The following is a 72,089-nucleotide window of genomic DNA, read 5'->3' on the forward strand; positions in this document are numbered from 1 at the left end:
AGGAGACAACGCACAAGTCATCGAATACCTGCACAAACAAGCACCAACTTGCACCCAACGCGATAAAGGGGTTGTCAATCCCTTCACGATTATTTGCAAAGTGAGAACTGATAGAGATGGATAAATGGTAAAGTAATATTTTTGTTATTTTAGGTTTATAGATCGGAAAGTAAAAGATTGCAAAGGAAGTAAAAAGGAAACTAAAATTCTAGATCCGAAACTTATATTATGTAAAGTAGACCCGGGTGCCATAGGTTTCACTAGAGGCTTCTCTCAAGATAGAAAATATTATGGTGGGTGAACAAATTACTGCCGAGCAATTGATAGAAAGGCGCAAAGTTATGACGATATCTAAGGCAATGATCATGAATATAGGCATCAAGTCCGTATAAAGTAGACCGACTCCTGCCTGCATCTACTACTATTACTCCACACATCGACTGACTCCTGCCCGCATCTAGAGTATTAAGTTCATAGAACAGAGTAACACATTAAGTAAGATGACATGATGTAGCGGTATAGATGTCAAACCCTGATTTTCATGCCACTACACTTAAGCTAATAATCATAATAAAATATGGTTTAACAAAAACTTTGGTGTGCTTTGGACTTTGCTTGATTTGATTTTTGTGTGTGTTGGTTGCAAGTGCTCTAAAAATCAAATAAATCCTCCAACTATTATACCCCTTCTCCTTGATCCAAAACCTTGCCCAATGATCATGCCATGTGTATAGGACACAAAAATATTTTGGCCAAAAAGTATTTTCTAAATTAGGTTTTCCAAAAACCCCTGAATGAGACTTGAACTACAAGTACTTAATTTAGGGCATGAAAAATCTTTCAAAAATTATATTTGACTCCTATTAGATATAAGACTCCCTGTCGGGACCCCGATTCCAAGTCACATCGATCTAGCCGGTAACACCTCATATCACTTTGTGGCCTCACGCACGGTATTCCCACGGGTGTCGCCTTACCATGGCCCGGGACCGTTTGCGCCTTTTGGCTCACGTATATGACAGTGTCGCTAGCATCCATATGACAGAGAACCCGGGCCGACATGACTAGTCGTGAACCCAAAGTGGCACTAACTTACGGGGACAGGCATACATGAATCAACATCGAGCATGTCGGTCAGCAGCGTGCGATTCCGGGCTGTAGCTTTGGGCTAACAGGACTCCGGGAACCCGGGCTGTAGCAGGCTAGGCAGGACTCCGGATGTCACCGCGTGACATTTCCCCGAAGGGACAGACACAGGAACGAAGTGAATCACATGCCGGCCAGTCAAGTGTTCCGGAGCAGTAGTGCTGGGCTAGCAGGACTCCGGTGAACCGGGCTGTAGCGGACTACTATGGCTCATGGAAGCACAAGACTACATTTCCCCATAAGAGAGGCTACCAAGGATAAACAACTAGGTTGTCGGATCCCACACATACCAAGCATTTCAATCATACACACAATATGCTCGATATGTGCAAATACAACATGGCATCACAACAAGACTCTACGACTCAGAGTGTTTATTCACTAGGCTCCGAAGAGCTAGATATTACAAACATGGGTCTCATGACCCAACATTCAGAGCATACAAGTCAAACACATGTGAAAGCTTAACATGTCTGAGTACAGACAACTATAAATGAAAAAGGCTGAGAAGCCTGACTATCTACTAGATCCTGCCGAGGGCACAAGATCGTAGCTGAGGTATCAAGCTAAACGTCGAAGTCCACACGGAACTACTAGCAAGACTGACGTCTCTCTTCAAAACATAAAATAGGCAAACGTGAGTACAAATGTACCCAGCAAGACTTACATCAGAACTAGCTACATATGCATCGGTATCAACAAAGGGGGTGGTGGAGTTTAACTGCAGCAAGCCAGCTTTGACTTGGTGGCTATCCTGAACTACGACTGCAAGTAACTCTTTTGAGGTGGCGCACACGAGTCCACAAATTCACCATACCAATACAACACTATGGATCCGCTCCCGTCTCCCTACGAGAACGCCATCCATAGCACTCACGCTTATCTTGCGCATTTTAGAGTATCCACTTTCACTTGTCTATGAACTGTTATAGGCAACCCAGAAGTCCTTTACCGCGGACACGGCTATTCGAATAGATGATCTTAACCCTGCAGGGGTGTACTTCTTCACACACGCTCTCGCCACTTACCACCATGTACACGTCGTGTACCTCGGCAACCTTCAAGCGGAAGCCTGGCGAGGGAGTCGGCCACGACCTAACTAACCACACAAGTCTCTCGTCCAGGTTTATCGCCTATTCGGGTTCCATCCGCAAGGAGATCCGGCCGGGGTGTCGCTCACGGCCCCAAACGATGTGTGCAGGGTTCCCAAGCCCACCTCGACGGATGGATCTACGCTTGGTACACCGTGCCACGGTGCCTATTCTGTCCCTAGCCCACCTGTATCGGGTACCAGTTGGTAGACTACTAACACTACCTACAAACACCAGAAACTAGTTGCAACTCCTGGACAGAGATCAAGTTGATTAATAAGTCGAGAGGGGCACTTAAGCATTCCAATGTGTGGTAGTAACTGTTCATGGATCACAAACATAGAACTCAGTTCCTGAGGATGGTTTCAATGAGACAACCCACCATGTACTCCTACATGGCCTCTCACCGCTACCTTTACCAAATCGTGTTCACACACTTAGCTCTCACACAGTAGGACATGTTCACAACTTTCCAATTCATTCGCGATGAATCAGACCTGACACAACTCTAAGCAATAGCAGGCATGAAAAACAAGCATGAATGAGTAGGCACATCAGGGCTCAAACAACTCCTACTCATGCTAGTGGGTTTCATCTATTTACTGTGACAATGACAGGTAATGCAGAGGAAAGGGGTTCAACTACCGCAGCAAGTAACAGATGAAACGTTGTTGTCCTAATGCAGTAAAAGAGAGCAGGAGCGAGAGAGTGGGATTGTATCGGAATGAACAAGGGGGTTTTGCTTGCCTGACACTTCCAAAGATAGCATTGAGTCTTCATTAGTGTCAACGATCACAACGTCGAAGCAACGTCTGAGAGGGGACAATTACCGGCAACAGAGAAGAAATACAATCAATGCAATGCAACAATATGATGCATGATTATGACATGGCAATATGATGTGATTTGGCCTAATGCAACTAGCAACAGAAAGGTTTGGGTTGATTTGAACTCAAGGTTCCAATTCAAATTCAAACTATGAATTCAAATAGTGCATTATCATGTTTTGGACTAAACAGTGAGGTTAAGTTGTTCAAACATGCATGAAAATGCCATATTCAGATTCCTTGGATTTTTCTGATCATTTTTCATATATAATTTATTTCATTCTGAGTTATAGATTATTTTCTATGATTTTTTTAAGTTTGTGGGATTTTCTGGAATTTCCTGTATAAGAATAATTCCAGTAATTAAATTACTGCGTCAGCATTGCGTCAGGGTGACGTCAGCATTGACCAAAGTCAAATCTGACTGGTGCGACGTACCTGTCAGTGTAACAGTGCTAATTATGTGGCTTATTAAATCCTAACTAAAAATAATTAGCTCGGCGGGGCCCACTGTCAGTGACTCTAGGGGTGGTTAGTTAGGCGCTGATGACGGTGCCACGTCACCAGCCACCGGAGTCGAGCCGGCGGCGACCACAGAACACGGCGGGGCACGCCGGACTTGCGCTAGAGGCGTCAGCTTGGCACGCTGAGGGCACCAGGGGATAGCCCTTGATCTTGCGCATCCAAAGGACCAAGTGAGAGGTCGCGGGGTCACCGGAATTCATGCCGGCGACGAGCTTTGGCGGCGGCGGTGTTCGGTGGTGCACGGGCGCGTCGCTACGGTGTATCAGTGAGCAAATGGAGGGGCTGGGCAGCACCTTCTAGGCACGGGGAGCACTAAGAGCAGCACGGTGAGGCCAGGGGAGCACGGAGGCTATGCGTGCAGCGGCAATGGCGGACGGCGGCTTCGGTGCTCGTGGGGAACGGTGCTATGGCAACCAAACGGGGGCAGGGTTAGGGGGAAATGACCGGGGGCTCACCGCGGTCACGAAGAGCTTCTCGGCGAGCTCGGGGAGGCACGGACGGCGTCGAATCGACGGTGGGGTTGCCGGCGGCCGAAGCTCGAAGACGATGACAATGCATTCGTTGCAGGGCGTCCGGAGTGGCTTCTTTCGGTGGAGAGGCGTAGCGCAAGGTGGCAGAGCTGCTGGGCATCCTAGCTAGGCGAGGGGGTCTCGTTGGCCACGGCAACGGCGAGCGGCGTCGACGAGCTCCACTCGGGCAGAGAGGGAGAGAGAGCAGAGAAGGGAAAAGAGGTCGGGAGTGAGTGAGAGGGACCAGGGGGCTGCGTGGCGCTGCGAGAGACATCCGGGGGGAGGAGGAGGCAGCCAGGCAGGGAGGAGGTGGCCGGCGTGTGGCTGCGCGCGCTGGGCACGCGCCCCTGCCTACTAGCGCGAGGAGGAAGGCGACAGAGGGGGTTGCGGTGGTGGGCTGGGCCGGCCACTTGGGCCGCCAGGTAAGCCCAGGTGAGGTTCCTCTCTCTCACCTTTCTATTTCTGTTTTCTGTTTTCCTTTTCTGTTATTTGTTTTGATTTAGTTTTAAGCACTAAACCATTTTGCTTTCTTCTGATAATTTTGCAGGGACTGAAAGGATTATCCCAAAGCCCCTCACAATTTCTTAGAATTATTGGACACATATTCGATATATAGCAAGTATAAATCCAATGCAAATAGTTATTGCATTAGCTTCAAATGCCCAAAATAAATATTTATGAGCTCCTAAAAATATTGGTTTGAATTTTAATTCTGGCCAATATTTTCATAGAGAAACATGAACATTTTCTTGGACCCATTTGAAGCAATTTTTATCTTGGTCTTTTTCAGAAATGATTTCTGAGGCTTTCACATGTCCCCATTTCAAATTCATTGAAATTTAAACATGATGCACACATGACTAGCTAGCCTAGAGCAAACCAGAACTAGGGATGTGACACTCCCGAAAACCACAAAAATATTATTTTAAAAGTTATGTTCCTATTCTATTTAAAGGCATTTTCTTAAGACCAGAAATGGTCTTTAATAGGTTAAAATTATCTTAAAGCTTCAAAAATATTTGAGAAAAATCAGGGAAACTCAGTGGACATATATTTTCCATATATAAGAGTTTCAGCACATGGTCATGTTCAAATTATTGGTCAAACCCCTCAAATACCCTTTCTAGACATTTCAAGCTTTTGAAATGTTTACTGAGGAAATATTCTTCATTAAATACAGGAAAATTCTATCATGTCCAAAATGACCTACTTGAGGATCCTACAAAGTCTCATGTCATGGAGAACAATATAGCCCCACCAAACCCTCTCAAAACCATTTCTGTCCTTTTCCATGTTTGAACAACTTTGCAGTGGCAAACATGTCCAAATTCTCTCAAACTTGGTGCACATGCTCAAATGGAGTAATAATGCATCTAGACCAAATGGCACAAGTTGTAGAGAGGGATATCATGATCAAGGTGTTCTAAAACCCTTTCTGTCTAGAACCAAATTTGAACAACTATACATTGCCAAGTGCGTCCTTTTGATCTGAATTTTTGTGGACATGTTCAAATCCTCAAATGATGACACTACACCAAGTGGTGCATCAAGGAGAATAGATTTGCATGACTAACTCTTGGTAAAGCCATTTCTGCTGATTTCTAGGGTTTACAAAAGTTGCATTGGCCACTTTCTCCATTTGACCTCAAAACTGGTGGTCACTACTATTATGTGGTGCCACTCACTCCTGGTAAATATGATAGCAAGGAGAATGCATTAGCTTGCCCAAACCACCATCAAACACCTTCGGACAAAATTTAAAACTCCATGTTTCAACCCCTTCCACTAATCTCCATCAGCTAAAACTCTCCCACAACCTCTCCTAGTCCCCCTCTACCTCTGGTGTGCTTCCCTGCCCGAGAGGCAATGATGAAGGGGGGTAGGGACCCACTTTTCTTCTCTGGACAACAACATTTTCACTCTCTTTCCATCCCTCTCCTCCTCTACTGGCTCCCCAAGGCATCCAATGCCCTTGCCATATTGTTTACTCCCCCCTGCAGCCACCAGACACAAGTGGACGCGCGAGTGCGCACGGAAAAGCCGCGGATGCCGGCCACTCGCACGCCCTGGAGCGCCTGTCAGAGCACCCGACCATTGATGACGCGCTCCCCCACCACCTCAGGCCGCCCCAGCGCGCCAGCCGAGGCCCTCGACGTCGGCGCCACGACAGCCGTGCTGTCCCCCTCCTCTCCCCCCTCTCTCGCCCCCTGCTGCCGTGCCCGACGCCGCCCGGCTCGGCCAATGGGCACACGAGCTCGGGACCCTCTGGAAGCACGCCTCGCTCCCCCTTTCCTTCTCCCCCGACTTGGACCACGCCCACGAGCACCGCGGACAGCCCCGAGCCTCCTCCCGTGGCCACCGCGGCCTTTTCCGCGAGTGCCCGTAGGCCGCGTCCACGGTGAGCCGTGGCCCCGCCACATAAGGCCGCCCAGGCCTCCCTCTGGATCCCCTTCGCCCTCTCTCCCTCCCGTACGTCGCCCATACCCGGCCATCCCTCTCCTCGATCCCTCCAACCACCTCCATGGCCGGAGCCATGTCGTCGGCCTCCTCCTAAATTCGCGCCTCGTGGCCTCTCCCCTCCCCTTTAGACTCCACTAGAGCACATTCAGCATCACCGCAGTCCTCCCCCCGCGCTCCTTGACCTTCTCCCGGTGACCGTAGCGCCATGCCCACCATCGCCGTCGACCTCGCCCGCCACGGCCGATGGTGTGTTCGCGCCCGGCCTCACCTGCGGTCATGGCGTAGCTTGGCGGGTGCGGGAGTGACCTCCTGAGCCCGCCAGTATGCTGGCCGCCGCCGGGGTGGTCGGTGCCGTCAGGGAGAGCGCCGGCGCCGCTCGGCCTCGCCTCCCCTGCCTCTGCTTTGTTAGAGCAGGAGGAAGGAGATAGCCTGAGCACTGGGCCCCGCGCGTCAGCGACCTAGCGGGCGGTCCCCGCCCGTTTAAGTGGAAACGGCTTCGGCCGGGCTCGCTTTCCTCGAGCGGACGCGCACCACCGCAAACCCGCCTTCGACGTGGCCGCCTGCGAGCTTGCAGCCGAGCCGCTGGGCTGGCCCAGTGCGCCGCGGCCCTATGCTGCACCCAGTGCGCAATATAGGTATAAACCCCCCTTCCTTTGTCTTTCTCTTTTTTCCAAAAACTTGTAAAATCTCCCAAATATTCATATTACCTCCAAATTTGGTGATTCAAATTTCTAGTAGTTTATAAATTCATTATCTATCACATGGTGCTATTTGCACATTTTTCCAGAAACATTTCCTTCACAAATGTTTATGAAATCCTACTTTTCCATTTCTGTCATAAACTTTAGAAAATCACAGAGGGCTCAGATTTGATCCAAATGCCATGATTCAAATTCCTAGATGCTTGTAAGTTCATAACTTAGTTTATGAACATCTTTCTTAATACTTTCTGTACCACACAAAATAATGAGCCATTTCTTCATATTTGTCAACTTTGCAAATTCATAGGAAAATCAATTGAACTCCAAATCCAGTGAAACCAACTCCTAGATGCTTCTAAAATCATTCTTTGTCAATCGGTGCCTTTGATCATTTTTCAAAATAGTATTTCTGTGCACTTCTTGCAAATCCACAAATCCCTTGATTCCAGCATGTTGAAATGTTCAGAGATATCCATTGATCAAATCCCAATGAAACCACTTTGGGCATTCCTCATATGACCAAAGGTATCCTAGAAAAGTCAAATTCATATTTTTAGAGAACTTTTATTTCCTGCCTTGTTGTGTTGCTTACAATGATTGTTTCCGACGTTAGTTGACGAAGTAGACGAAATACTCGGAGATGGACCAGAAGACTTGAAGACTCTGATGAACCAGGCAAGCAGCCCTTTGACCATGTCTATGAAATCCTTTTTTTATGCATGTCATATAGCACCATATTGTTGTTGCAACAGAATCATGATGTGGCGGTAACCACTTTGATGGGTTGCCTCCGTTACTTCCTTGTTGATACTTGCATTGTGCATGACCCTACCTTCCTATGAGGGTTATGCCAGAGGGAGTAAATAGGATGCTATAGTCATGGCTACGCAAATGGGACGGGAATATGCATGGTGAAGGGGCCAGAGTACTTTCAAAAGACTTTTCGAAAACCCTGTCGGGTGCCACATATGCCCGAGGGAGATAATGAGTTGGGTAACCACTTGATGACGGAGTGGTGTACCGAGGCAAGTGTGTGTGTTGTTTTCAAAACGGATTGGTTTAAGTTGCAACCGTTATTCCAACCTTACATGCGCAACCACTCTACCCTTATATGGGAATGGGCATTATTGATTACCTAGGCCGATACTAGCTTGGAGCCCGCATTACTAGTGACAGGAGAGTCGTTGTTGCGCTCTCTCGGGACGGGGTCGTGCCAGGTAGGGCGGCCATGACTGTTTTCACAGGGCACCGGACACACCGTTGGTACCCCGTGCTTGTGGTATGTGATGAATATGGGAGTGAGGCTCCACAATTTTAAGATGTGAAATGTTGGGCACAGGGGTTACTACCAATCGAGTGGACTCTATGTTAGTGTCGTCTAGTGAAAGATAGTGATCGGGTGCTTACCCCGGGTACTTGAGGTACCGCGGGTCGTGGATGACACGGAAGTTCCCCGGATCTTGTGGGTGAAGTGTGGAACCTCTGGAGAGTGTAAAACTATTCGAATAGCCGTGTCCATGGGCAAGGACAATTGGGTAACCGCTCTTGGGCTACGTCCACATGTTTACAAACCAGTGTGTGTGTGTTTGGATAAGTGGGAAGAACTACTTGGGTCAAGTCAGAGGACTTGACATGATTGAGTTGGGTTGATGCCCACTCCATTTATGTTGATATCTGTAACCAGTCCCTATGGTTACTTGAATTCATATGATGCATGTTTTACCAATTGTTGAACATGTCATAGCAAAACAAAACTAGCTTTCTGCAAAATTTACCTATATCATCCAAAACATGGGTTGCTTGCGAGTACATTCAAAGTACTCATTGTCTTGCCACTAGTTATTTTATTGGCCAGGCATGAAAGAACAGGACATGATGAAGAATACTCCGGTGACGAACATGCGAGCAAGGCTGCTTCCCAGTCAGAATGCCTGTAGGGTTAAGGCAGATGGCATGGGTCCAAGTTATCGACGAATATTTCCGCTACGAAGTTATACTCAAGACTTGGCCATAATGGTCATAATTTATGTAAGACGGTATGAATGGATGTAAGACTCTTGTTACACAGCTTCTGTGTGTTCAGTGAGCATTGATCTCTAGGATCACTGCACACGTGCATTCGGTGATCACGACTTATGAGTCGGGGTCCCCACAATAGACTCAAGCAATATGATGAAAACCCCATTTTGTTATCCTCGATGGCAACAATACAATACATGTCGGTTCCCCTTCTGTCACTGGGATCGAGCACCGCAAGATTGAACCCAAAGCTAAGCACTTCTCCCATTGCAAGAAAAACTGTTGAGGATATAGACCTTAGAGTCACCCGCCAGGAGGGGCCGGGTTACTCGTAGGGTCGTTGCCAGAAGCCCGGAGCCAAGTTTAAGATAATGGGCCAGAGATGGGCTGAGACCCGGATATGGCTTAAAGCCCGTAGTTATCATCATTGTTATAGTAGACTTGTAGTGTAAGGCAAGTATTGTTTAGAGTCCGAGCCGGACGCTCTTATGAGCCGGCCGGGACTCTAAGGGCTGCTGGACGTCAGCCTCCCTATATAAAGGGAGGACCCGACAGCGGTTTAGGGGCAACAACAACCTCATCGAGAACCGGGCATAGCTGTTTAGCTCCCTGGCGATCGTAACCCTAATCAATAACACCTCGAACTGGACGTAAGCTTTTACCTTCACCGTAAGGGGCTGAACCAGTATAACCCTCGTGTTCCTTGTCCCGCATAACCCCTTCAAGCTTCCTAGTTGCGATGGCTCCACGACTAAGTCCTAGCTTAAGGACATCTACCGTGACAATTCCACGACAGTTGGCGCCCACCGTGGGGCCAGCGCACGGTGGATTCGAGTTCTTGAAGGGCAGCTTCGAAGGGCTCAAGGGATACGTCGTAGGCCGGATGACCAAGAGTCGTCGCGGCAAGCTCTACATCGACGACAAGGACTGGGGCCCCGACGCCGGCTCAATTGAGTGCGGGTACCGGGTCCCCTTTGGCGGAATTCATGTCTTCATTGGCAAGGTTGGTGAGCCGGGCCCCGAGCCGGATCTCTGCGCCGATCTCGTTGAAACGGCTCAGCGCGCACGACCCGCTCGGGCCCGGCCTGCCTTAAGGCGCGCTTTTGTGGGATGTATCCATGGAGGGGCCTCTGATCCTTCCGGGTCTCGTGATGAGGCGGCCGCCGGTTCTGACGGCGAGTCGGCCACCGATGAATCAAACTCGTTGTACCAACTCCAAGATAGCAGGCTCATGGGTTGTTCCGATGGCGACAGTATTCCGGACCTTTTTGAGCCGCCAAGTCAGGTTGGAGTTTTTATGGCCGGTGTGCAGCCTATTCAGAACCCCGCTGCTGGAGCAGGAAACCTGGTGCCTTCTCCGGCCCAGGTGCTGATGGATCTCACGGACAAGATGACGGCCCTGTTAACCGCCACGGTCGACCCGGCGGACCAAGCTCAGCATGATGCGGAGGTGGCGCAGTTAAAATTAGATCTGATAAAGGCTAAAGAGGATCTCGCAGCGGAAGGAATCAGGCTGGCTGCGGAGCGGGCGGCCCTCGATGCCCGGACCCAGCTAATTCAGGCGCAGTCCTTCCAACTCACGATGGACCAGAACGCGGCCAACGAGATTATGAGAAGGAGGCATCAGAAGGCCCAGTCTAGACTCCCGCCGGTCTACGATCCGTGCAATCTCTTTAACACGCCGGGTGCAGGGTCTAGTAACCCGCCAGGAGTCATTGCGCCCAGGTCTGGACCCCTTATTCAGCCACGAATGATGGGGCCTCCCCAGGTGCCCCCTGCCCCGCCTCAGTATGTGCCAATACCCCCGGGTCATTATGATAACCCGCTAGAGAACATGGTGGCTGCAGCAGCACGGCTGGCGGCTCTCCCCGTTGACGGCGATTCTCCGGCGGCCATCGAAACCCGCCGGGTCAGGGATGTCCTGCAGACGGCGCTAGCATAGCAAGAGGCGTACTCCTACAGCCGGGACAGGATCCACTCAACCCCTCGTCCAGGCCAGAGCCCGAGTTACAGCCGGCACATGGTCTCAGCGACCGGCTCAAGTAATGTCCGACGCCATGACCCGGCCCCTGGCCATGGCCCGGCTCATATTGGAGCCTTCTATGCAGCAGACCAAGCGCGGCAAGAGGCGGAGCAGGCGCCGCAAGTAACAGCTTACCAGCCTCTCCCGGCTTATCCGACGGCGTCCGTTGATGTGGGTATTTCTACCAGGACAGGAGGTGTCCCTTGTTTGGCGCCAGCCATCCGCAATGAACGTCTACCTAAGGACTTCAAGGGCCCTCGGAAGGTGCCTAACTATACAGCAGACTTACAGCCTGCGGCCTGGATTGAGAGTTACGAGATGGCTATGGAATTGCTGGAGGTCAGTGAGGCGGCCATGGCCAAATATTTCACCATGATGTTAGATGGAACTGCCCGTACGTGGTTGAAAGGGCTGCCACCAAACTCCATTGGGTCTTGGGCTGAGCTGAAAGCCCGGTTCATTCAAAACTTCAAAGACACCTGTAGGCAGTCTATGTCAATTGTGGATTTGACTAACTGTAAGCAGCAGGAGGGTGAATCCACGACTCATTGGGTTCGCCGGGTCAAGGAGATCATACATTCATCGGATAAGATGGATGCCGGCTCTGCAGTCTTAATGTTGGAACAAAACTGTCATTTTGTGCCCCTAAAGATGAAACTTGGGCGGCTTAAACGGGACTGCACTGACATGGGGACACTAATGGCGGCTCTTGTCAAGTACGCCGATTCTGACGGTACCAAGGATCCCCCTTCAGACGGTGAAAGGACAGGGAAGGGAAGGAATAACGGCAATGGCAAGGGTCCTCAGTTTAACCCGGGGAACCAAGGAGGAGGCAAGCGCAAGGCCGATGGCAGCCTAGAGTTTGTGGCCAACACCAACTCTCAAGGTAATAACCAGCGACGCAAGGGGACACCCCCTCCCCGAGGCGGCGGGTCAGGACCTTCTCTGGAGCAGCTATTGAACGAACCTTGTCCGAGACACGGCTCTAGAGAGAAGCCAGCGACTCATTTGTGGAAGGATTGTGCTATTATGAAGGCCTTTAAAAACTACAATGGTCCAGGTGGCGGCTCAGGCGCCAGCGGCTTTCATGGCCCGGGCGGCGGTTCAAATTCCGGTCCTGAGAACGGTCAAGGGGGCTTTAATCAACAGTCTGGTCAGGGTCACCAACAGCAGCAGGGGGGTTATCAGACTAACCCGAAGCAGCTTAGCGGTGGACAGTATCACGTGTGCACCACTAGCTTGTGCAAACAAGACGAGAAGCTTCACAAGAGGGTGGTTAATGCTGTTGAGCCGGCGGTTCCACGCTACTTACGGTGGTCTGAGCAGCCCATAGTGTGGAGTAGGGAGGATCACCCCCCCCCCCCGGGTGGATAACCCGGGCCACCTGGCCTTAGTGGTGGCTCCTCAGGTGGGAGGTTATAAGTTCACAAAAGTACTCATGGATGGAGGCAGCAGCATCAACATCCTCTATTATGAGACTTTCCGTCGTATGGGGCTAGTCGATAGGAACCTTAGCCAGTCAAATACTATCTTCCATGGTGTGGTACCTGGTAAATCGGCTTATCCAGTTGGCAAGATTGAACTGGAAGTGGCTTTCGGGGATGAGAACAACTACAGGGTGGAGAAGTTGACCTTTGAGGTGGTCAAGATAAGAAGTCCATATCACGCTATATTTGGACGGCCGGCTTACGCCAAGTTCATGGCACGGCCGTGTTATGTGTACTTACAGCTCAAGATGCCGGGTCACAATGGGACCATTACGGTTCACGGTGGCCGGAAAGTGGCTCTGGAGTGTGAGGAAGGTGACGCAGCTTATGCAGAGTCTGTTTGTGCTACAGAAGAGTTGAAATTTTATAAAGACAATGTTGACCCAACAGATATGACCTCTCTGAAAAAGCCAACCACAGAGAATGAACCAGCAATGAAATTTAAATCAGCTGATGAGACTAAACTTGTTGATTTTGTTCCAGGTGACTCATCTCAGCAGTTTAGCATCAGTGCAAATCTGGACCCGAAATAGGAAAGCGCGCTCATCGAGTTCATCCGTGAGAATAGGGACATCTTCGCATGGAAACCTTCTGACATGCCAGGTGTACCTAGAGAACTCGCTGAGCACACTCTCAACATTGGTCCAAAATTTAAACCGGTCAGACAGTTCCTTTGACGGTTTAACGAAGAGAGGCGGAAAGCTATCGGCGAAGAAGTGGCCCGGCTCTTGGCGGCCGGGTTCATTGTTGAGGTTTTTCACCCGGAGTGGTTGGCGAACCCGGTGCTCGTACTCAAGAAGAACGGCACCTGGCGGATGTGTGTGGACTACATGGACTTGAACAAGGCGTGCCCGGCTGATCCTTTTGCTCTCCCCCGTATTGATCAAATCATTGATGCTACGGCAGGTTGTGCGCGCTTAAGTTTCTTGGATGCCTATTCCGGGTATCATCAGATTAAGATGGCAGTCAAGGACCAGGAGAAGACGGCGTTCATCACTCCCTTTGGAGCCTTCTGCTATGTGTCTATGCCTTTCGGACTCAAGTGTGCGCAGGTGACTTACCAGCGTTGTGTGCAGAATTGTCTTCATAAACAGATTGGGCGCAATGTTCATGCCTACGTGGATGATATTGTGGTTAAATCTATCAAGGAGGAAACCCTGATAGATGATTTAAGGGAAACCTTCGATAATCTCCGGGTCTACAGGATGATGCTTAACCCGGCCAAGTGTGTTTTTGGTGTTCCTGCAGGCAAACTATTGGGCTTCTTGGTTTCTGACAGAGGCATTGAGGCTAACCCGGAGAAGATCAAGGCTATTACCTTCCTGGCTAAGCCGGCATGTATGAATGACGTTCAGCGTTTGGCGGGTCGCATCGCTGCTTTAAGCCGATTTATAAGCCGTTTGGGTGAGAAGGCTATGCCCCTATATCAGTTGATGAAGAAGACTGATAACTTTATCTGGAATGATGTAGCCAATACCGCTTTTGAGGATTTGAAAAAACAACTGGCAGAGCCCCCCGTCCTTGCTGCTCCGATTGATAAGGAGCCCTTGCTGCTATATGTAGCGGCAAATGCACGAGCTGTCAGTGTGGCTATTGTTGTGGAGCGCAAGGAGGCCGGTAAGGAGCATCCGGTTCAGCGGCCAGTTTATTATGTCAGCGAGGTGCTCATTGAGTCCAAGCAGCGGTACCCGCATTGGCAGAAGCTCGTATACGGTGTGTTCATGGCGAGCCGGAAGCTCAAACATTATTTTCAGGGTCATCCCATCACTGTGGTCAGTTCTGCTCCCCTTGGTGATATTATCCAGAACAGAGAGGCTACAGGGAGAATTGCTAAGTGGGCTATAGAACTTGGACCTCACGGCCTCAAATATGTGCCACGCACTGCTGTTAAATCTCAGGCCTTGGTGGATTTCATCAATGATTGGACGGAGTTTCAAGTACCTGAGCAAAAGCCGGATAACACTTATTGGACTATCCACTTCGATGGGTCCAGACAGTTGGAAGGCTCAGGGGCTGGTGTCGTATTGGCTTCCCCCAAGGGTGACAAGTTCCATTATGTGCTACGGTTGATGTTTCCTTGCACTAACAATGCGGCTGAATACGAAGCTTTGCTTCACGGTCTTTGGGTGGCTAAGGAGATGAGCTTGAGCCGGGTAAGATGCTTTGGGGACTCAGATTTGGTGGCTCAACAAGTATCAGGCACCTGGGATTCTAAGGATCCTCTCATGGCGGCTTACCGCCGCGAGGTTGATGCCATTGCTGGGCACTTTCATGGATACCAAGTGGAGCACATTGATCGCAGGAAGAATGAGGCGGCTGATGCTTTAAGCCGGCTAGGCTCTCAGCGTAAGCCGGTGCCGCCTAACACTTTCCTGGATGTTTTGTATAACCCCTCGGTCAAGTTGCCTATAGAGGAGGACTTGGCTATCCCTGACCCGGAAGCACGACTGGTGGCGGCTCTTCATGTCATACCAGACTGGACAATGCCATATCTGGCTTATATAACCCGGGGAGAGTTGCCTGAGGATGAAACTCTGGCCAGGCAAATAACCCGGCGGGCTAAGTCAATGATTGTCATCGACGGCGAGTTGCATCATCGCAGTGTTTCAGGGGCGTTTCAGCGTTGTATCTCCCCTGAGGAAGGTCAAGAGATCTTGCGTGAGATCCATGAAGGGGATTGTGGCCATCATGCCGGTTCAAAATCTCTTGTAGCCAAGGCTTTCCGTCATGGTTTTTATTGGCTGACGGCTCACGCTGATGCAGAGGACTTGGTCAGTAAATGCGATGGTTGCCAAAGGTTCTCACGGCGGGCTCATGTGCCGGCTCAGGAGTTGAGGATGATCCCAATCACTTGGCCCTTTGCGGTCTGGGGGCTTGATATGGTTGGGCCTTTTAAACGATCCAAGGATAAGAAGACCCACCTCTTGGTGGCCGTTGACAAATTCACGAAGTGGGTGGAGGCTGAGCCAGTTAGCAAGTGCGATGCAGCCACGGCGGTTCAGTTTATGAAAAAGGTGATTTTCTGCTTTGGCTTTCCGCACAGCATCATAACTGACAATGGCACCAATTTATCCAAGGGCGCTATGGAAGAATTTTGTCAACGGGAGCATATCCGACTTGATGTTTCCTCCGTGGCTCACCCCCAATCCAATGGTCAAGCTGACAGAGCTGGCCAGGAGATTCTGAAGGGCATCAAACCCCGGCTTTTGTTCCCTTTGCAACGGACGCCGGGTTGTTGGGTGGAGGAGCTGCCCTCCGTTTTATGGAGCATTAACACTACTCCTAACAGGTCTACTGGTTTCACGCCTTTCTTCATGGTTTATGGAGCAGAAGCAGTCCTCCCCAGCGACATCCGTCACGATTCGCCTCGTGTGGCGGCTTATGTTGAGATGGATAATGAACAAGCGCGCCAAGATGCTCTGGACTTGTTGGACGAACAACGAGATGTGGCGGCAGCCCGGTCGGCGATTTACCAACAAGACCTGCGCCGTTATCATAGCCGCCGGGTCAAATCCCGGGTCTTCCAGGAAGGCGACCTTGTGCTCCGGCTTATCCAGGATGAAACTGATGCACACAAGTTATCCCCACCTTGGGAAGGGCCCTTTGTGGTCAGTAAGAACTTGTACAACGGGTCATATTATCTCATTGATATTCGGAACATAAGGATTCGCGTAAATCTGAGGAGGAGACCCGTCGGCCATGGAATATAGCTCAACTTCGGCCTTACTATACTTGAGCTGCCGGCTCTCGTGGTGTACATATTTATCTCAGACATGTATATATTATGATAAGCAATAAAGCAGGACCTCTGTCCTTTTTCTCCTCCAATTATATGTGTGTCATTTTTCAGATGCTAAATTGAAAGGAGGATCCGGCTTATGATCGTATTCGAATCTAGCCGTACAGTAAGGTCACTTGGGGGCTTCCTGTTCAAACATGGGTCGTATTCGAACCAAAGAGAACATAGCTGTCGATACCCATTTGATTGGCAAAAGTGCCGAGCTCATTGGGAGGTTGTCTTTGGTCATATTTGAATCATAGTATAACCCCTCTGAGAACCGACGTGGATCGTATTCGAATCGGCGTCGTTAAACAATTTTCAGAGTCACTTGGGGGCTTCCTGTTCAAACATGGGTCGTATTCGAACCGAAGAGAACATAGCTGTCGATACCCTTTTGATTGGCATCGCCACACCCACTGGGGGCTATGTGTTCGCATCCGAACCTTAGCTTAACCCCTTTGGACCGGGTTTCTGGTCGTATTCGAACCGGAAGCCCCAAGTTTTTATAATTTATCACAAGTCTACTCTGATCATGTCAAGGTATGTGCTCCCGGGTCTCACTTGCCGGTTTAATTTTGGTTTATCTTGTTAGTTGAGCATAATGGATGTCATCAAAGACAGGTAAATTCAAATTAAGGTACCAACCAAGTTAACTGGGTTATTTAAACCGGAAGTATGCTTACAGGCCGTTAAGTGTGTTATCACGGTTGTGATCAGAGTATAGTTAACGACCAGTCTTTTTTGGTTCGTATTCCGGGTTATCCATCTCAAACACCTGATTCTCAGGGTGGTAAGCCGCCTTGAGACTTGTGATTTGCCTTTCTATACAGATACTTGAAGGTACTTTTTAAGGTTGAGAAGGGCAAAGGGATAACTATGACCCAGAGGAGCACCTGAAGAATAACTTGTTCATTACGTACACGATGGCACGGCAAAGATAAATTGTTGCACTTATGCTATTACAAAAATCTTTCAAAATCTAAAGGGTGGAGCGTTGTTCGGTGAACCGCCAGCCGCTTTATGACGCCTGCTAAGTCGAAGTTCCCGGCTCGTCTTCTGCTCCGGCGGATCCCAAGGCTTCGAAGGTTGACGACTTCCAGTTGATGCCGCTGAGAGCTTCGAACTGGGCTTCTTCGTCAATTAGCCCGGCCGGGTCAATCTCGGGGGCGAAGGTGTGCTGGCGAGCCGGAGGAATCAGACTAAGAGCCTCATAGCGAGGGGTTGGAATCCTCTGATTCTCTGTGTTGTACCCCGGCTGATACTTGGTTAAGTCGGTGTCGTTCCCAATGATGGTGGCCACCGGGCGCACAGCCTTCACACATGCCGCGAAGTCCTTCTGGTCGAAGGCGGAGCCGTCTTCCTTTAGGCTTGGGTAACCCAGGGCGATGTCTGCCGGGTCTAGCTCCGGCAGGAATGCTTTGGCCCGGCTCAGCGCGGCAATGGCCCCGGATCTTGCAGAGGCTCGGCGTAGCTCCTGGATCCGCTGTGGCAGAACCGCGAGCCGGCGTAGGACTTCGGCCAGGTGGGTTGGCACCTCGTTGGATAGGGCCACCACAGCTAAGGCGCGCTGTGACCCGGTGTAGAGTTGTTCCACCAGGGTGTATACGGCCTTTAACTTGGTGACCACGCTCTGGTTGAGGTTGGCACTCCTGGGACCTGTTTAAATTAAGATCAGGTAAGCCAGTGACACGAATGAATCATAACATATACAGACTTGATGAAAGCCGGCGAGGCGACTTACCGAAAATAGCAGCCACCATTTGGAAACCTGGCGCTTTAGGCCGGAGAGCTCAGCGGTCTTCTCAGTGAGGGCCTTCTCTGCCTGTTCTGCCCGGGTCACTAGTGCGGCTTTCTCCTCAGCCCAGGCCTTCTGCTCAGCATCGAATTCGGTCTTCAGTTTCTCCTGAGCGGCGATGCTGGAGACAAACTTGGCATTGGCCTTCCGGGTCTCCATCTCTTGTGTCTTTAGCCGGCTCTTGAGATCCGCAAGGTCCGACTCAAATTTCTTGCCAGCAGCCTGCATATATTTCCGGGTTATTAACAGTCATTCTATAAGTCCCAAGCACTTTCCAAGCAAAGACACTTGCACTTGGGGGCTAATGCATATTGAATGTATCTATCTACGTACTGCCGGTTCAGTTAAGTAAACCGGAATCTAAGTCTACGACATATTCACGTATAAGTCATAGACTTGGGGGCTAGCATGACAAGGATCACTATGCGGAAAGTAAGAAGACAGCAGAAGGTTACCTCAGATTTTTGTTGGATCTGGTTGACCATGGCGATCTCGGCGTCCCGGCTCTTGTGAACCTGGCTGATGTAGCCTGAGACGAGCTCTCCAATGTTTAAGTCGGTGTAGCTGGAGAGATCCAGATTCACCCGGTGGGGTTGTAGCAACTCCCCCTTGGCGGAGCATTTGGCCAGCGCGGTCGGCCTCCCCGGCTCAACATACTCCGTCCGGGTAATTACCACGTCCGGGTCGTTAGTTGGTGGGGCTGAGCCGGAGGCCTCCGGGTTAGCTGATGCTTCGATCGTTGTCTTGGTGGTCGGGGCAGGGGCTTCAGGCGCCGTGTCCATGGGAATGGTGGATTCGACGGCGGAGGCGGCTGGCGGCTCTTGAGCTGTCGTCTCCGGCTCAGGTAAGTCTGGCACTCCGGCTGACCTGGTCTTCTTTGCTCTTTTGGTGAGCTTTGCCTGGGCACTGAAAAGGCAGAAGTGTTAGGTATACAAAGAGTAAGTGCGGACAGATAATGTAAGGAGATTGTTATTACCCGGGTGCAGTTTTGAAGGCCGGCAGACTTGACTGCATGGAGTCACCCGAAGAGGGGGAGGTCTCCTGATAATTGGAGTCAGAAGAGTTGAGTGGCAGACGGATGACACCCGCCAATGGATGAAAAGGGTACAGATGAGAAAAAACCTCAGTGCGACGCTTCCTTGTTGCGTCGGGTAACCCGACGGAGAGATCGGTGTCTTTGCGGGCCCGGGTGTGACGCCGGCTTTCGTGAACCTGCTGCTTCAGAAGAAATTGAGGGTCTTGATGAGCTAATGGATGAGAAAAGCTTACTTTCTGGGTTACTTTTCGGACTTTCAGCTGTGGTAAAGGCTCCGAGTCGGAGGAAAATGATGTTACCTCTTCAATCACCGGGTTACTGGCGCCGGTGTCGTCCTGTCAATAAGCAAAATGTTGATAAGGCGGACAGCAATAAACAACCAATATGGCAAGAGATTAAAGGTTTAAGGGTTACCTCAGACTCGGAGCTGTCGCTTAATTGCAGCAGCTCCGAAGCAGTGGGTCTGCTTCCCTTTTTACGAGGGGCTGCTTTCTTCGCCTTCCTCGCCTTCTTGGCCGCCTCATGGTCATACTTGACCCGCCAGAACTTGTCATCAGCCTGAGAAGTACAGTAATAAACTCTTAAAACGGTTCAGAGCAAGGTGACGTGTAAAAGAAGTGGAAAGGCTAAAGTCAGCGGCTTACCGCATGGGCTGGATTGGTCTTGCAGAACGGGGCTAGCCCGGTCTTTCCACAGTCGGCCAAGCTCTCGTTTAACAGAGCCTTGGTCTCTTCTTCAGCACCGTCTTCTGGAAGATCATTGCGGCTGTGCCTCTGCGGGTCATCCTTTCGCCCGGTGTACTCACACATTAAGTCGGGGCGGCGGCTCAATGGGATCACCCGCCATGTGATCCAGACCCGGACCAGGTCTATTCCGTTCAGACCGTTGCCTAGCAGAGCTTTGATCTTGTTGATCGTTGGAAGCAGAGGCTGACGTTCTCCGGCAGTCAGCTTGTCGGATAATGGATGAGTTGGCTCTAGGCGGGTTGGGCGAAAGCCGTGCAGCGGGCTCTCGTCAGCCGGGGATGTGTCTTGGCAGTAGAACCAAGTCATATTCCAATCCTTGGGGTGAGTTGGCGGCTCTGCGTAAGGGAACAGACAATCCCTACGTCGCTGGATGGAGATGCCGCCTAACTCTAGACTTGGCCCGTTGGCGCACTCATTTTGGCGGTTCAAATAAAACAGCTCTCTGAAGAGCAGCAGACTCGGCTCTTCTCCAAGATATACTTCACAAAAGACTTGGAAGTTGCAGATGTTGAATATGGAATTGGGTCCTATATCCTGAGGCCGGAGGTCAAAGAAGTTGAGCACGTCCCGGAAGAATTTTGGGCCGGGCGGTGCGAAGCCCCGGCTCATATGGTCCGCAAAGATCACTACCTCCCCGTCCCCCGGCTGCGGTCTTTCTTCTGACGGGTTAGGGGCACGGTAGGACATCACTTCCTTCTTGGGCAGATATCCGGACTTAACGAAGTTGGCCAGGGTCTCGTCAGTGACGTTGGATCTCATCCAGTTGCAAGTGATAGGAGCCTTGGGAGGCATGGTGAAGGTTGGTGGTCTATAATAAGGAGAAAAGTATCCGGGTCAATTATAAGCCGGGGATCTATTGTTCAAACTAAGATGGCGGCTTATGAAGGGGACTAATGATATGTATTCAGATATGGTGGGTTATCTAAGCCATAGGAGCGTTCAGAATAAGTTAGTCATCTATGGGTTACTACAGTTAAGCCGGAAGAGTCTACGGAGCATGGTTCTCCTTAAATCGGAAAGTTCTACGGCGCGTGTTTTCTTTAAGCCGGACATGTAAGCCGCCGAGATTCAATGGTTGCAGTTTTTTCTAAGTGTGGTAAAACAGGTTTCACAGATTACCGTAACTTTTTTGGATCAAAATAGTTGAAGCAGAGAAAATTTTCTAGACCTAAAAAGCGGAGGCAGGAGAAGTTCTTGAGGTTGAACACAGTTCTTATGCAGTAAAACGAGGATTTCTTGCAGATGAAATGGGTTCCAAACGTCTACCGCAGTGGTTCTACGCAAGGTTAAAGATCAACTAACTACAGTGGCAACAAGAACACGAAGAACTGAAAGTACCCTACCACAGATCTGTTCTAGCAAGGCAGAGGAGACTCACCGGAGTTGGAAGGAGCGGAGGTCGCCGCCGTGAGTCTGGTCCGAATCAGGGTGATGCAGCGGCCGGGTTGATGAAGACCAGGGGCGCGATGGCGGTGGCAGTGGCGGAGCTCGAGCAGAGGAGCGACAGCGTGAGGAGGAAGAGGGAGAGTGTGAGAAAAAAGTGCTGGGCCGGCCTATTTGTAAGGCAGAGTCATAAGTGGGCGCGGGATTCAAGGAGGCCACGGCGTGGTTATCTCCCCCTCACGGCGCCTCGATTTTCGGAACGACAGTAAAATCAAAGATCCGTTGCGGATCTGGCGGAGTAAAAAACAGACTTAATGGAGGATGACGTCACGGCGGATTATCCGGAGTCCGGGGGATGACGTCACTCCGGGTTATGACCTTCGCATGAATGGTAAGCCGGAGATTTTTTCTGTCTGCAGAGCTGAAGATTGACACGAGCTGGCTCAAATCAATTTGGGGCCTAATGTTGAGGATATAGACCTTAGAGTCACCCGCCAGGAGGGGCCGGGTTACTCGTAGGGTCGTTGCCAGAAGCCCGGAGCCAAGTTCCAAGATAATGGGCCAGAGATGGGCTGAGACCCGGATATGGCTTAAAGCCTGTAGTTATCATCATTGCTATAGTAGACTTGTAGTGTAAGGCAAGTATTGTTTAGTGTCCGAGCCGGACGCTCTTATGAGCCGGCCGGGACTCTAAGGGCTGCTGGGCGTCAGCCTCCCTATATAAAGGGAGGACCCGGCAGCGGTTTAGGGGCAACAACAACCTCATCGAGAACCGGGCATAGCTGTTTAGCTCCCTGGCGATCGTAACCCTAATCAATAACACCTCGAATTGGACGTAAGCTTTTACCTTCACCGTAAGGGGCTGAACCAGTATAACCCTCGTGTTCCTTGTCCCGCATAACCCCTTCAAGCTTCCTAGTTGCGATGGCTCCACGACTAAGTCCTAGCTTAAGGACATCTGCCGTGACAATTCCACGACAAAAACCAATCTAGTTGGCCAAACCGAATATCAAATCATATTTGAAGAGACTTGCAAAGATATCAAATCATGCATATAAGAATTCAGAGGAGATTCAAATAATATTCATAGATAAGCAGATCATAAATCCACAATTCATCGGATCTCGGCAAACACACCGCAAAAGAGTATTACATTGAATAGATCTCCAAGAACATTGAGGAGAACATGGTATTGAGAATCAAAGAGAGAGAAGAAGCCATCTAGCTACTGGCTATGGACCCGTAGGTCTGTGGTAAACTACTCACACTTCATCGGAGAGGCAATGGTGTTGTTGTAGAAGCCCTTCGTGATCGAATCCCTCTCCGGCAGGACGCCAGAAAAGGCCCCTAGATGGGATCTCACTGGTACAAAAGGTTGCAGCGGTGGAAAGTTGTTTTTCGTGGCTCCCCTAGTAGGTTTTGGGATATTTTAGAATATATAGGCAGAAAAAATAGGTCGGTGGATTCATGAGGGGCCCACAAGGGTGGGGGGCGTGCCCTACCCCCTGGGCACGCCCTCCGTCCTCGTGGGTGCCTTGTAGCTTGCATGACGTGTACTCCAAGTCCTTTGGATGTCTTCTGGTCCAAAAGATCATCGCGAAAGTTTCATTCCTTTTTGGACTCCGTTTGATATTCCTTTTCTGTGAAACTCTAAAACAAGGAAAAAACAGAAACTGGCACCGGGCTCTAGGATAACAGGTTAGGCCCAAAACTAATATAAAATAGCAGAATAATGCATATAAAATATCCAAAACAGATAATATAATAGCATGGAACAATCAAAAATTATAGATACGTTGGAGACGTATCAAGCATCCCCAAGCTTAATTCCTGCTCGTACTCGAGTAGGTAAATGATAAAAACAGAATTTTTGATGTGGAATTCTACCTAACATATTTATCAATGTAATTTTCTCTGTTGTGGCATGAATGTTCAGATCCGTATGATTCAAAACAAAAGTTTAATATTGACATAAAAATAATAATACTTCAAGCATACTAACAAGATAATTATATCTTCTCAAAATAAAATTGGCAAAGAAAGCTTATTCCTACCAAATCATGTAGTCTGGCTATGCTCCATATTCATCACACAATATACTCGAATCATGCACATCCCCGATGACAAGCCAAGCAATTGTTTCATACTTTTGATCTTCTCAAACTTTTTCAACTTTCACGCAATACATGAGTGTGAGGCATGGATATAGCACTATAGGTGGAATAGAAGGTGGTTGTGGAGAAGAAAAAAAGAGGGAGATAGTCTCACATCAACTAGGCATATTAACGGGCTATGTAGATGCCCATCAATAGATATCAATGTGAGTGAGTAGGGATTGCCCCGCAACGGATGCACTAGAGCTATAAGTTTATGAAAGCTCAACAAGAAAACTAAGTGGGTGTGCATCCAACTTGCTTGCTCATGAAGACCTAGGGCATCTTGAGGAAGCCCATCGTTGGAATATACAAGCCAAGTTCTATAATGAAAAATTCCCACTAGTATATGAAAGTGACAACATAGGAGACTCTCTATAATGAAGATCATTGTGACGCCCCGAGACCGATGCTCCAGATGCCTTCCATGTTTTCCAAGTTTCGCCGTGTGTTTTATTTGTTTGTTGCATTTCATCATGGCATCATCCGCATTGCATCAGCACTCGTTCCCATCATTGTTTTTAAAACTTGCATCCGCTCGTAGTTGTCGCGTCCCCCCATGCTTTCGTTGACCGTTCCGAGACCAACCTTGTTCCTTGTTTTCCCTCTTGCCTAAACCGGAGTCTCTCTGTTCAGTGCACAGGACCCCTCACGTACGCATCTGAAACTGCTCCGAACCCAAACCAGGCTGTCGTTACCGAGGAATCCGGATGAAGCTCAAACATCTCTAAAATATCATCGGTTATTTGTTTGGATTGCCTAACCTTTTATTCTCGACCGTCCGATCCCGATCAGATGATCCAATTACCCCCTAAGTCAAACCCACCTACTATATATATCTAGACAAACAACCTAATTTCTAGGGATCCAACCCTAGCGCCGCCGCCACTCTCTCTCGGGATCCCCCCAGATCCGATCCATCCAATCCCACCAACTAGCGCAACCATCTCCCTCCTCGGTCGTCCTCGACACAATCCCCTCGCCTGCCACCTCGCTTGATCCAGCAGCCGCCCAAGGCTTCCCCTTCCTCACCTCGCTGCCGCCTCCTCCTCGCTCGATCCCGAGCGGCAGAGTACCCCGACGGCTCATCCCCGCACAGCCCGTGAGGCACCGGCCTCCTCAGCTCCTCCGGGCCTCCCGTCTGCGGTAGCCCGTGCTTTGACGACCGGAGCCCATAACCAGGCCGGCCCCGTCGCGCCACCTCTCCCTTCCCTTCCTTCATATGGTTCCTTGCAGAAGCACGTTTCGCCCCTCTGTGTGCTTTCCTTGCAGAAGCACCATGCCATGGCCACGCCCCATCGAAGCTTGGAGCTCCAAGTCCACCAGCCCGGCGCCGCTTTGATCCTGCAGGGAACGGGCACACCGGCGACCTCCTGCGACCGGATCCGGGTCCGCCTTCCTCTGCCCGTCCCTCTCCTTCTCGTATCTCCTTCCTCCCTCACTGCTACTTCTCTCAATTTGTTCCCCTGCCATGTCCTTGCAGCTCCTCCGCCGCCCTGCTCCGTTCATCCCCGTCTCCGCAAGATCTGGCGAGGCCCTGCGTTCCTAGCCTCGTCCCCGCTCCAAGCCGCCGCTGCGTCCCCTGCTTCTTGTCGCGCCGGCCTCTGCTTCCTCTTCATCAAGCAGGAGCTCTGCTCATCCCGCGCGCCTGGAGAACGAGCAGCTGCGCTCGTTCTCGAGAGCGTTGACCAAGGCCCAGCGCCGCCCCAGCCTCATCCGGCCCAGCCACCCCCTCTCCACCAGCAAGCCAGATCTGGCCCGAGGTGAGACGCCCACTGAAGCCCACCCGTGTGCAGCGCTCGCAGTAGCTGGCCCAGTTCAGTTAGATTTGGCCCGATATGTTTTTTTCCTGTTCCAGCGAATTTAGTTATTATCCCAGGTTTTACAGATTTGCAGAAAACCCTCCATGTTCATGCATATAAATATTCCACAACCGTGTATCATATGTAAATAATTTATATATGTAAAATGCTTAGAATTTCATCTAGTTTCATAATATGCCACTTTCATCCATGTTTAAAACGATTAAATTGATGTTTGTTTAATTTTCATAAATGCCATGTTAAAATGTTTTATTTCATAACTAAATAACCATAGCTCCATTTTAAATAAACTTTATATGTAAATGGGGTCGAAAATGCATAAAATAACATGGTGGCATTACTTTGCATGTTTAACAACTCTAAAATATGGTTTAGGGCAGAACAGTACCATAACGAAAATATGCATATGGGGATTTTCCGAATTTGTTGTTTGTTGTTTCCGGCCTTATTTAAACTTGCCTAAATAGTTAGTTTTCTTATGCTTCACCCCTTTCTATGTTTAATAACATTTAATATTGTTGGGTATATAAACGGGAGAGAACTAAATAAATAAATGTGGTGTTTCGTCAATATGCAACTCGTTGCATATTGAGCTCCACTTAATTTGTAGTATTGTTTGTTGCACTTTGCCATGCCATGCTCATTAAATCGGACATGCATCATACTTGATTGTGCATCATGCCATGTTTATGGGATGGTTGTTTACCATTTTGTTTGCTTCTTGCCGGTTTGCTTCTCCCGTTAGCTTCGGTTTTGTTTCGGAGTGTGAGGATTCGTTCGACTACGTCCGTTTGTCTTCTTCATGGACTTGATCTTCTTCCTAGCGGAATTTCAGGCAAGATGACCATTACCTTCGATATCACTTCTATCTTTGCTTGCTAGTTGTTCGCTCTTTCGCTATGTCGCGCTACCTCCCACTTGTTTATCATGCCTCCCATATTGCCATGTCAAGCCTCTAACCCACCTTCCTAGCAAACCGTTGTTTGGCTATGTTACCGCTTTGCTCAGCCCCTCTTATAGCGTTGGTAGTTGGAGGTGAAGTTGAATATTGCCCCATGTTGGAAGATGATTATGTTGGGATATCACAATATCTCTTATTTTATTTAAGGCATCTATATACTTGGTAAAGGGTGGAAGGCTCGGCCTTATGCCTGGTGTTTTGTTCCACTGTTGCCGCCCTAGTTTCCGTCATACCGGTGTTATGTTCCTTGATTTTGCGTTCCTTACGCGGTTGGGGTTTTGGGACCCCCTTGACAGTTTGCTTTGAATAAAACTCCTCCAGCAAGGCCCAACCTTGGTTTTAACATTTGCCACCTAAGCCTTTTTCCCTTGGGTTCCGCAGACTCAAGGGTCATCTTTATTTTAACGCCCCCGGGCTAGTGCTCCTCTGAGTGTTGGTCCAAACTAAGCCCTTTGCAGCGCCACCTCGGGGAAACTTGAGGTCTGGTTTTAGTTGTATGGATTGCTCATCCTGTGTGGCCTGAGAACGAGATATGTGCAGCTCCTATCAGGATTTGTCGGCACTTTCGGGTGGTCTTGCTGGACTTGTTTTACCATTGTCGAGATGTCTTGTAACCGGGATTCCGAGTCTGATCGGGTCTTCCGGGGGAGGAAATATCCTTCATTGATCGTGAGAGCTTGTGATGGGCTAAGTTGGGACACCCCTGCAGGGTATAATCTTTCAAAAGCCGTGCCCGCGGTTATGTGGCAGATGGGAATTTGTTAATGTCTTGTTGTAGAGAACTTGATACTTGACTTAATTAAAATACATCAACCACATGTGTAGCCATGATGGTCTCTTTTCGGCGGAGTCCGCGAAGTGAACACGGTCCTTGTGTTATGGTTGTGCGTAAGTAGTTTCAGGATCACTTCTTGATCACTTCTAGTTTCATGACCGTTGCGTTGCTTCTCTTCTCGCTCTTATTTGCGTATGTTAGCCACCATATTTGCTTAGCGCTTGCTGCAGCTCCACCCCATTACCCCTTTCCTGCCCATAAGCTTAAATAGTCTTGATCTCGCGGGTTTTGAGATTGCTGAGTCCTCGTGACTCACAGATACTACCAAAACAGTTGCAGGTGCCGATGAGTCCAGTGCAGGTGACACAACCGAACTCAAGTGGGAGTTCGACGAGGACTTGGTCGTTACTCTGTTTCGTTTCCAGATGATTAGTAGTGGAGCCCAGTTGGGACGATCGGGGATCTAGCATTTAGGGTTATCTTCCTTTTCTTTTGGATTTGACCGTAGTCGGTCTATGTGTGTAATCTGATGTTGTATGATTTACTTAAGTATTGTGTGAAGTGGCGATTGTAAGCCAACTCTTTATCCCATTCTTGATCATTACATGGGATTGTGTGAAGATGACCCTTCTTGCGACAAAACCACCATGCGGTTATGCCTCTAAGTCGTGCCTGGACACGTGGGAGATATAGCCGCATCGTAGGTGTTACAAGTTGGTAATCAGAGCCATCCCTGACTTAGGAGCCCCCTGCTTGCTTGAATGGCTGATGTTGTTGAGTCTAGAACAAAAATGTTTTGAGTCTTAGGATCATATATATCGGAGAGTAGGATTATTTTTACTCCTCAGTCCCTTCGTCGCACTAGTGAGGCCTCCTAACATAGATGTTTTGTCTTTCCTCTCCTCAAATTTCACTAATTTTTTTTAGGATCACGCGGGTATATTGGGATCGTTCCGATATTCTTGTGACGACAATATTGTTCTTGGTGCCTCCTGACATTTAGGGGTTGTGGCAGTGTCCCGGGGAGTTGAGCTCCGAGGTGTTGTCGTTACAATTTTATCGTTGCAGTTCTGGAATACCTGAGTTTCGCCGACATCGAAAATCTCTTTTATGTAGTTGTTGGTGAGATAACCTCGACACCACCCAGTACCGGGGTGGGAGTTCGGGAGTATTTTCATAGCTCATATCATGGATGATTTTCGAAGGTTGAGGTACACGATTTCTGGATTTTTCTTGGTTATGTGTTGACGGATGGATACAACTGGATGTAAGGATTGTTAGTTTGGGTGAGATATATTGCTTCCCCTGTATCCCCAACACCAGATTGCATAACCAGAAAGTTTCGGGAGTTTATAAGTGGGAATTCAAGTATCTCGTAGGATATCTTTCCAACAGACACATGATACGATATGGGATCTATCATATGTTTGTTTCCGGCTTATTCCGCAAGCCAAATCCTTTGTTTTGTTTTGGGTTGTGGTATTCGAGTTGCTTCGATGTCAAGTGTTGATTCCATACCTTTCTAAGTGGTGTTCTCATATTTCTATGTGGTTACTAATCCTTTTTGATCAACGAGATTGCCATCTTAATTCTATTTCCAACCGGTGTGTTTCTCTACGAGATGATCCCATCATTCTCCCCATCCGCAAGATCAATTCTAAGTTTTTTCTCAACGGTATTTGTTTCATCTGTCCCAAGTTGCCTTTGTTTTCCAGCCCTCCCACCCCTTTTCTTCATGGACTAAGATTTCTTAACCAAGTATCCTTTTTATTTGTGAGAAGTATCTTCATTCTTTTCTCTCAATGTTCTTATCCGGTGATTTCCCATGAAGATACTAACGGAGCATCAAGTTGATCATTCTTCTCTCTCTTTTATTCTCCGGTGGATTCAATTCAAGCTTTGTCGATCATATCCTTTCCTTGCCTCAAATGTTTTCATACCAGTGCACCTCCTAATCATTCACCTCTCACTATTCATTTGTTCCAAAGCGCTGAAGATATTTCAGAAGATTTGTGTTTCCATTCTCAATCCGTTCAAGCTATTTCGAGGATGTTATCTCATTCAAGCCATTTAATTTAACCGGCGCAATATCTGTTTTAAATCGTTCAACGGTGTTTCTTTTGAGTGGGCCCTAACCCATAGGTCTTTTTCCAGGATCTTACCTGACTCTTCTAATCTATCCGGAGCGATTCTCAAATTCTTACAAAGTTTGACATAAGAATGATTTCTCATCAGTCAAATGTATCCTCCAAGTTCGCTTTCATATTATTTTCATCGTTGGTTCAACCTTTCTATTCTTCATTCCGGAGTGCCTCAACAATTCATGGTGGTTCTCATCGTCATTCTCAACATTTGAAAACCGAAGAATGATTTCTCCTAAACTTGGTCCATTCTCTTGAAGATTCGTAGATCTAGCTTAAGCCATCCTCTCATAATTGTTTTCAATTGTGAGAATTCTTTTCACCCATCCGACGCATTTCAGGAGTTTCTTCCTGTCTCGATCATCCGAAGGCCATCATTTCTGAATGTTACTCATTCTTAGCTTTCAACTCTTTTTCTCCATATTCTTCCGGTGCATCGTTCAAGTATTCTCTAGTCCGCCCATGATCTCTTCGTTCTCTTGTATCTAAAATCTCTCAAGTATCTTCGTTCGTTTTCTAATTCTTCCCGGTGTTTCTTTATCTTTTCTTCTTTCATTTTCAATTCTTACAGTGGTTCATTCAAGATTTCTCTTCCTTCGTTATCATTTCAATTCATTTGTTGTTTCGAAATCCCATCGGTGGTTCCATCAATAACTTCTCAAGTTTATGCTATATCTCTCTTAATCCTTTCTACGAGAATAAGTTGTATGCAATCCGTTGCTTGTCATCAATTTAAATTGGTGAAGGATACGCATAACGTAATTCTTATTGTTGATTCATCCAAGTGATCTAGTCTCTTCTTTCCGGAGTTTGTTCATCATGTCACATTTCTCAGTTCGAGATGCTTCATTTTTTCTTTTCCGGAGTTTCAAATTTTCCGCATTATCTCGTCGCGAAGCTCCATCTAAATCAGTGCAAAGCTTCACCTTGTGTTTTCAATTTCTCTTTCTTTCTATCATCCTTTTTATTACCGGAGTTCTTCATGGAGGCTCTACATGGTGGTTCGTCAAGGATTCCTTTCATTCTTCAATTGTTCTTCAATATTTCTCTCAGAGTAAAGATACGCCAAGCTATACTCTAAAATAAACATGGTGCTCAACACATGCTTTGTTTTGAGGAGTTCAAGCATTCTTCATCATGCATTCCAAAGTGCAATTCGTTCTACCTTATCATTTGAGGTGGTGTTATGTCATTCTTGACAATTTGAGTTCGTGTTTCATGATTCACATGTTGTCAAGAATGAGATATTTTAAATCCACCTATCTCTTCGTTGGAGTTATCTTGTGTCATGTTTCTCCTAAAGCGTTCCCTAAGGAATGTTGTTATTATGGTGCTTATCAATGATCCAAGTTTTCTCCTATCCTCTTGGTGAAGAAGTTTTTCATCGCCTTGGTGCTCTCACTCAAATCAATGGCTTCCTTTAGTGGCCAGTTGTCACCTCATAATTTTGAGTTGTTTCGATAAGCCCACTTCAAGCTTATTATTTTTGTTGATGATTTTTCCAAGAACTCCGTTCAATCCTTCCTTGCAAGGATGTTTTGAAATTCAGTTGTGGTAGAAGTTGTCATTTCATTCTCCGTTCTCTTATTCCGATGATGTAGCTTCTATTCGTTCGTTCTGGAGGCATTGTGATGTTGCTCTCTTCGTCCCATCATCTCGTTTTGCCAAGATCACATTATTTTCTTGCTTATCCATTTAACCGAAGTGTTGTCTGAAATCTTTCTTACCCCTTGTGCCATTCTTTCAATAGTTCTGGAGGCAGTGTGTTGTTGATTTCATCAAGTACCGTTTCATCTTTCATCAAGTATCCTCTCATCTTGTCAAGATCATGCTCAATTCCTTCCATCTACAGTCGGAGTGCTGCCCAAATTATATCATTCTTATTCCTTCCCTATCTTGTTTTAACCGGAGTGGTTTAATTATCTATCTTGTCACTTAACCTCTTGGTTCTTGTCATATCCCTTGTTCCTCTCATCTAACAGACTGTTTGCAATCAAATTCATCTCTGTTGTATTCTTTTGTTCAAGTTGTTCAACCTCTCGAGGTTCATGGTTTCACTCGTTTGTCAAAGAAGCAACTTAGTTTTACCTCTTCTCTTCCTCTTTCGCTTCCTTCCGGTGCCATCCTTAGATCTCGGGACAAGATCTCTTGTAAGTGGAGGAGTCTTGTGACGCCCCGAGACCGACGCTCCAGATGCCTTCCATGTTTTCCAAGTTTCGCCGTGTGTTTTATTTGTTTGTTGCATTTCATCATGGCATCATCCGCATTGCATTGGCGCTCGTTTCCGTCATTGTTTTTAAAACTTGCATCATCTCGTAGTTGTCGCGTCCCCCTTGCTATCGTTGACCGTTCCGAGACCAACCTTGTTCTATGTTTTCCCTCTTGCCTAAACCGGAGTCTCTCTGTTCAGTGCACAGGACCCCTCACGTGCGCATCTAAAACTGCTCCGAACCCAAACCAGGCTGTCGTTACCAAGGAATCCGGATCAACCTCAAACATCTCTAAAATATCATTGGTTATTTGTTTGGATTTCCTAACCTTTTATTCTCGACCATCCGATCCCGATCCGATGATCCAAATATCCTCTAAGTCAAACCCACCTACTATATATATCTAGAAAAATCACCCAATTTCTAGGGATCCTACCCTAGCGTCGCCGCCACTCTCTCTCGGGATCCCCCAGATCCAATCCATCCAATCCCACCGACCAGCGCAACCATCTCCCTCCTCGATCGTCCTCGACACGATCCCCTCGCCCGCCACCTCGCTTGATCCAGTCGCCGCCCAAGGCTTCCCCTTCCTCACCATGCTGCTGCCTCCTCCTCGCTCGATCCCGGGTGGGAGAGTACCCCAACGGCTCATCCCCGTGCAGCCCGCGAGGCACCGGCCTCCTCAGCTCCTCCGGGCCTCCCGTTTGCTGTAGCCCGTGCTCTGACGACCGGAGCCCATGACCAGGCCGGCCCCATCGCGCCACCTCTCCCTTCCCTTCCTTCATATGGTTCCTTCCTTCTCCTCTCACGTTTCGCCCCTCTCTGTGTTTTCCTCGCAGAAGCACCACGCCATGGCCGCGACCCATCGAAGCTTGGAGCTCCAAGTCCACCAGCCCGCCTCCGCTTTGATCCGGCAGGGAACGGGCACACCGGCGACCTCCTGCGACCGGATCCCGGTCCGCCTCCCTCTGCCCGTCCCTCTCCTTCTCGTCTCTCCTTCCTCCATGACTGCTACTTCTCTGAATTTGTTCCCCTGCCATGTCCTTGCAGCTCCTCCGCCGCCCTACTCTATTCGTCGCCGTCTCCGCAAGATCCGGCGAGGGCCTGTGTTCCCAGCCTCGTCCCCGCCTCCAAGCCGCCGCTGCGTCCCTTGCTTCTTGTCGCGTCGGCCTCTGCTTCCTCTTCATCAAGCAGGAGCTCTGCTCGTCCCGTGCGCCTGGAGACCGAGCAGCTGCGCTCGTTCTCGGGAGCGTTGACCAAGGCCCAGCGCCGCTCCAGGCTCATCCGGCCCAGCCACCCCCTCTCTACCAGCAAGCCAGATCTGGCCCGAGGTGAGACACCCACCGAAGCCTACCCGTGTGCAGCGCTCGCAGTAGCTGGCCCAGTTCAGCTAGATTCGGCCCGATGTGTTTTTTCCTGTTCCAGCGAATTTAGTTATTATCCCGGGTTTTATAGATTTGCAGAAAACCCTCCATGTTCATGCATATAAATACTCCACAACCGTATATCATATGTAAATAATTTATATATGTAAAATGCTTAAAATTTCATCTAGTTTCATAATATGCCACTTTCATCCATGTTTAAAACGATTAAATTGCTGTTTGCTTTAATTTGCATAAATGCCTTGTTAAAATGTTTTATTTCATAACTAAATAACCGTAGCTCCATTTTAAATAAACTTTATATGTAAATGGGGTAGAAAAATGCATAAAATAACATGGTGGCATTACTTTTCATGTTTAACAACTCTAAAATATGGTTTAGGGCAGAACAATACCATAACCAAAATATGCACATGGGGATTTTCCGGATTTGTTGTTTGTTGTTTCCGGCCTCATTTAAACTTGCCTAAATAGTTAGTTTACTTATGCTTCACCGCTTGCTATGTTTAATAACATTTAATATTGTTGGGTATATAAACGGGAGAGAACTAAATAAATAAATGTGGTGTTTCGTCAATATGCAACTCGTTGCATATTGAGCTCCACTTAATTTGTTGTATTATTTGTTGCACTTTGCCATGCCATGCTCATTAAATCAGACATGCATCATACTTGATTGTGCATCATGCCATGTTTATGTGATGGTTGTTTACCATGTTGTTTGCTTCTTGCCGGTTTGCTTCTCTCGTTAGCTTCGGTTTCGTTTCGGAGTGTGAGGATTCGTTCGACTATGTCCGTTTGTCTTCTTCATGGACTTGATCTTCTTCCTAGCGAAATTTCAGGCAAGATGACCATTACCTTCGATATCACTTCTATCTTTGCTTGCTAGTTGTTCGCTCTATCGCTATGTCGCGCTACCTACCACTTGTTTATCATGCCTCCCATATTGCCATGTCAAGCCTCTAACCCACCTTCCTAGCAAACCATTGTTTGGCTATGTTACCGCTTTGCTCAGCCCCTCTTATAGCGTTGGTAGTTGCGGGTGAAGTTGAAGATTGCCCCATGTTGGAACATGATTATGTTGGGATATCACAATATCTCTTATATTAATTAATGCATCTATATACTTGGTAAAGGGTGGAAGGCTCGGCCTTATGCCTGGTGTTTTGTTCCACTGTTGCCGCCCTAGTTTCCGTCATACCGGTGTTATGTTCCTTGATTTTGCGTTCCTTACGCGGTTGGGGTTATGGGACCCCCTAGATAGTTTGTTTAGAATAAAACTCCTCCAGCAAGGCCCAACCTTGGTTTTAACATTTGCCACCTAATCCTTTTTCCCTTGGGTTCTGTAGACTCAAGGGTCATCTTTATTTTAACCCCCCGGGCCAGTGCTCCTCTGAGTGTTGGTCCAAACTAAGCCGTTTGCAGCGCAACCTCAGGGAAACTTGAGGTCTGGTTTTAGTTGTACGGATTGCTCATCCGGTGTGCCGTGAGAACGAGATATGTGCAGCTCCTATTGGGATTTGTCGTCACATTCGGGTGGTCTTGCTGGACTTTTTTTTACCTTTGTCGAAATGTCTTGTAACCGCGATTCCGAGTCTGATCGGGTCTTCCCGGGAGAAGGAATATCCTTCATTGATCGTGAGAGCTTGTGATGGGCTAAGTTGGGACACCCCTGCAGGGTATAATCTTTCGAAATCCGTGCCCGCGGTTATGTGGCAGATGGGAATTTGTTAATGTCCGGTTGTAGAGAACTTGACACTTGACTTAATTAAAATACATCAACCGCGTGTGTAGCCGTGATGGTCTCTTTTTGGCGGAGTCCGGGAAGTGAACACGGTTCTTGTGTTATGGTTGTGCGTAAGTAGTTTCAGGATCACTTCTTGATCACTCCTAGTTTCAAGAACGTTGCGTTGCTTCTCTTCCCGCTCTTATTTGTGTATGTTAGCCACCATTTTTGCTTAGTACTTGTTGCAGCTCCACCCCATTACCCCTTTCCTAGCCATAGGCTTAAATAGTCTTGATCTCGCGGGTTTTGAGATTGCTGTGTCCTCGTGACTCACAGATACTACCAAAACAGTTGCAGGCGCCGATGAGTCCAGTGCAGGTGACGCAACCGAACTCAAGTGGGAGTTCGACGAGGACTTGGTCGTTACTATGTTTTGTTTCTAGATGATCAGTAGTGGAGCCCAGTTGGGACGATCGGGGATCTAGCATTTGGGGTTATCTTCCTTTTCTTTTGGATTTGACCGTAGTCGGTCTATGTGTGTACTCTGATGTTGTATGATTTACTTAAGTATTGTGTGAAGTGGCGATTGTAAGCCAACTCTTTATCCCGTTCTTGTTCATTAGATGGGATTGTGTGAAGATGACCCTTCTTGCGACAAAACCACCATGGGGTTATGCCTCTAAGTCGCGCCTCGACACATGGGAGACATAGCCGCATCGTGGTTGTTACAAGTTGGTAATCAGAGCCATCCCTGACATAGGAGCCCCCTGCTTGATCGAATCGCTGACGTTGTTGAGTCTAGAACAAAAATGTTTTGAGTCTTAGGATTATATATATCGGAGAGTTGGATTCTTTTTACTCCTCAGCCCCTTCGTCGCTCTGGTGAGGCCTCCTGACGTAGATGTTTTGTCTTTCCTCTCCTCAAATTTCACTAATTTTTTTTAGGATCACGAGGGTATCTTGGGATCGTTCCAATATTCTTGTGACATGAACATACTTCTTGGTGCCTCCTGACATTTAGGGGTTGTGGCAATGTCCCGGGGAGTTGAGCTCCGAGGTGTTGTCGTCACAATTTTATCGTTGTAGTTCTGGAATACCTGAGTTTCGCCGACATCGAAAATCTCTTTTATGCAGTTGTTGGTGAGATAACCTCGACGCCACCCAGTACTGGGGCGGGAGTTCGGGAGTATTGCCATAGCTCGTATAACGGATGCTTTTCGAAGGTTGAGGTACACAATTTCTGGAGTTTTCTTGGTTATGTGTTGACGGATGGATACAGCTGGATGTAGGGATTGTTAGTTTGGGTGAGATATATTGCTTCCCCTGTATCCCCAACACCAGATTGCATAACCAGAAAGTTTCGGGAGTTTATAAGTGGAATTCAAGTATCTCGTAGGATATCTTTCCAACAGACACATGATACGATATGGGATCTATCATATGTTTGTTTCCGGCTTATTCTGCAAGCCAAATCCTTTGTTTTTGTTTTGGTTTGTGGTATTCGAGTTGCTTCAATGTCAAGTGTTGATTCCATACATTTCTAAGCGGTGTTCTCATATTTCTATGTGGTTACTAATCCTTTTTGATCATTGAGATTGCCATCTTAATTCTATTTCCAACCGGTGTGTTTCTCTTCGAGATGATCCCATCATTCTCCCCATCCGCAAGATCAATTCTAAGTTTTTTCTCAACGGTATTTGTTTCATCCGTCCCAAGTTGCCTTTGTTTTCCCGCCCTCCCACCCTTTTTCTTCAAGGAGTAAGATTTCTTAACCAAGTAACCTTTTTATTTGTTAGAAGTATCATCATTCTTTTCTCTCAATGTTCTTTTCCGATGATTTCCCATGAAGATACTAACGGAGCCTCAAGTTGATTATTCTTCGCTCTCTTTTCTTCTCTGGTGGATTCAATTCAAGATTTTATCGATCATATCCTTTCCTTGTTTCAAATGTTTTCATACCGGTGCACCTCCTAATCACTCACCTCTCACTATTCATTTGTTCTGAAGCACTAAAGATATCTCAGAAGATTCGTGTTTCTATTCTCAATCCGTTCAAAGCTATTTCAAGGATGTTATCTCATTCAAGCCATTTAATTCAACCGGTGCAATCTCCCTTTTAAATCGTTCAACGGTGTTTCTTTTGAGTGGGCCCTAACCCATAGGTCTTTTTCCAGGATCTTACCTGACTCTTCTAATCTATCCGGAGCGATTCTCAAATTCTTTCAAACTTTGACATAAGAATGATTTCTCATCAGTCAAATGTATCCTCCAAGTTCGCTTTCATATTCTTTTCATCGTTGGTTCAACCTTTCTATTCTTCATTCTGGAGTGCCTCAACAATTCACGGTGGTTCTCATCGTCATTCTCAACATTTGAAGACCGAAGAAGGATTTCTCCTAAATCTTGGTCCGTTCTCTTGAAGATTCATAGTTCTAGCTTAAGCCATCCTCTCATAATTGTTTTCAATTGTGAGAATTCTTTTCACCCATCCGACGCATTTCAGGAGTTGCTTCCTTTCTCGATCATCCGAAGGCCATCATTTCTGAATGTTACTCATTCTCAGCTTTCAGCTCTCGTTCTCCGTATTCTTCTGGTGCATCGTTCAAGTATTCTCTAGTCCGCCCATGATCTCTTTGTTCTGTTGTATCTAAAATCTCTCAAGTATCTTCGTTCGTTTTCTAATTCTTCCCGGTGTTTCTTTATCTTTTCTTCTTTCATTTTCAATTCTTACAATGGTTCATTCAAGATTTCTCTTCCTTCGTTATCATTTCAATTCACTTGTTGTTTCGAAATCCTTCCGGTGGTTCCATCAATAACTTCTCAAGTTTACGCTATATCTCTCTTAATCCTTTCTACGAGAATAAGTTGTATGCAATCCGTTGCTTGTCATCAATTTCAATTGTTGAAGGATACGCATAACGTAATTCTTATTGTTGTTTCATCCAAGTGATCTAGTCTCTTCTTTGCGGAGTTTGTCCATCATGTCACATTTCTCAGTTCGAGATGCTTCATTTTTTCTTTTCCGGAGTTTCAAATTTTCCGCATTATCTCGTCGCGAAGCTCCATCTAAATCAGTGCAAGGCTTCACCTTGTGTTTTCAATTTCTCTTTCTTTCTATCATCCTTTTTATTACCGGAGTTCTTCATGGAGGCTCTACATGGTGGTTCGTGAAGGATTCCTTTCATTCTTCAATAGTTCTTCAAGATTTCTCTCGGAGTTCAGATATGCCAAGCTATACTCTAAAATAAACATGGTGCTCAACACATGCTTTGTTTTGAGGAGTTCAAGCATTCTTCATCGTGCATTCCAAAGTGCAATTCGTTCTACCTTATCATTTGAGGTGGTGTTATGTCATTCTTGACAATTTGAGTTCGTGTTTCATGATTCACATGTTGTCAAGAATGAGATATTTTAAATCCACCTATCTCTTCGTTGGAGTTTTCTTGTGTCATGTTTCACCTAAAGCCTTCCCTAAGGAATGTTGCTATTATGGTGCTTATCAATGATCCACGTTTTCTCCTATCCTCTTGGTGAAAGAAGTTTTTCATTGCCTTGGTGCTCTCACTCAAATCAATGGCTTCCTTTAGTGTCCGGTTGTCACCTCACAATTTTGAGTTGTTTCCATAAGCCCACTTCAAGCTTATTCTTTTCGTTGATGATTTTTCCAGGAAAACGCTCAATCCTTCCGTGCAAGAATGTTTTGAAATTCAATTGAGGCAGAAGTTTTCATTTCATTCTCCGTTCTCTTATTCCGACGATCTAACTTGTATTCGTTCATTCCGGAGGCATTGTGATGTTGCTCTCTTCGTCCCATCATCTCGTTTTGCCAAGATCATATTATTTTCTTGCTTATCCAGTTAACCGGAGTGTTGTTTGAAATCTTTCTTACTGTAACACCCCGGATGTAACTTTCCATATTTGTAACTCCAACTCTTGCCATTTTTGGCTATGTGTTATGATTTTCCCTCTGTGGTTGGGTTTTGTCTTTCGTTTTGCATTTTGTTCATGTCATGCATCTCATATCATGCCATCATGTGCATCTCGTTTGCATACGTGTTCGTCTCATGCATCCGAGCATTTTCCCCGTTGTCCGTTTTGCAATCCGACACTCCCACATGCACCGGCGCACCCCTCTTGTTTCTTTTCGTGAGCGGGTGTTAAACGTTCTCGGAATGGACCGAGGTTTGTCAAGTGGCCTTGGTATACCACCGGTAGACCACCTGTCAAGTTTCGTTCCATTTGGAGGTCGTTTGACGCTCCAACGGGTAACCGGGTAACCGCAAAGGGCTTTTGTGTGTTGCAGCAAAACCCTCCCTCCAAACAGCCCAATAACCCCTCTAAGTCACTTCCATGTTGTCGGTCATTCGATCACGATCGTGTGGGCAAAAACCGCACTCCATTTGGACTCTCCTAGCTCCCTATGCCTATATAAACACCTCCCCCTCCGAAATTTGCGTCCAAAACCCTAGCCTCTTCCTCCTCCGCGCGCCGGACAAAACCTCCCACGCCGCCAGACATGTCCGCCGCCGCCCTCGCCCAATCCGCCGCCGCCACATGTCGCCCCCCCGCGCCCACATCGCCGCCGCCGCCCGGGGCCCGCGCCGCCGCCTCCTTCCTCGCCGCCGGCGCCTCCTCTCCGCCCGAGCCCCGACCTCCCCGTCCTCCTACTCTGGCCGAACCCCGGCGAGCTCACCCCGGCGCCTCGGTTCGCGCGCGCCCCGATCCAGATCCAAGAGAGGATGACTTCCCCCCCTCGTTTTCTGCCAAGTCCCGAGGATATTGCATTATGTGCTCATGTTCATCGCACCGTATCTCATTACATACTCCTCCGATTCATGCGCATGATATATCGAAATGTTCGTCACGAGATGCTCCCCATTTTCTTCCATTGTGCCATTTTTAGTTAAGTCAATCTTGATTCCCAAATCTCTGGTGCAAGAGTGCTACATGATGTTTACTGCTGTTACTTATCAGAACTTGGTGATTTGTCTTTTTATTGCATTAGATGTGTGCATCTTATGGGCATGAGCTCTACAGGTGTTTTGAGCTATGCCATGCCATCTTTACAGGGGTGTATGCCATGTATTTTTGTGATCTATGTGGTGACTAGCACAAGCATGCAAACTAGGCTTCGTGATGTTTCTGTTTTCAGGGACTTTTGTTAAGTCTGTTACTGCTGCTATTTTGTTGCCATGTATCCATGTGGCTACAGTGGGATCCATGCTTATTTTGAGTATGTTCTGTAAGGATGTTTTGTAGACATAGTTGTGCTCTATCCATCCACGTCCCTGTTTGCAATTACGGAGTGCCATAGCATGTCTTAATCTTGCTCTACTTTTGCTATAAAATATTCCTGGCAGATTGTTAACATGATATTCAATTTTGCCAAGGTTGTTGTACTTGATCCATACATTCTATGAATTTGCTCTTTCCATGGTTAGATTCATGAACATGCCATATTGCTGTAGATATGCTTGTTTTATCATGCATTGCTTTGTGATGAGTGAATCAAGCTCACCAAAAGGCCTTCATAAATCTGTTAATGCCATGTTCTGTTTTCTGCCAAGTCTGAAACCTGTTAACGAAACTTGCTATGTTTACATGGGTGCCATCATATCTCCTGATCCTTTTTGGCTCATGGTTAGTAAGGGACTTTTGTTCTATGCATTTCGTAGATTCATTCCATGCCTTGTGTTGCTATGTTAAGTTCCTGTAGCATGTGTTTTTCTTGCTTGGAACATTGCTACCTGATGCTGTTTCTGCCATGTCCAGTATTTTTACAGTGTCTGTGAACCTGATATCTTTTGCACTTTTGCCATGCTTGTTTGAACCTGTTATGTTGTGATCTAGCCGTAGCTCAGTGTTCATCTTTTGTCAAGAATCTCCTGTAGATTACTTTCATATGCTTTGTTGCTATGTTGGGGTGCTGTAGCATAGTGACTTGATGTATTCTATGTGCTATCATGCTGTTAATCGCAGGATCGTGTCATTCTTGTTTTGCTTGCCATTTGCAAACCGTGCATCCGTTTCCGGTGATCTTTATATCGATTTCAACCGAAATCATCTCATCATTCCAGTGGCATACTTGGTTTTCCAAGTTATGGCCTTGTTCATCCTTTTTCTTTCAGAGCACGCATACGCATCGCATATCATATCTTGCATATCATGCATGTATTGCATCATGTTGCTTGTGCATTTCCCGTGATTGATTGTGGTTCCATTGCTTGTGTTCTTGCTGTCGGTAGAGCCGGGAGACGAGTTCGCGAACGAGGAACCTGTTGAGTACGCTTACGAGGATCAAGCTTTCGACAACTCTGAGAACCTTGCAGGCAAGATGACCATACCCTCGAAATCACTTCTATCTTTGCTTTGCTAGTTGTTCGTTCTATTGCTATGCTGCGCTACCTACCACTTGCTATATCATGCCTCCCATATTTCCATGTCAAGCCTCTAACCATCATTTCCTAGCAAACCGTTGTTTGGCTAAGTTACCGCTTTTGCTCAGCCCTTCTTATAGCGTTGCTAGTTGCAGGTGAAGTTGAAGTTGGTTCCATGTTGGAACATGGATATTTTGGAATATCACAATATCTATTATTTAATTAATGCATCTATATATTTGGTAAAGGGTGGAAGGCTCGGCCTTATGCCTGGTGTTTTTTTCCACTCTTGCCGCCCTAGTTTCCGTCATACCGGTATTATGTTCCTTGAGTTTGCGTTCCTTACGCGGTTGGGTGATTTATGGGACCCCCTTGATAGTTCGCCTTGAATAAAACTCCTTCAACAAGGCCCAACCTTGGTTTTACCATTTGCCACCTAAGCCTTTTCCCTTGGGTTTTCGCGAGCCCGAGGGTCATCTTTATTTAACCCCCCCGGGCCAGTGCTCCTTCGAGTGTTGGTCCGAACCGAGCAGCCTGCGGGGCCACCTCGGGGAAACTCGAGGCCTGGTTTTACTCGTAGCTTGACTTATCCAGTGTGCCCTGAGAACGAGATATGTGCAGCTCCTATCGGGGTTTGTCGGTGCATCGAGCGGCTTTGCTGGTCTTGTTTTACCATTGTCGAAATGTCTTGTAAACCGGGATTCCGAGACTGATCGGGTCTTCCCGGGAGAAGGTTTATCCTTCGTTGACCGTGAGAGCTTATAATGGGCTAAGTTGGGACACCCCTGCAGGGTATTATCTTTCGAAAGCCGCGCCCGCGGTTATGAGGCAGATGGGAATTTGTTAATGTCCGGTTGTAGAGAACTTGACACTTGACTTAATTAAAATACATCAACCGTGTGTGTAGCCGTGATGGTCTCTTCTCGGCGGAGTCCGGGAAGTGAACACGGTTTGAGTTATGCATGAACGTAAGTAGTTTCAGGATCACTTCTTGATCATTTCTAGCTTCGCGACCGTTGCGTTGCTTCTCTTCTCGCTCTCATTTGCGTATGTTAGCCACCATATATGCTTAGTGCTTGCTGCAGCTCCACCTCATTACACCATCCTTTCCTATAAGCTTAAATAGTCTTGATCTCGCGGGTGTGAGATTTCTGAGTCCTTGTGACTCACAGATTCTACCAAAACAGTTGCAGGTGCCGACGAGACCAGTGCAGATGACGCAACCGAGCTCAAGTGGGAGTTCGACGAGGAACGTGGTCGTTACTATGTTTCGTTTCCTGATGATCAGTTGTGGAGCCCAGTTGGGACGATCAGGGATCTAGCATTTGGGGTTATCTTATTTTCATTTGGATTTGACCGTAGTCGGTCTATGTGTGGATTTTGGATGATGTATGATTTAATTTATGTATTGTGTGAAGTGGCGATTGTAAGCCAACTCTCGTTATCCCTTTCTTGTTCATTACATGGGATTGTGTGAAGATGACCCTTCTTGCGACAATACCTACAATGCGGTTATGCCTCTAAGTCGTGCCTCGACACGTGGGAGATATAGCCGCATCGTGGGCGTTACACTTACCCCTTGTGGCATTCTTTCAATAGTTCTGGAGGTCGTGTGTTGTTGATTTCATCAATTATCATCTCATCTTTCATCAAGTATCCTCTCATCTTGTCAAGATCATGTTCAATTCCTTCCATCTACAGTCGGAGTGCTACCCAAATTATATCATTCTTATTCCTTCCCTATCTTATTTTAACCGGAGTGATTTAAATATCTATCTTGTCACTTAACCTCTTGGTTCTCGTCGTATCCCTTGTTCCTCTCATCTAACAGACTGTTTGGAATCTCATTCATCTCCGTTGTATTCTTTCGTTCAAGTTGTTCAACCTCTCAAGGTTCATGGTTTCAGTCGTTTGTCAAAGAAGCAACTTAGTTTTACCTCTTCTCTTCCTCTTCCGCTTCCTTCCTGTGCCATCCTTAGATCTCGGGACGAGATCTCTTGTAGGTGGAGGAGTGTTGTGACACCCTGAGACCGACGCTCCAGATGCCTTCCATGTTTTCCAAGTTTCGCCGTGTGTTTTATTTGTTTGTTGCATTTCATCATGGCATCATCCGCATTGCACCGGCACTCGTTGCCGTCATTGTTTTTAAAACTTGCATCCACTCGTAGTTGTCGTGTCCCCCCTTGCTTCTGTTGACCATTCCGAGACCAACCTTGTTCTTTGCTTTCCCTCTTGCCTAAACCGGAGTCTCTCTATTCAGTGCACAAGACCCCTCACGTACGCATCTGAAACTGCTCCGAACCCGAACCAGGCTGTCGTTACCGAGGAATGCGGATCAACCTCAAACATCTCTAAAATATCATCAGTTATTTGTTTGGATTTCCTAACCTTTTATTCTCGAGCGCCCGATCCCGATCCGATGATCCAAATACCCCCTAAGTCAAACCCACCTACTATATATACCCTAGCGCCGCCGCCACTCTCTCGGGATCCCCCCAGATCCGATCCATCCAATCCCACCAACCAGCGCAACCATCTCCCTCCTTGATCGTCCTCGACACAATTCCCTGGCCCGCCACCTCGCTTGATCCAGCAGCCGCCTAAGGCTTCCCCTTCCTCACCTTGCTGCCGCGTCTTCCTCGCTTGATCCCGAGCGGGAGTGTACGCCGATGGCTCGTCCCCGCGCAGCCGGCGAGGCACCGGCCTCCTCAGCTCCTCCGGGCCACCCGTCTGCTCTGGCCCGTGCTCCGACGACCGGAGCCCATGACCAGGCCAGCCCCGTCGCGCCACCTCTTCCTTCCCTTCCTTCATATGGTTCCCTCCTTCTCCTCTCACGCTTTGCCCCTCTCTGTGTTTTCCTCGCGTAAGCACCATACCATGGCCGCACCCCATCAAAGCTTGGAGCTCCAAGTCCGCCAGCCCACCTCCGCTTTGATCCGACAGGGAACGGGCACACCGGCGACCTCCTGCGACCGGATCCGGGTCCGCCTCCCTCTGCCCGTCCCTCTCCTTCTCGTATCTCCTTCCTCCCTCACTGCAACTTCTCTGAATTTGTTCCCTTGCCACGTCCTTGCAGCTCCTCTGCCGCCCTGCTCCATTCGTCGCCGTCTCTGCAAGATCCGGCGAGGCCCTACTTTCCCAGCATCGTCCCCTCCTCCAGGCTACCGCTGCGTCCCCTGCTTCTTGTCGCGCTAGCCTATGCTTCCTCTTCATCAAGCAGGAGCTCTGCTCGTCCTGCGCGCCTGGAGACCGAGCAACTGCGCTCGTTCTCGAGAGCGTTGACCAAGGCCCAGCGCCGCCCCAGCCTCATCCGGCCCAGCCACCCCCTCTCCACTAGCAAGCCAGATCTGGCCCAAGGTGAGACGCCCACCGAAGCCCACCCATGTGCAGCGCTCGTAGTAGCTGGCCCAGTTCAGTTAGATTCGGCCCAATATGTTTTTTCCTGTTCCAGCGAATTTAGTTATTATCCCAGGTTTTACAGATTTGCAGAAAACCCTCCATGTTCATGCATATAAATACTCCACAACCGTGTATCATATGTAAATAATTTATATATGTAAAATGCTTAGAATTTCATCTAGTTTCATAATATGCAACTTTCATCCATGTTTAAAATGATTAAATTGTTGTTTGCTTTAATTTGCATAAATGCCATGTTAAAATGTTTTATTTCATCTAAATAACTGTAGCTCCATTTTAAAAAAACTTTATATGTAAATGGGGTAGAAAAATGCATAGAATAACATGGTGGCATTACTTTGCATATTTAACAACTCTAAAATATGGTTTAGGGAAGAACAGTAACATAACCAAAATTTGCACATGGGGATTTTCCGGATTTGTTGTTTGTTGTTTCCGGCCTCATTTAAACTTGCCTAAATAGTTAGTTTACTTATGCTTCACCCCTTGCTATGTTTAATAACATTTAATATTGTTGGGTATATAAACGGGAGAGAAACAAATAAATAAATGTGGTGTTTCGTCAATATGCAACTCGTTGCATATTGAGCTCCACTTAATTTGTAGTATTGTTTGTTGCACTTTGCCATGCCATGCTCATTAAATCGGACATGCATCATACTTGATAGTGCATCATGCCATGTTTATGTGATGGTTGTTTACCATGTTGTTTGCTTCTTGCGGGTTTGCTTCTCTCGTTAGCTTCAGTTTCGTTTCGGAGTGTGAGGATTCGTTCGACTACGTCCGTTTGTCTTCTTCATGGACTTGATCTTCTTCCTAGCGGAATTTCAGGCAAGATGACCATTACCTTCGATATCGCTTCTATCTTTGCTTGCTAGTTGTTCGCTCTATCGCTATGTCGTGCTACCTACCACTTGTTTATCATGCCTCCCATATTGCCATGTCAAGCCTCTAATCCACCTTCCTAGCAAACCGTTGTTTGGCTATGTTACCGCTTTGCTCAGCCCCTCTTATAGTGTTGGTAGTTGCAGGTGAAGTTGAAGATTGCTCCATGTTGGAACATGATTATGTTGGGATATCACAATATCTCTTATTTTAATTAATGCATCTATATACTTGGTAAAGGTTGGAAGGCTCGGCCTTATGCCTGGTGTTTTGTTCCACTCTCGCCGCCCTAGTTTCCGTCATTCCGGTGTTATGTTCCTTGATTTTGCGTTCCTTACGCGGTTGGGGTTATGGGACCCCCTTGACAGTTTGCTTTGAATAAAACTCCTCCAGCAAGGCCCAACCTTGGTTTTAACATTTGCCAACTAAGCCTTTTTCCCTTGGGTTCTGTAGACTCAAGTGTCATCTTTATTTTAATGCCCCCGGGCCAGTGCTCCTCTGAGTGTTGGTCCAAACTAAGCCCTTTGCAGCGCCACCTCGGGGAAACTTGAGGTCTGGTTTCTGTTGTACGGATTGCTCATCCTGTGTGCCCTGAGAATGAGATATGTGCAGCTCCTATCAGGATTTGTCGGCACATTCGAGTGGTCTTGCTGGACTTGTTTTACCATTGTCGAGATGTCTTGTAACCGGGATTCCAAGTCTGATCGGGTCTTCCCGGGAGAAGAAATATCCTTCGTTGATCGTGAGAGCTTGTGATGGGCTAAGTTGGGACACCCCTGCAGGGTATAATCTTTCGAAAGCCGTGCCCGCGGTTATGTGGCAGATGGGAATTTGTTAATGTCTTGTTGTAGAGAACTTGATACTTGACTTAATTAAAATACATCAACCACGTGTGTAGCCATGATGGTCTCTTTTCGGCAGAGTCCGGGAAGTGAATACGGTCCTTGTGTTATGGTTGTGCGTAAGTAGTTTCAGGATCATTTCTTGATCACTTCTAGTTTCACGACCGTTGCGTTGCTTCTATTCTCGCTCTTATTTGCGTATGTTAGCCACCATATTTGCTTAGCGCCTGCTGCAGCTCCACCCCATCACCCCTTTCCTACCCATAAGCTTAAATAGTCTTGATCTCGCGGGTTTTGAGATTGCTGAGTCCTCGTGACTCACAGATACTACCAAAACAGTTCCAGGTGCCGATGAGTCCAGTGCAGTTGACGCAACCGAACTCTAGTGGGAGTTCGACGAGGACTTGGTCGTTACTATGTTTCGTTTCCAGATGATCAGTAGTGGAGCCCAGTTGGGATGATCGGGGATCTAGCATTTGGGGTTATCTTCCTTTTCTTTTGTATTTGACTGTAGTCAGTCTATGTGTGTACTCTGATGTTGTATGATTTACTTAACTATTGTGTGAAGTGGCGATTGTAAGCCAACTCTTTATCCCATTCTTGTTCATTACATGGGATTGTGTGAAGATGACCCTTCTTGCGACAAAACCACCATGCAGTTATGCCTCTAAGTCGTGCCTCGACACGTGGAAGATATAGCCGCATCATGGGTGTTACAATCATGGTGCTACTTTGAAGCACAATATGGAAAAAGGATAGTAACATTGCCCCTTCTCTCTTTTTCTCTCACTTTTTTTCTTTCTCTTTCTTTCCTTTTTTTTCTTTCTTTATTTCCCTCTTTTTTTTCTTTCTTTTTTTCTTTATCCTTTTTTCTTTCTTTTATTTCCTCACATGGGACAGTGCTCTAATAAGGAAGATCATCATACTTATATTTACTTAGAACTCAAAAATTACAACTCGATACTAGAACAAGATATGACTCTATATGAATGCCTCCGGCGGTTTACCGCGATGTGCAATGAATCAAGAGCGACATGTATAAAAAATGATGATGGTGGCTTTGCCAGAAATACGATGTCAACTACATGATCATGCAAAGCAATATGACCATGATGATGCATGTCATAATAAACGGAACGGTGGAATGTTGCATGGCAATATATCTCAGAATGGCTATGGAAATGCCATAATAGGCAGGTATGGTGGCTGTGTTGAGGAAGGTATATGGTGGGTTTGTGGTACCGGCGAAAGTTGCGCGGTAGAAGAAAGGCTAGCAATGGCGGAAGGATGAGAGTGCGTATAATCTATGGACTCAACATTAGTCATAAAGAAGTCACATACTTATTGCAAAAATATATTAGTCATAGAAACAAAGTACTACGTGCATGCTCCAAGGGGGATATATTGGTAGGAAAAGACCATCGCTCGTCCCCGACCGCCACTCATAAGGAAGACAATCAAAAAATATCTCATGCTCCAACTTAGTTACATAACGGTTCACCATACGTGCATGCTTCGGGACTCACAAACCTTAACACATGTATTTCTAAAATTCACAACTACTCACTAGCATGACTCTAATATCACCATATTCATATCTCGAAACAATCATAAGGAATCAAACTTGTCATAGAATTCAATGCACTTTATATGAAAGTTTTTATTATATCCCTTTTGGATGCCTATCATATTAGGACTAAATATATAACCAAAGCAAATTACCATGCTGTTTTAAAGACTCTCAAAATAGTCTAAGCAAAGTACGAGAGTTCATCAATTTCTATAAAATAAAATCACCGTCGTGCTCTAAAAAGATATAAGTGAAGCACTAGAGCAATATTGCCTAGCTCAAAAGATATAAGTGAAGCACAAAGAGCATTCTAATAAATCAAGATTCATGCGTGCCCCTCTCAAAAGGTGTGTACAGCAAGGATGATTGTGGCAAAATAAAAAGTAAAGACTCATATCAAACAAGATGCTCCAAGCAAAACACATATCATGTGGTGAATAAAAATATAGCCTCAAGTAAAGTTACCGATAGACGAAGACGAAAGAGGGGATGCCTTCCAGGGCATCCCCAAGCTTAGGCTCTTGGTGGTCCTTGAATATTACGTTGGGGGTGCCTTGGGCATCCCCAAGCTTAGGCTCTCCCCACTCTTTATTCCGTATTCCATCAAATCCTTACCCAAACCTTGAAAACTTCACAACACAAAACTCAACAGAAAATCTCATAAGCTCCGTTAGTATAAGAAAATAAATCACCACTTCTGGCACAGTTGTGAACTCATTCTTTATTTATATTGGTGTAATATCTACTGTATTCCAACTTTTCCATGGTTCATACCCCCCGATACGCGCCATAGTTTCATCAAAATAAGCAAACAACACATAGAAAACAGAATCTATCAAAAATAGAACAGTCTGTAGCAATATGGATATTTCGAATACTTGTGGAACTCCAAAAATTCTGAAAAATTAGGACGACCTAAGAAATTTGTTTATTAATCTTCTGCAAAAAGAATCAACTCAAAATCACTCTTCTGTGAATTACGAAAATTATTTTCCTGGGCGCAAAAGTTTCTGTTTTTCAGCAAGATCAAATTAACTATCACCGTAAGCTATCCCAAAGGTCTTACTTGGTACAAACACTAATTAAAACACAAAACCACATCTTACTAGAGGCTAGATGAAAAATTTATTGAAAAACAAGAAGGAAAAATATTGGGTTATCTCCCATCAAGCACTTTTCTTTAAAGCCTTTTTAGCTAGGCATTGAAATTTCGATGATGTCACATAAAAGAAAAGAATTGAAGCACAAAGAGAGTGTCATAAAACACGTGACAAACACATCTAAGTCTAACATACTTCCTATGCATAGGCATTTTATAAGCAAACAAAACTACCATATGCAAGGAAGAATGAAGAGATGGTAGCAGTTTAATCATGAAGAGAGGTAATTTAATATCCCGAGAATTTCTACAACCATATTTTCCTTTCTCATAATAATTACATGTAGGATCATAAGAAAATTCAACAATATAGCTATCACATAACATATTCTCTACACGATACACATGCATGCGAAGTTGACACTCTTCCAAAATAGTGGGATTAACATTAGCTAAAGTCATGACCTCTCCAAAGCCACTTTTATAAAAAAAATCATAAGATTGAACGTTCTCCAAATATGTGGGATCTAAAGTTGACACTCTTCCAAACGCACTTTCAATATTATTGCCAACACTATTATCAATCTCATATTCATCATGGGGCTTAAATAAATTTTCAAGACCACAAGAAGAATCACCCCAATCATGATCATTGCGACAAGTAGTGGACATAGCAAAAGTAGCATCCCCAAGCTTAGCGTTTTGCATATTATTAGGAAAATTGACATTAATAGAATTTATAATAATATCGTTTCAATAATGCTTTTTATTCAAAGATCTATCATGAATCACTACATATAGTACTTCATCAAAAATTTCAGATTCACAAATTTCAACCAAAACTTATAAAGATAATCTAGTGCACAAAACTCACTAGCAATTGGTTCATCATAATTGGATCTCTTAAAAATATTAGCAAGCGGATGAGGATCCATAAATCTTAGGTTCTCTGATTTGCAATAAATACATGATTATTCCAACCAAACGAGCAAACGAGCCAAATAAGACATCAAGGCAAACGAAAAGACGAACAGAAGAACAAAAGGCAAATCTTTTCGAAAATTGTTTTAGAAATGGGGGAGAGGAAAACGAGAGGCCAATGGCAAACAATGTAATGCGAGAGATGAGAGTTTATGATGGGTACTTGGTATGTCTTGACTTGTCGTAGATCTCCCCGGCAACGGCGCCAAAAATTCTTCCTGCTACTTCTTGAGCTTGCGTTGGTTTTTCCCTTGAAGAGGAAAGGGTGATGCAGCAAAGTAGAGTAAGTATTTCCCTCAGCTTTTGAGAACCAAGGTATCAATCCAGTAGGAGACAACGCACAAGTCACCGAATACCAGCACAAACAAACACCAACTTGCATCCAACGCGATAAAGGGGTTGTCAATCCCTTCACGGTTATTTGCAAAGTGAGATCTGATAGAGATGGATAAATGGTAAAATAATATTTTTGGTATATTTGGTTTATAGATCGGAAAGTAAAAGATTGCAAAGGAAGTAAAAAGGAAACTAAAATTGTAGATCAGAAACTTATATGATGGAAAGTAGACCCGGGGGGCATAGGTTTCACTAGAGGCTTCTCTCAAGATAGAAAATATTACGGTGGGTGAAAAAATTACTGCTGAGCAATTGATAAAAAAGCACAAAGTTATGACGATATCTAAGGCAATGATCATGAATATAGGCGTCACGTCCGTATCAAGTAGACCGACTCTTGCCTGCATCTACTACTATTACTCCACACATCGACCGACTCCTGACTGTATCTAGAGTATTAAGTTCATGGAATAGATTAACGCATTAAGTAAGATGACATGATGTAGCGGGATAGACTCAAGCAATATGATGAAAACCCCATCTTGTTATCCTGGATGGCAACAATACAATACCTGTTGGTTCCCCTTCTGTCACTAGGATCGAGCATCGCAAGATTGAATCCAAAGCTAAGCACTTCACCCATTGCAAGGAAAACCAATCTAGTTGGCCAAACCAAATCCATAGTTCGAAGAGACTTGCAAAGATATCAAATCATGCATATAAGAACTCAGAGGATATTCAAATAATATTCATAGATAAGCAGATCATAAATCCACAATTCATCGGATCTCGACAAACACACCCCAAAAGAGTATTACATCGAATAGATCTCCAAGAACATCGAGGAGAACATGGTATTGCGAATAAAAGAGAGAGAAGAAGCCATATAGCTACTAGCTATGGACTAGTAGGTGTGTGGTAAACTACTCACGCTTCAACGGAGAGGCAATGGTGTTGATGTAGAAGCCCTCCGTGATCGAATCCCCCTCCGGCAGGACGTTGGAAATGGCCCCTAGATGGGATCACACGGGTACAGAAGGTTGCGGCGGTGGAAAAGTGTTTTTCATGGCTCCCCTGGTAGGCGGAAGAAATAGGTCAGTGGAGTGATGAGGGGCCCACAAGGGTGGGGGCACGCCCTCCGTCCTCGTGTGTGCCTCGTAGCTTCCCGGACGTAAGTCCTCTGGATGTCTTCTGGTCCAAGAAAAATCATTGCAAAAGTTTGATTCCGTTTGGACTCCGTTTGATATTCCTTTTGTGAAGCTCTAAAACAAGGAAAAAACAGAAACAGGCACTGGTCTCTAGATTAATAGGTTAGTCCCAAAAATAATTTTAAATAGCATAATAATGCATATAAAACATCCAAAACAGATAATATAATAGCATGGAACAATTCAAAATTATAGATACGTTGGAAACGTATCAGGGGAAAAAGGGGGTAGCAAAGCAACCATGAGTACTCATCCAAAGTACTCGCAAGCATCATATCTATACTAAGTATGCATTGGTATCAAATGGAAGGGTTATATCTGTGGACTGAACTACAGAATGCTAGAATAGAGGGGAAGGCCTAGCCTATCGAAGACTAGCATCTTCAAGCAGCTCCAAGCATCTTCAAGCATCTTGCAGCATTCAGAAGAGTATAGGATAGCAGTTTATATTTAACAAGCATGTTGTAGCATTAACGCCCAGAGATCCTTCCTCAACTCCCTGCGAGAAAGCAATCCTGGAGCCAACATATCCAACACATATATCAAGTATCCATTTCTAGTTGTAATAGATCAGAATACAAGTCTGAACGTCCATTACCGTGGACACAGTATTCGAATAGATAACTTCCCTGCAGGGGGCACCACGTTACCAAACATGCTTGATTACTCTGGATGGACACACTTTCCTGAGTCAATGCCCAGCATCGAAAGATCAACACGTCGCAGCCCTACCTAGGCTCAACAGAGAGGTCCTTGCCGGCCTACATCCTAAGCACTCCGGGGTCTTGGGCACATCGCCCGTTGCACTCCGGGTCGTTGCATGCAGGGCGGATCCAGGCTGCCCGGATGGCGCCGGTCCAGCCGTGCCGCAAGGCTGAACTGGACGTCTGACAAAGCTTCGGCTGATACCACGACGCCGAGGCCCATAACTATTCTTGCGTGGTGGTTAGTGCGTAAAAGCCAAAGGCCAACTCAGAACAAATACCCAAACCTGTTAGTGCATTGGGGGCTCACGGAGACGAGCAGAGACTCATGATAAGTTACCCCGTCGCCCCGTCTCGTGGACTTGCGGCAAGGGCCCAGAATGCCTGGTCGTGCCTTATAGAAAACTCGCGGTTGCTCTACGGGCCCGCCCGACTTTCACATCAACTCGCGGGTACCCCTCAGGTCCGACCCGACTTCAACAATGGTCTCAACTAAAGTCCAGGTAACCGTGTGTCCAAAACATCAAGGGGGGCAACCCGAGGAATCACCCTCGCTGGATTCCACTCGTTGTAATCATCAAGGTGAATGTGAGGGGAACCAGCCTCGAAATCCACACTTGAGAGGTTGCACGACAGAGCCGTATCGGGAATGGTGAAGGTGGAATCACCCTCGTTGACCACGACCGAATAGATACACTACAGAATTATCATCAGGAGTGCGTTACGAGGTATCACCCTCGGCACTCGATAGTAGCTCTACAGAGTCGAGCAACAAAAGGGGTGTATGTGATGTGAGGTGGCGGGCTCTGGTTGTCGATCTGGTTGATCGAGTCATCAATGATGAAGCAGGGGCAACAAGGACATGGTGGGGGTCACTGATGGATCACTAACCAACCTATAGTAAGCAGTTTAGGATAAGCATGTAAGGTACAACAGCAGATAGAAAAGCAAGCTATGCATCAGAATAGGAGTAATCAATTACAGCAGCAAAATCTAATGCAAGAATGAGAGAATGGAATGGGTGATATCAGGATGATCAAAGGGGGTTGCCTGGAAGCTCCGCTGAAAGGAAAGAAGGGTCGTCGTCGACGTAGTCGATCACAGCGGCATCGACAGCGGTCTCGGGGTCTACCGGAGAGAAGAGGGGGAAGAAACAATAAATACAGAGCAAACAAGTGCAATACTAAGCATACAAGGAAATAAGGAACACTAGGGGTGCTCTAATGCGGTGCTACACGATACCGGCAAAGGGGGATAACATCCAAGAATGTTTTCCCGAAGTTTGGCATTTTCGGTCAGATGGAACGGAGGGGGATAGTTGCATGTTCGCTATGCGGGGACATGTGGTAGACGAACGGGCTGCGTATTCGGATTCGTCTCGTTTCTGAGGAACTTTCATGTATAAAACGTTTTCATCCGAGTTACGAATTATTTTCTATTGATTTTCAAAGGTTTAAACAATTTCTGGATTTATTTTTAATTTGAAAATAATTGTTAAAATGCTAGCTGCACCCAGCACTGTGTACACAACAGTGTACACAGAGGATGATATGTGGGTCAAAGGGGTCCCAGTTGACCAGTTAAAGTTTGACTAGTCAACAGGGGATGACCCCCCTGTCATACACTATTTAGTCTAGTCTAACAGGATAGTTAACTAAACTAGGTGATTAGGGTAAGTAAGTTTAATTAATTAAGTTAATAAATCGTTTAACTGATTAACTAATTATTTTTATTAACATTTATTTTAAAAATCCTTTTTTAAGGGGCGGGCCCTATCTCCACAGGCCCAAGTGGCCTGCGGGCATGCGGTTGCAGGCGGGCGCCCGAACAAGGCGGCAGACCCGGGTGAGGCCAGCCAGGCCCGCGGCGATGCCGGCCGCAGGCGCGGCGGGGCCGTAGGCGGACAGCGGCGGCTGCTGGCGGTGGTAGCAGGGCGCAACAGCGCATGCGGGGCGCGAAGGAGAGGCAGGCAAGAGGGGGAGCGCGCGTGGCTGGGCAGGGAAGCAGGCCGCGGCCGGGGACGGCGACGCGCTGGGAGCAGATCTCTGGTAGCAGCGGTGTGCAGCAACGGGCAGCGGCGGCGGCAGCTACGAGCAGAGAAGCAACATAGCAAGCAACGCAATAGCAGCAATAGCAATAGATACGGGGCAAGGGCTGTCGGGGAAAAACGACACCTATGGGATCACTGGAATCCCTTCTACGGTTGGCGGGCGTAGGGTTGTGAGAAAATCATGTCTAACAGGAAGCACACAAATAGTTTACCCAGGTTCGGGCCGCGAGGATGCATAATACCCTAGTCCTGCTTTGGTGGATGTATTGAGTGTTCTTGTGTTCTTGAGCTAGCTATGGGGGTGTAACTTGCCCAAAAGAGCCGAATCCCTCTCCAGTATGCCATGGGCCTCCTTTTATAGTCGAAAGGGGCTGCCACAGTGGAACACAGGAGATGGAAAGGTCTACAGTGCTGCGAGCTTATCACCCGTATTACAGGACAAGATGCATTTAATGCATGCGTAGGTGTCCCTGTCGGTCGCCACTCCATCTCGCTTCGACACGCGCCCAGGCCAGCGATGCATTCGGTGCCATGTAGGCAGGCATGCAGCTGAGGTGGCACGATGGTGGAGCCTTCACGAAGATCTGCATGCCACCACGCAGGCGCTTGCTGAGTTGGCCTGGAAGCCGCATGTTGCCACGCAGGTGCCTACCCAGCTGGTTGGGCTGGCAGCTGCATGTGAACGGCGGTGGAGTCTTGGTCGACGCGGGCCTGGCTATGGCCCCGCGACATCCTCGGCAAGGGCCTTGCCGGGGGCCCGTCAAGGGTCTTGCTGTGGCGTTGAGTCGTCCCCGGCAAGGCGCTTGTCGCGGGTCTTGTGGATTCCCTCGGCTGGGATCCCGTCGAGGGTCGCCGTCTTCTGGTCCTCATCTGATCTGACATGTTTATGATCTTGACAAAGATCTGCATGCCACCACAGAGGTGCCTCCCGAGCCTTGGTTCCAACGTAGTTGTTGGCGGCGTTTGGAACTCTTGGGCTCGAGGCTGGCTCGCTCTACCGGTACTGGGCAAGTTGCCCCGGCAAGGCTGTTGCCGGGGCCGTGGAGGCCGCCCCGGCAAGCGCCTCGCCAGGGGAGTCCACCTCGCCCTCTTGCTCTTTGGGTTCTTGGTCTTGGCGTTGTCTTGTTTGTCTTGGGCTTCGGCTTCTCTCCGGCTTCCCTCTTCTGCCCTGCTAGGTGTGGCCGTGGCGCGTGGCTCTGACTGCCCATGCACGAGTAAAGGGGTCAAAAGGAGAGCCCCTACTTTTGTACACCGACAGGAGCCCCCGGGCCTGGGCCACATATAAGCGCGATGCGTTGTTGGGCCAGGCCCAGAACTGTGCGTGGGCAGGTGGGGCGGATTTTACCGCAGTAACTGCTTCGTCCGCTGTGCTTCCCCACGACCCGCGTTGAACGCGCGACGTGGAGGGGCGTGCGTGACGTGGGGGTCATGCGTGGGGCGGTTCCCGCACGCATGTGTCATATCACAGTAAAGAGGCGGCTCGCGCCTTCCCCATAAAAAGAGGGATGCGTGGAGGCGCGGCTCATTTACTGAGTGGACTCGGGTCTTCGTCTTCAAGGCGCCCACGCCCCATGATCACGGGGTGGGGAACGGTCGCCTCACCCGTCCCTTCGACACTGCTTGCTCGCCACGTGCCTTTCATGTACGTGGCAGGCGGTGGAGGCGGGAAACCGGGCCATCGCCGATTGGGGCAGCAGGTCGGTCCTGATTCCCTGCGCCCTCGATGACTGGATTTGGCCGAGCGGGGCGGCCGAGCCTCGACCTCGCCCCTTTATAAGAAGGGGGGAGGGGGGATGGCACCCCCACATTCTCCCAGCATCCATCTTCTTCCACTTCCGCTTCTCCCTCCCACCCATCATGGCGAGAGGGGGCGCAGGCCCTTCAACAGTGGGGGCGAGGGTCGCTGCTCGGCAACGCGTTCCTCCTTCCCACGAGCTCGCGGCGGCGGAGCCAGCCACGAGAGGAAGGGGGAGGGGGCGAGGTCGAGGTCGCCGCGACGGCCGGGGGAGAGGGGGACGAGGTGGTGCGATGCCCGCGCCTCCGCCGGCGATGCCGCCCGTGATGGAGGGCCATGTCGGAGATCAGCCTCAGGAGTTCTTCATCAGGCTGCATCGGCCACCACGTCGTCGTCTCTATCTCCCTACCCCATTTGCTCGGGAAATGGAGCTCGACCCGCCCCAGGCCCTCAGATTGCACATGAGGGGCTGCGGGAACGGCGGCACGCAGGTCGGCGTCGACTTCCCCGCTCCTCATGTTATGTACCTCCATCGCGGGTGGAAGACATTTGCTCGCATCCATAGCCTGACGGTGGGGCTTGTCCTCTACTTCAAGTTAATGGAGGGTGGCCTGCTCTCCGTCAAGGTCTTCAGAGATCTTGGAACTCGCCTAAAGTGCTGCGTGGAGAGCTCCTCCGACGATGAAGATTCCTCCTCGAGCGGGAGTGACGAGGAGGAAAGCGACAGCGACGACGAGGGAGACGAGCGGCAGGATGCCGACCCCAACATCGACTGACCGCGCCGCCCCTCCCTCGTCCTCGCGCCCTGCGGAGGGCCTTCCTCGCCAAGCTCTCCATTGGGGCGCTTCCCATCGTCTCCTTGGGCGGCTGGCGTAGGAGGGCCGAAGAAGGCGAAGAAGGTGGGTGGTGGCCGTCCAGTCGGAGTACACGGGCACCGACGCCTTCGTCGCGTATTACCGGCACGCTGCCTCGTCTTCCAGCTCTTTTCCCGGAACCAAGATGTTCTCTTGGTGCCTTCTGCTCCTCGCACCTCGCCTAGGCGCCCCTTTTCCCCTCCTGCTGTCTTGTTCCACCTTCTGAGGAGAGGGAAAAGAAAGGGATTACGGGCACCTTATCTCTTTTTAGTTTGTAAGCCCGCAGGCACTTGTTAGATTTAAAACTCGTAATCCCCTTGCTCATGTTTTTTATTTCGTACGAACTGTACCTGTATGGGATGTTTTTAATGAAAAAGGGTGCTTGCCGGGTTCTTTGTGCATGAACGAGGCCCATGCCAAGGAACGAGCCCTTGTTATTTCTAAGATAAACATTGTCGCCCGGCAATAGGCCTTGTCGTCCCCCCACTTCAGTCGACCATTCTCGTGCTCTTGGCGGTGGCAGGGGTGAAGTAGAGTTAGGCCCCTCGTGTGTTTCCTGTCCATCGCGACTGCGACCCAGTTCTGTCCCAGTGGCTTGGGTACAAGAAGAAGGAGGAGCACGGTGGTTTCGGAGCAAAACGAGGTCTCATTCGTCCCAGTTCCATAGGGAAATGCATAATAGGGGATGAAAGACTTATCTGAATCCGCAGCCCACGGCAACCTTGGCTTGCCGTGGTTGGATCCTCGTGTCTTCAGCCCCCGGCAGTCTTGGCTTGCCGGGGCCGGAGCGCCGGTCCGTTCTCTTTCTCCCAAGCGGCTCATCAGAAGTGTCTACGGGCCCTGCGAACCAAAGAGGACAGAAAGACGCACACTCGACCTCTAGGCTAGGGGTTAGTCGCCGCTAAGCACTATCAACCCTAACCGAGGGAGAGACTCAACCTAGCATGCATGCTATAAATTAGGGCGCCAGCGCTTCGTTTATTCATGCTCAGGGTCTGCGCCTGGCTTTTACAGAGGGTTACATGCCTTGTCGGCAAAGCTTGTACAAAAGGTTGCTTGCCGGGAGGCCCGACAAGCCGCGCCTTATGGGTAAAATTTGCGAAGATGCTCGATGTTCTAGGAGTTGCTCACTGGGACAGCATCTTCGGTCTCCAGGCGGACCGCGCCGGGCCTAGTGACTCTTATTACCCGATAAGGGCCTTCCCACTTCGGCGTCAACTTGTTGGAATTCTTGGCCGACTGAACGCGCTGAAGAACAAGGTCGCCTTCCTCAAAGCTTCGGGCATGAACCTTGCGGCTATGGTAGCGGCGCAAGGCTTGCTGGTAGCGTGCTGCTCTCACAGCCGCCCGAAGACGATCTTCCTCAAGGAGCGTTGCGTCATCTTGCCGCAATTGCTCTTGCTCAATCTCTTCGTAAGCGAGCACTCGAGGTGACCCGTATATGAGTTCCGTGGGGAGAACTGCTTCTGCCCCGTAGACCAGGGCAAAGGGTTTCTGGTCGGTGGCTCGATTTGGCGCCGTCCTAATCGACCAAAGAACCGCCGGCAACTCATCAACCAGCGCCTTCCGCTCCTGTGCAGCCTGGCAAAAGTCTTTGTCCTCAAGCCTCGCAACACTTCAGCATTTTCCCTCTCCGCCTGGCCGTTGCTCCGTGGGTGTGCCACGGAGGCGAAACAGACCTTGATGCCGAGGTCTTGGGTGTATTGCATGAAGGTGTGGCTTGTGAGCTGCGTGCCGTTATCGGTGATGACTCTGTTTGGCACACCAAAACGGCAGACTAGTCCCTTGAAGAACTTGACGGCTGACTGTGCTGTCACCTTCCTCACTGCTTGCACCTCCGGCCACTTTGTGAACTTGTCGATTGCAACATACAAGTACTCAAAGCCCCCGACACCACGGGGGAAGGGGCCCAGTATGTCAAGCCCCCAGACCGAAAATGGCTAGGAGAGAGGGATTGTTTGAAGGGCTTGAGCTGGTTGATGAAGCCTCTTTGAATTGAACTGACACGCTTCACACTTGGTTACTAGTGGCGTTGCATCTTGGAGGGCAGTGGGCTAGAAGAAACCCTGCCGGAACACCTTGCCGGCAAGGGCCCTCCACTCTATGTGGGAGCCACATATGCCTCCGTGTATCTCCGCCAACAGCTCCAGTTCCTCCTCCCGGGGAATGCACTTCAATTTCACACCGTTCGGTCTCCTCCTGTACAGGAGGTCACCGACGAACTGATACATAGCAGACTGACGGGCTACCTTCTCTGCTTCTTCCTACTCCTCAGGAAGCTCCCCTGTTTGGAGGAATCAGACGGTATGCTGTGCCCATGCCGGAGCCTGGGGCTCGACGGCAAGGACCAAAGGCATTTCTTCTGCCATGGGAGCGGTTGTCTCTATGGCCAGGGCTTGACGGCCTGCCGGAGTCGGTCTCTCCTCGGCAGGCAAAGCATCCACGGCAACACCCTCGCCGGCGGCCCCTGGGGGCTCAGCGGGAAAGTACTTGCTGGGGCCTGAGTTCCTCCGCTTGTTCTGCTCCGTTGATGGTTCGACGGATGGTTGAGTTAACTGAAGCAAAAAGGTACCTGGTTCCACAGGTAGCTTGAATGCAGTGCGCTTTGACAGGTAATCGGCGATGTCGTTCTCTGCTCAGGGAACGTGCTCCGCTTGTATACCGTCAAAGCGCTCCTCCAGCTTCCTCACCTCATCTACGTAGGCCTCCATCAACGGGCTCTGATAATCTTTGTTGACTTGTCTGACGACAAGCTGCGAGTCACCCCTGACGATGAGCTTCTTAACTCCGAGGTCTGCCGCGATCCTGAGACAGGAAAGCAACCCCTCATACTCAGCGGTGTTGTTGGTGGACATCTCCCTAGGAAAGTGCATCTAGATTACATACATGAGGTGCTCTCCGGTGGGTGCGATGAGCAGCACACCAGCACCGGCGCCTTGCAGCAAGAAAGCTCCGTCAATGTACATAATCCAGTCGCGAGCTGTTTCCTTGCCGGGGAGAGTGGTCTCCTGGATCTCTTCATCAAGCGTTGAGGTCCATTCCACAATGAACTCCGCCAGGACTCTACTCTGGATTGTTGAAGTACTTTCAAACTTCAACCCAAAGCTTGATAACTCCAAGGCCCACTCCACGATCCTTCCGGTTGCGTCTGGGTTGTGCAGTATCCGTTGCACCGGGAGGCGGGTGACGACAGTGATCTCGTGGGCTTGGAAGTAATGACGCAGCTTCCTCGAGGCAATAAGGAGGCCGAAGAGCAATTTCTGCACACTGGAGTATCTTGACCTAGCCCCCTGCAAGAGGGAGCTGACAAAGTAAACTGGGTGCTGCATCATCATCTTCTTCTGCACCACTCCACTTGACTGCGCGGGCTCTGTCCTGATGGCGTCAGACTCTGCCGGGAGCCTTGCCTTGCCGGCACTAGGCCTTGCCGAGGGAGTCTCTGACTTGCTGTCTTCCGGTCCTGCCGTCGCCACTGCCTCTTCATGAACCTCCCTCTGCGCCACTAGCGCGGCGTTGACCACTTGATTCGTCGCCGTCAGATACAGCAGCAATGGCTCTTGTGGTTTAGGAGCAACTAGTATCGGTGTAGAGGAACGGTATCTCTTCAGGTATAGCAGCGCCGCCTCGGCGTCTGGGGTCCACTCCATTGGGCCCGCCTTCTTCAAGATCTTGAGAAGGGGAAGGGCGCGCTCGGCAGACTTGGATATGAATCGGCTCATGGCAGCAATGCAACCAGTGAGCCGACGCACATCCTTGATCCGCTTGGGCGCCTCAATCTGCTCGATGGCCTTGATCTTGTCTGGGTTTGCCTCGATCCCATGCTGCGACAAAAAGAACCAGAGAAGTTTGCCGGACGGAACGCTGAACACACACTTCTCAGGGTTCAGCTTGAGGTTGATCTTGTGCAGGTTGGCAAACGTCTCTACTAAGTCTTGTACAAGAGTTGCCCTGTCCTTGGTTTTGACCACTATGTCATCCATATAGGCTTCCATATTTCTATGTAGCTGGGGTTCAAAACCAATTTGGACTGCCCTTGCAAATGTTGAACCAGCACTCTTCAACCCGAAAGGCATCCGTAAAAAGCAATACGTACCACATGGGGTGAGGAATGCTGTCTTCTCTTCGTCTTCTCTTGTCATGAAGATCTGGTGGTAGCCCGAGTAGGCGTCGAGGAATGATAACAGATCACACCGGGCCGTGGATTCAACAATATGGTCGATGTGCGGCAATGGGAAGGGGTCCTTAGGACAAGCCTTATTGATATCTGTGTAGTCAATACACAGCCTCCACTTCCCGTTTGCCTTGCGCACGACCACCGGATTGGCCAACCACGTCGGATGGAGCACTCCCCTCACCAAGCCTGCTGCTTCCAACTTTCTGATCTCCTCTGTGATGAATTCCTGCCGTTCCAAAGCTTGCTTCCTGACCTTCTGCTTGACGGGTCGCGCATGGGGACAGACAACAAGATGGTGCTCAATCACTTCCCTGGGAACGCCGGGGATGTCAGATGCTTGCCACGCAAACACATCGACATTCGCCCACAGGAAAGTGACGAGCGCGCTTTCCTATTTTCTGTCAAGGGTGGAGCTTGTGGTGAAAGCCCCTCCCGTGCCATCCTCCTTGACGGACACCTTCTTGGTCTCTGGTGGCGCATCTCTGGATTTCTTGCACTTGCCGGTGGAGCTCTCTGGCACGTCCTCGACGGTAGTACAACACTCTGATAAGGTGCGCTTGCCGGAGTGGGTGCGAGAGGTCTTACCGGTCTTCTTCTTCCCTCCCGGGGCTTCAGCGGCAGGAGCAAGTACCTTGGTGGTAGCTACTGCAACTGCTTCCCGGTAGAGTAGGTCGGTGCAAATCAGCGTGTCCTTGTCGAAGGGGACGGTAATGATGTTCATCGTCCCGGGCATCTTCAGCGGGTTGTAGGCGTTGTGCGACGCTGCCATGAACTTGGCTAGTGCCGGGCGGCCGAGGATCCCGTTGTAGGGCAAGGGGATATCGGCTACATCAAAGACAATCCTCTCCGTCCTGTAGTTCAACTCGCCTCCAAACGTCACAGGCAATGTGACCTTCCCCTTTGGCTGGCTCCTTCCCGGGTTGACCCCTTGAAACGTGCCCGTTTCCTCGAGGTCTCCATCAGGAATTTGCAGCCTTTTGATCACAACGGGTGAGATCAAGTTCAGACCGGCCCCGCCGTCGACCAGCATCCTGTTCACCTTGAGGTTGCGTATCGTTGGTGAGACCAACAATGGAAAACACCCGACCGCAGTTGTGCGGTCAGGGTAGTCCTCGGCGTCAAAGATGAGGGGCGTGCTGGACCACTTCAGCGGCTACTGAGTGTCGAATGAGGGCTCTGCTGCTGTGATCTCATGCGCCCACTATTTGAGCTGGCGGTGAGAAGTATGCAGGGAGGTGCCACCATCGACGCACATGGCCTCTGTAGCCTTCTGAAACTCTTGTTCGCCGGACTCGTCATCCTCGTCATGATCATCGTCTTCTTGCTTCTTGTCGTGGCCTCGAGCGGGCCTCTCTTGTTGGTTGTCCTTGTCGCGGCGGCCTCCTTGGCCGCCACGCCTCTTGCCGGATCCTTCAACACCATCCTGGCCCTTCTCCTTGTCCCGCTTCTCATACTCAGCCTTTTGATTCTCAGCAAGCAGCTCGACCTGTTGGCAGTTCTGGAGGTCGTGGCCCTTGGTGCAATGGATCTTGCAATACTGCTTGTCGGAGCCCCCCCGGCTTGTCGGCAGCCGCCAAGGCCCGGCAAGCGGCGCAACCGGCAATTTCCTTGCCGGGGTCGTCTGCCTTAGCCTTCTTGGCGGCGCCGATGCTGTCGGATCCCTCGACGGCAGGCACGGTCTTGCCCTTGCCTTTCCTGTTGCAACGCCGGCCCTTCTTCGTCGCGGCGGCGGTGTCTTCATCAGTAGAGTCGGTTTCCACGCCGGGGTACTTCCTTCCCTCCTCAGCCCAGGCGCACCTATCGGCCAGAACATAAAGTTCGGCCACATCCTTAACCTTGTTCATCGCCAGCTCTTCGCGCATCTTGCGGTTGCGCATGTTCTGATGGAACGCGCTAATCACGGCGGCGGGATGAACATCGGGGATGTTGTATTCCACCCGGCTGAACCTCTGGATGTACTTGCGCAGGGTTTCCCCTTCCTACTGGGGAATGATATGCAAATCACTAGCCTGGCCATGAGCTTGGTGGCCTCCGATGAAGGCACCAACGAACTCATGGCACAGATTCGACCAAGAAGAAATGGAATCCGCCGGCAAGTGCATCAACCAAGACATGACGTTGGGCTTCAGTGCCAACGGGAAGTAATTGGCAAGCACCTTGTCGTCGCGAGCTCCGGCAGCTTGCATCGCGATGGTGTAGATGCTAAGGAACTCTGACGGATGGGTCTTTCCGTTGTACTTCTCACCGACATCGGGCTTGAACATGCGGTGGGACGGCCACTGGAACTGCCGTAGCTCACGGGTAAAGGCTGGGCAACCCACCTCGTAAGGTAGGCCGCTGGAGCCCCCCGGTGCTGGGTGGTCCATAGCATGTCCCGCCCACTTATCCGACTGGTGGCGTGTATCGCGCCGGCGCTTGATAGTGGTTCGAGCATCTTCGCGGGCTCGTTCTCGAAGAACTTGGCGCTGGTCGCGGTGGGTCCGTGGGTCGGATGACGCTATGGAAATGTTATCACATGCGTCATTACGATGGATCGACACCGGCGGCAGCTGGCGCGGGGGAGGAGAGTGTACTGTGGCTGCAGCTCCCCCGGTCCTCCCACCGCTGACATGTGGTGGCTCGACGGAGCGCCGGCCCGAGGGCCCTGCCGGTCGCGGATCATCTTTATTGGCAACGGCGACGAGGCTCCAGATGGTGGCTCTCCACTCGTCGAGCTTCTCCGCCGCAGGAGGGAAGTCGAGGAGCATCTGCGCGCGCGCCAAAGCTTCTGCTCGCGTGGGTGGTGGCGACAGCTGCGTGGACCGTGGCGCGCTTCGACTTCTAACCACGTTAGAAGGAGCTCTGTCACGGCCTACCGGCTGCATGCCATTTTCGCTAGCACTTCGGCGGGCATGCTGGACTCCTTCGCCTTGCGGACGATGCACATGGCTCTTCCCACGGCGGTGTCCAGGGTCACCGGCGTGGTGATGCTGCTCGTCATGCACACCATGGGAAGAGCGCGCTGTGGGCGTCGGGGTGGGCGTCTTGGAGGTCGCTCCGCCGCCTGTAGGGGGCACAACGACGCCCCTGGAGGGCCCCTCGCCGCCTGCGGGGGGCCGAGCCCCATCTTTGGATTTGGCGATGTGCGGCCCGTCATCTAGCGCATCAACGATGCCGCTCGCCAGGCTGTGACTGCCAGGGCGATGCTTGTCCTTGCGGGCCGTGGCTCGGGTTCTGTCCGCGACCGGCCCGCTACTCGTCCGCACTGGCACGGGCCTTTCGGCTCCCGACGAGCCGATCGCCGTGATCGTCTTCTTCTTGGGAGCCATGGCGATGAAGAACTGCTAGGCTAACTGCTAGATCAGATTCTCACGACTGCGCCCCCTACCTGGCGCGCCAAAGATGTCGGGGGAAAACGACACCTATGGGATCACTGGAATCCCTTCTACGGTTGGCGGGCCTAGGGTTGTGAGAAGAGCAGGTCTAACAGGAAGCACACGGATCGTTTACCCTGGTTCAGGCCGCGAGGATGCGAAATACCCTAGTCCTGCATTGGTGGATGTATTGAGTGTTCTTGTATTCTTGAGCTAGCTACGGGGGTGTAACTTGCCCAAAAGAGCCGAATCCCTCTCCAGTATGCCATGGGCCTCCTTTTATAGTCGAAAGGGGCTGCCACAGTGGCACACAGGAGGTGGAAAGGTCTACAGTGCTGCAGCTTATCGCCCGTATTACAGGACAAGACGCATTTAATGCATCGCTTAGGTGTCCCTTAGCTTTATCGGGGATGGGAACGAGGCCTGTCCCGTCCGTCGCCGCTCCGTCTCGCTTCGACACACGCCCAGGCCAGCGATGCGTGCGGTGCCATGTAGGAAGGCAGGCAGCTGAGGTGGCGCGGTGGTGGAGCCTTCACGAAGATCTGCATGCCACCATGCAGGCGCTTGCTGAGTTGGCCTGGAAGCCGCATGTTGCCACGCAGGTGCCTGCCCAGCTGGTTGGGCTGGCAGCTGCATGCGGACGGCGGTGGAGTCTTGGTCGACGCGGGCCTGGCTGTGGCCCCGCTGACATCCTCGGCAAGGGCCTTGCCGGGGGCTCGGCAAGGGTCTTGCCGTGGCGTTCAGTCGTCCCCGGAAAGGCGCTTGCCGGGGGTCTTGTGGATCCCCTCAGCTGGGATCCCGTCGAGGGTCGCCATCTTCTAGTCCTCATCTGATCTCACATGTTTATGATCTTGACAAAGATCTGCATGCCACCACGGGGGTGCGTCCCGAGCCTTGGTTCCAACGTAGTCATTGGCGGCGTTTGGAACTCTTGGGCTCGAGTGTGGCTCGCTCTGCCGGTACTGGGCAAGTTGCCCCAGCAAGGCTCTTGCCGGGGCCGTGGAGGCCGCCCCGGCAAGGGCCTCGCCGGGGGAGTCCACCTCGCCCTCTTGCTCTTTGGGTGCTTGGTCTTGGCGTTGTCTTGTTTGTCTTGGGCTTTGGCTTCTCTCTGGCTTCCCTCTTCTGCCCTGCTAGGTGTGGCCGTGGCGCATGGCTCTGACTGCCCGTGCACAAGTAAAGGGGTCAAAAGGAGAGCCCCTACTTTTGTACACCGACACGGGCACGCGGGGGGTCGCGGTCAGGGCGCGACCTGGGCAAGGGAAGGGCGCACTGGACGCGGGCATAACCGCGAAGAGGTCCGTCCATGGTGGCCTTGGGTCGGCGCGGGTCTACGGCGGAGCTGCGACTACGGCGCGGGGCGGCTAGAGCAACTAACCGAAGTGGAAAACGAGGTGGCGTAGCGGTTTCTGATAGTGGAGTCTACGGCAAGGTCGTGGGGGCCGGAGAGGCGCCCGAGTGGTGGCGTTCGGAGCGGATCGACGGGGCGGAGGTAGATGACGATGAGGATCCGACGATGGAGTGGCTTCTGGCTTCTTCTCGTCGGTGTAGAGGACGTAGCAGAGCATACCGGGGCTGTGGGGCATGGTCCCCGGGCATGAGGACGACCGAGAGCGCGCGGGTGAGGTAAGGCATGTCACGGCGGCTCAGCCTTGCGCGAGGAAAAGAGAGCGGCGCGAGTTGGGAGAGGAAGAGGGGGGATTAGGGTTCTAGAGGGGGTCGAGGACGGGTAAAGTAGGCGCGGGGGAGGGTTGGATGCTCGGCACGTGGCCATCCATGGCCACGGACGAGCGCGCGGCGTCCACCGAGTCTCTGGTGAGCAGGGGAGGAAGAAAACAGGAGGGCCTGGCTAGGCTACACTATTCATCGGTCCGGTTAAGTGCATAGTGTAGTTTACTTTTATTCATTTCTATTTTCTGTTTCCACCTTTTTCTTGTCTTGTATTTTCTTTAGCCATTATTTGGCCCTTCTAATATGCAACTTGTCACATAATTACCAGTGCACTATGTAGCACTGCTACAAAAGTTTGAGGGGTAATTGAAAAGTTTTGGAAATTTTTATAATTTAGGGAAACATTTAAATTACTCCTTTTGCCCCATTTTAAATGTTTTAGGACATCTAAAAACTTCATAAAATATTCGATTCATTTTTATAAATGCTTTGGGATTATTTTCAATACTTCAACATTTTAGGTTTTACGTTTGAAAACTTTTATTTTTTACTTCAATTTAAATTTGAATTTGGACTGGATTCGAAACAATGCGAATTTAACAACAGTAATCATGATGATGTGACATCATTAGCATGGAATTACTGTAGCTTAATTATCCGGGTGTCACAATTCTCCTCCACTACAAGAAATCTCGTCCCGGTATTTAAGGGGTGTAGTAAGGGGGAGAGACTCGGGAAGGACGGATCTCAACACAAGATAGGTACCTGGGGGCTATCTCAGTGAACGTGGTATAGAGGCATCTCTCGAGTTCAAATTCAAGAAAGGTCATCGAGAGCAAGGTAAGGAGGTGCAATAAGAAGCTTCAACTGGGTAGGCAATCATTCGTTGCCTGAAACAGAGGGTGAAAGGGGTTCAGAGCAATGGGAATAAGTATTGCGTCTGATACCAGAATGGATCACTAGGTAGGTGGCTCGTGATTTACAAATGAAGCCAAGCACGAGGAACAATTTTTGGATAACAGGGATGTACATGGGAGTCAGGTTTTGATCTAGTGGAACTATGGGTTTTGGGCCAACCATGTGGGTTAAAAGCAAAAAGGTGCTAACATTTTTACACGGTCATGATAGCAGGGCATGTCAAAGGACAGCCTGTCAATTATGTTGGCAACAACGTTGGTACCAAGGGTGAGGGACGAAGAGAACCATTTTCCTGCTCGTTAAGACGAGGCATACTAATTGGCAAAGTTCTCGTCCATTGGTGGCTACCTGAATGTCATCAACAATAGTAACAAGGTCTTACTGACAGAGTTTGTAGACCGAGGTGTTTACATAACCAGGGAATTATCACTGCTCAGATATCTTAGTTTGCAAGAAAGGTTAAATAAAACAATGGAAAGGAAAGTGTAGACTCGAATTACTTATCGGTGTCGTTGAGTGTCTAACAACTCAGAACACGTGGAAAAATGTGGATCGGCAAGAAATAATAGTTGAGGAAGAACTCATAAGAACTTACGTAGTTCCACGATATTCTCGAGATACCCGAGGGTAATACTCGAAGGTAGAACAGGATAGAAGTTGGATAGGTGAAAAGGTCTGTAGAAGACGAGTACTTTAACTTGTCCAAGAAATGGGATTAAAGAAGAACAATATGGTCGGAACCACGGTTGTAAAGGACCAAATATAGATACCAGAGGAACTTATCACAAGAGGGAATATTATTATTACAAAAAGCTTCCATGATAAGTTCCACATCGGATCCATGGGCATGAGCACAAAGGTTCATGGTCGACTCCCACATATCTAATGCACAACTTTCCATTCACTTCTCGCCTTTGAAGAAGTTGTAGCATTGAAATTTTACCTGACAAAAAGCTAGTAGAGTATATCCCGCATAACTTTCGAGTTGACACGGATTTAGGGAAGTCATAGATTCAACCCATCGGGGCATCCAACATATAATGCAAACTTCAGGAGTAAATATCTCAAGCTCGGAAGTAGAGCATGGTTGAGGAAGCAAAGGATACAATTGACCAAAGGCATTATGTATCCACGGAAAGGCTCACTAGTTTATTGAATATGAAGGACACCGTCGGATATAACCCATCGAAGGATCCGGTGGTCCACAAGGGATCTGGTGTGAGCAAGGGTACTCAACCAGAATATGAAAGAATGCAAGGAGATCAGATTATAGAAGCAACTGACTAATTCAAAGCTCAAATGTAACGGAATTATGATTCCCAGATCAGGAGATCAGAAGCAGAGGCTCTGATCAAAGACAAGTAAGTTGAATAGACATAGATCGACAATCAATTAAGGTTTGATTTGTCGAACACCAGCTCATGTCCAGGGGGACGTCTGAGCCGAAGGGAAGAATTCTAATTGTGATTGATGATTGCGAGCATTCACAAACATATCGAATCAAATGCTCAAAATTACGGTGACAAAGGATGCTAATGAACTTTGCTAGACATATGGAAGTAACCATAATGTAGGCAGGTAAGACCTTCTAGAGCAATAGGTGATAGAGGTCCTCGAAAGCTTGGATTGTATTACAAAGTATCTTATGAAGCATAAGAATAACTGGGGATGAACGGATACTCGATAAGAGTGAGTAATTATCTGTAGGGGTATTCATGCGGCAAGGAAGTGCAAGGCAGTAGGAACAAGGTATTCTCGAAACAATAAGGAGAAATTATGGGTATATTGTAGTAGCAAGATCAATGGGGAATGACTGTATGAACGACAATGTAGGTAGTTACACCTGGGGATTTATCAGTGGTAGGGATCGCAACGGCGGAGGGCACAAGGGTCTCGGGAAAACATCAGAGAGTATCTTCAGAATCTTCTGGTGCACCAAGCAATCATCTAGAGTGAGGGCTCTCCGGGAGAAAGTATTTATGAGAACCTAGAGTTAGAGTTTGCAAAATCATTTAACCCGGTTAGAAGAGAGATCAGAGTCCCAGAGTATAGACGAGAAATAAAAGATCCAAATACCACGCAATTGGCGACATGGGCCCGTAAGCCACACAACCATGTTTGTAAAACAGTTTTACAAAGACTAGAGTCAACTTCGGCAAAGGAGTTGGAAAGGGGGTTCCTATAGGCAAGCGGCTCTGATACCAACTTGTGACGCCCCCAATTTGACCGTACAATAATCATACACGCAAACGTGTATGATCAAGATCAGGGACTCATGGGAAGATATCACAACACAACTCTTAACAAAAATAAAAGATACAAGCTTCATATTACAAGCCAGGGGCCTCGAGGGCTCGAATACAGAAGCTCGAAAGCACAAGAGTCAGCAGAAGCAACAATATCTGAGTACAGACATAAGCTAAACAAGTTTTGCCTTAAGAAGGCTAGCACAAACATCAACGATCGAAGTGGCAAGGCCTCCTGCCTAGGACCTCCTAACTACTCCTGGTCTTCGGCGGCCTCCATGTAGTAGTATCCGACAGCGGTGGCAAATGGCTGTAGGGATTCACCATCTGGTTGCATCAGCCGAAAAGAAGAAAGAAGGGGGAAACAGGGGGTAATAAAGCAACCGTGAGTACCCATCCAAAGTACTCGCAAGCATCAGATCTATACTAAGTATGCATTGGCATCAAATGGAAGGGTTGTATCTGTGGACTGAACTGCAGAATGCCAGAATAGAGGGGAAGGCCTAGCCTATCGAAGACTAGCATCTTCAAGCAGCTCCAAGCATCGTCAAGCATTCAGAAGAGTATAGAATAGCAGTCTATATTTAACAAGCATGTTGTAGCATTAACGCCCAGGGATCCTTCCTTGACTCCATGCGAGAAAGCAATCTCGGAGCCAACATATCCATCACATATATCAAGTATCCATTTCTAGTTGTAATAGATGAGGATACAAGTCTGAACGTCCATTACCATGGACACGGTATTCGAATAGATAACTTCCCTCCAGGGGTGCACCACGTTACCCAACACGCTTGATTACTGTGGCCAGACACACTTTTCTGAGTCAATGCTTGGCCTCGGAAGATCAACACGGCGCAGCCCTACCTAGGCTCAGTAGAGAGGTCCCCGCCAGTCTACATCCTAAGCACTCCGGGGTCTTGTGCCCATCGCCCGTTGCACTCTGGGTCATTATGTGCAGGGCGGATCCAGGCTGCCCGGATGGCGACGGCCCAGCCGTGCCGCAATGCTGAAAGGGATGTCTGACAAAGCTTCGCCAGATACCACGACGCCGAGGCCCATAACTATTCTCGTGTGGTGGTTAGTGCGTAAAGGCCAAAGGCCAACTCAGAACAAATACCCAAACCTGTTAGTGCATTGGGGGATCGCGGAGACAAACAGAGACTCACGATAATGTGACCCCGTCGCCCCATCTCATGGACTTACGACAAGGGCCCATAATGCCCGGCCGTGCCTCGTAGAAAACTCGCAGGTGCTCTAGGGCCCGCCCGACTTTCACATCAACTCGCGGGTACCCCTTAGGGCCGACCCGACTTCAACAATGGTCTCAAGTAAAGTCCAGGTAACCGTGTGTCCAAATCATCAAGGGGAAAACCCGAGGAATCACCCTCGCTGTAATCCACTTGATGTAATCATCAAGGTGAATGTGGGAGAATCAGCCTCGAAATCCACACTTGGGAGGTTGCACGACAGAGCCGTATCGGGAATGGTGAAGGAGGAATCACCCTCATTGACCACGACCGAATAGCTACACTACAGAATTGTCATCAGGAGTGCGTTACGAGGTATCACCCTCGGCACTCGATAGTAGCTCTGCAGAGTCGAGCAACAAAAGGGCTGTGATGTGATGTGAGGTGTCGGGCTCTCGTCACCGATCACGTTGGTCGAGTCGTCAATGATGAAGCAGGGGCAACAAGGACAAGGTGGAGGTCACTGATGGATCACTAACCAACCTATACTAAGCAGTTTAGGATAAGTAGCTAAGGTACAATAGTAGGTACAAAAGCAGGCTATGCATCAGAATAGGAGCAATAGGTTACAGTAACAAAATCTAATGCAAGCATGAGAGAATGGAATGCGCGATATCGGGATGATCTAAGGGGGCTTGCCTGGAAGCTCTGCTGACACGGAAGAAGCGTCATTGTCGACGTAGTCGATCACAGCGGCATCGGCAGCGGTCTCGGGGTCTACCGGAGAGAAGAGGGGGAAGAAACAATAAATATAGAGCAACCAAGTGCAATACTAAGCATGACAAGGCAATAAGCAGCGATAGGGGTGCTCTAACGCGGTGCTACTCGATACCGGTGAAGGGGGATAACATCCGGGAAAGTTCTTTCCCGAAGTTTGACATTTTTGGTCAGATGAAACGAAGGGGGATAGTTGCATGTTCTCTTTGCTTGGGACGTGTGGTAGACGAACGGGCTGCGTATTCAGATTCGTCTCGTCTTTCTGAGCAACTTTCATGTATAAAATTTTTCATCTGAGTTACGAATTATTTTCTATTAATTTTCAAAGTTTTAAACAAATTCCTGATTTATTTTTAATTCAAAAATAATTGTTAAAATGCTAGGTGCACCCAGCTCTGTGTACACAACAGTGTACACAGAGGATGACATGTGGGTCCAGGGTGTCCCAATTGACCAGTCAAAGTTTGACTGACCAACAGGGGATGGGGCCCCTGTCATACAGTGTTTAGTCTAGTCTAACAGTTTAGTTAACTAGGTGATTAGGCTAATTAAGTTTAATTAATTAAGTTAATAAATCGTTTAAATGACTAATTAATTGTTTTATTAATATTTCTTTTTAAAATCCTTTTTAAGGGGGCGGGCCCCATCTTCCATAGGCCCAAGTGGCCTGCGGGCATGCCGTTGCGGGCGGGCGCCCGCACGAGGGGGCGAACCCGGGCAAGGCCAGCCAGGCCCACGGCAAGGCCGGCGCAAGTGCGGCTGAGCAGCAGCGACGGGCGGCGTGGCTGTAGGCGGGCAACGGTGGTTGGTGGCGGTGGCAACAGCGCAGGCGGGGCGCGAAGCAGAGGCGGGCGAGAGGGGGAGCGCGCACAGCTGGGGAGGGAAGCAGGACGCGGCCGGGGACGGAGACGCGCTGGGAGCAGAGCTCCGACGGCAGCGGGGAGTGGCGGCGCTAGGCGGGCTTCCAGCAGCGGTGGCGGGTGCGGCCTGGCCGCAGCG

This window comes from Triticum aestivum, chromosome 2D (genome assembly GCF_018294505.1).
Source record: "Triticum aestivum cultivar Chinese Spring chromosome 2D, IWGSC CS RefSeq v2.1, whole genome shotgun sequence".
Taxonomy (NCBI): domain Eukaryota; kingdom Viridiplantae; phylum Streptophyta; class Magnoliopsida; order Poales; family Poaceae; genus Triticum; species Triticum aestivum.